The 70,035-nt window shown below is 48.2% G+C and overlaps 5 protein-coding genes across 6 annotated transcripts in view; 2 read left to right on the top strand and 3 right to left on the bottom strand.

Annotated features, from left to right (window-relative positions):
* Positions 1–2,877, bottom strand: part of LOC136510837 (phosphatidylinositol 3-kinase, root isoform-like) — an 8,550-nt gene extending 5,673 nt beyond the window's left edge. The window contains exons 1-6 of the mRNA XM_066505159.1: positions 2,790–2,877; positions 2,406–2,502; positions 2,193–2,289; positions 1,031–1,186; positions 665–889; positions 1–50 (exon numbers count right to left, since the gene is read on the bottom strand). The exon at positions 1–50 is cut by the window's left edge and continues 129 nt beyond it. Of these exons, the coding sequence (XP_066361256.1) occupies positions 1–50; positions 665–889; positions 1,031–1,186; positions 2,193–2,289; positions 2,406–2,502; positions 2,790–2,877 (713 nt within the window). The remainder of the gene's footprint in view (positions 51–664; positions 890–1,030; positions 1,187–2,192; positions 2,290–2,405; positions 2,503–2,789) is intronic.
* Positions 2,878–6,051: 3,174 nt separating this feature from the next.
* On the top strand, positions 6,052–7,314 carry LOC136510836 (uncharacterized). Its single transcript, XM_066505158.1, has 3 exons — positions 6,052–6,122; positions 6,423–6,753; positions 6,988–7,314. The coding sequence occupies exons 1-3, from the start codon at positions 6,052–6,054 to the stop codon at positions 7,312–7,314; spliced, it is 729 nt and encodes a 242-aa protein (XP_066361255.1).
* Positions 7,315–35,593: 28,279 nt separating this feature from the next.
* LOC136513855 (disease resistance protein BAK6-like) lies at positions 35,594–38,927 on the bottom strand. 2 transcript variants are annotated; one of them, XM_066507831.1, is made up of 7 exons: positions 38,490–38,927; positions 37,976–38,111; positions 37,820–37,891; positions 37,663–37,731; positions 37,503–37,574; positions 36,149–36,220; positions 35,594–36,049 (listed from the first exon to the last, which is right to left on the bottom strand). In XM_066507831.1, exons 3-7 carry the CDS (start codon positions 37,876–37,878, stop codon positions 36,007–36,009), a joined length of 315 nt encoding a protein of 104 aa, XP_066363928.1. In that variant the 5' UTR covers positions 37,879–37,891; positions 37,976–38,111; positions 38,490–38,927; the 3' UTR covers positions 35,594–36,006. The 2 variants fall into 2 exon arrangements, with proteins under 2 accessions (XP_066363928.1, XP_066363929.1); XM_066507832.1 differs by having other exon boundaries at positions 36,149–36,188.
* Positions 38,928–50,126: 11,199 nt separating this feature from the next.
* Positions 50,127–51,566, top strand: LOC136510835 (uncharacterized). The gene is made up of 3 exons (XM_066505157.1): positions 50,127–50,156; positions 50,234–50,421; positions 50,924–51,566. Exons 1-3 carry the CDS (start codon positions 50,127–50,129, stop codon positions 51,564–51,566), a joined length of 861 nt encoding a protein of 286 aa, XP_066361254.1.
* Positions 51,567–64,627: 13,061 nt separating this feature from the next.
* Positions 64,628–65,278, bottom strand: LOC136510834 (uncharacterized protein At1g24485-like). Its single transcript, XM_066505156.1, has one exon. The coding sequence runs from the start codon at positions 65,276–65,278 to the stop codon at positions 64,628–64,630; it is 651 nt and encodes a 216-aa protein (XP_066361253.1).
* Positions 65,279–70,035: the final 4,757 nt, after the last annotated feature.

The following is a 70,035-nucleotide window of genomic DNA, read 5'->3' as shown; positions in this document are numbered from 1 at the left end:
TCATTTGTTGATGGAACTGCAGTCGGTAAATGAGAAGTTGCTCCAGATTCCTGCATGCATACAAATAAAAATACTAATGTTTCTCTGGCAAAGGACAGGTCGAATTTGCAATAGCTTGCAAGCATGAAGTGTTAAAGTTCAAATAATTTTATAGGTTCCACAAGGATCATATTTTGCACAAAAAGCTAAGACGTTGATCAAATTTAACAAATAAAAATCATTTAATGAAAGCAAAATAGTTAGATACCACTGCAAATATCATATATTAAGAAACTCAATCTGCTCTGAGTATTTCAAGTGGGATATGGATCCACATGTCTGGTATATTCAACACTATGATATCTACATTAATATCAAAACAACCGGCTGCTATTTTCCCTAGATCCATGCCTAAAGAGCTGAACCTACAGGTCAACTTTTTCCCTGTTCAGTTGTATGTTAGGTTTTTAGATAGGATCATCTTAAGAGTAATATCTTATATAAAGAAGACAGTTGCATCACTATGAATCAAGCAAACTATCTCTTTATCTCCTGTGCACAACATGCGCACCCTATCTCCTGGACGCCATGGCAGCAACCCTAGCTGCCAGGGAGATCCCATTTTATGTCCCAATACACAAGCCCATAACACATCTGCACAGTTCAATGGTGAGGTGATGTTAACCTGTAAGACAACTCTGTAGTCACTCTGTGCAAAATTGCAAAAATCCACAACTAGGCTTGGGTATAAAGATCCATTCCTCTTGCACTCTTTCTCCTTATTAGCTAATAACTCCGCAGCATTGAAGGTAAGATGGTCCAGCCAATCTACATGCTGTATCTGCCCTTTCTCATACTTGTTGACAAGCCTGTCCAAACGCTCCATCTCACTCCTCTCATTCTTAGGAATCTACATGTTAATAGCAAAACAGCAAGTTCTCACCTTGAGTTAATTAACAGAAGTAAACTACATCTGGATAGATTGATGAGAGGAGAGCTAGAATAGGTGATTTCAGTGTGAATGAAAAGAAAATAAAGCTCTTCGTGTGACCTTGCCAGGAGTTGTGGTGACGACTCTTCCATCTGCCTCCTTTTTGGTCCATAGTCTCAACTTGTGTTTTCCTGTTCTCAGCTGCCTTTTGCTGTTGAAAATAGATATGGTGGCTCCACCAACAATATCAGAGTCACCAGAAGAGACATCCCACACCTATATCACAAATAGAAAACATAAGCATATTAAATGCAAGGGAAAACAAATGAAGATGGGAGCTACAGGACCATGTAGAACAATTATGATCTAATTAACAAAGTGTGGCACAAATTAATGGGCATATATATGTACGTCCCCAAAAAGGGTGCATGGTTCATAATTTCTGGATTCTATGATAAAATTGACGCACATTTGTTTATTTTGCTCAAAATGCACCCCTCAAATGAAAATGAGAAGCCACCATTTCCTATATACCAATAAAATGAGCAACTGCATGTAATCACTAATCTGGACGTTTCATGAGTTGCTTATTCATTTAGTCCTTACTCGTCCATCTGCAGAGCAGTTATTCTGCCATTCACTGCACATTACCTCTTCTCCACTTTTGCGAAAGAGAATGCTAGTTCCATGCACCAAATAAGTCTGTTTATGCTTAATTATTCTGCCATTCACAGCATGTTACCTATTATCCACTTTCACCAAAGAAGAATGCTAGTTTCATGCACCAAGTAAGTTATGCTTAATTTGTTTTATTGCATATATAGTCACAGGCTCACAGCCAAACAGAAAAGGGAGAACTAGAGAGGAAGAAAGATTTGGATGTGACTAATCAGTGAATAGCAAGATTTTCTTGCTAATTGGTTGTTTATCCCATTAGATACCCTTTGTTATTTATAGCTTTCAACAGTTCTCTTTCAAGGTATAGACCTGTTTCTTCCACAACACTTCCACTTCAAATGTGCTCATTTGGTAGCAAGATGAAAGTTTATTCTCTTTTGTTTTGCTGTTAATTGTTCTACCTTTGCATGCGTCAGAGTCTCACTAAAGTATGAAAAATAGCTTATTTATTTAGCAATAGGTGAGAGTCTTTTACTAGCAACTCGACAAACAATAATAAAGAATGCTTAGCTCTTAACTTCTTGAGATAGACATTATAATTGAGATAGACATTATAATTTGTCTACAATTGTACAGCAGTGGCATATAAGTACAGGAAATGTACCGTGAATGCAAGCTGAGAGTGGGAAGTTAGGTCCCTGTATTTGGTAGTTATTGTTATCAGCTCATCCCAGTGGTGTGGTGGTCCTGAACATTGCAGCCTAATATGAAGGAAATGTGTATTCAATCGCAAGGAAGAGAACTTATTATCAGTAATGGTGATTGATCAGAAACCGCTAGCAGCATGGAGTGCGAGGTTTGCTTGATGCTAGCATACCTTGTCTTTGCGGGCAACCCAAATGGCATGTCATCAATGTACAGCTTGCACTCAACAAAGAGCTCAGGAGCTTTTTCCTCAGTAAAAACGATATGATCTGAAAACAAACAGGGATATGAATTAGCTATATATAACACAGAGGAAGAAGGCATTTGAAAATTACTCCCTTTTTTAAGGTACAAAAATTACTCCATTAGTTGCAATGCATATGTCGTCGAAAAATATTGTGATGCATATCAGAAGAAAGTTAGACGGGCGAAACTCAGTCATTTTAATCATGGAAATCGTAGTATAGCACAATATGTCGCTGAAAGAATAGATATAAGAATCATCGCTGCAATTATAGACAGTGAGTGAATCGGGGGAAGGAGAGGGAGTAGCCACCTGCCTGGACGACGCGGAACGTCACCGGAAGGCTGATGTCGCAGGAGAGGAAGAAGCGGAACTCGTGCTGATTGATGCTGCCCGCCATATTGTGGTTGCAGCCGTGATGAGCTGCGGTCAGGAGCAGTGCCTCCTAGCGAGGCACGAAGCAAGCAAAATCAACTTCACCCGGCCAAGGGATCGAGGTAAAAGCTAAACGAAGGGTCGCGCAGGGAAGCTTAACAGCCGCCGAACGGCGACGCGTTGCTGGCGGCGCTGATCCGGGCTAACTACGTATGGAATACGGCTGTGATGGCCTTCGGGTTTCGGCGGCGCGGCGGAAACTAGGTAGAAGAAGAGTTGGTGATGTTCGTGGTCTCGTGGCTCACAGCGTGCGCGCCAGCGGACTCGGCGAATCGCGATCGCGAGAGCAAGAGAGAGATCAAACCCAAGAAAGCATTGATGGCTCGATGCATTGGATGAAGCATTGCAGCGGCGGAACAGATTAGAATCGTGGGCGTGGAGGACTGGGATACGGATTACTTAAACTATTATTTTAATTTTAATAATAATAATAAATAGTACACGTGGAAACCGATTAGTTTTTTTATTTATATTTTATATAACTATATAATATTTCTGTTACACGTATATATATCTATTCTATCTATTACGACGCCGCAAGCGTCCGGACGTCCGACGAGTGAGACGCGTCCGGATGCCGGGCCTTCGCACCGAACAAACCCGTCCGCCTTTCAAACAAACCCGCCCGCCCCAGCAGCTTCACTTTTCTTCACCGCCCGACCCTCTGCCCTAGCCACTCACTTCTCTTCACCACCCCCCTCCCCCCGCCATGGGAATACAACGAAACCCGCTTGCCCCCCGCACACCCGTTCCCCCATGCTAGATGTGTCACATCCTCATCGCGCTCCCCATCAGAAAATTATTTTGCAACATCAAACAAAACGCAATGCGAGGTGAAACATCAGAACAAGTCTACGGCAACATCAGAATAAGAGCGACTGCAACAACACAACAAAGCTACCGCAATACGAGATGCAACATCAGAAAAAAAATACTAATACAACAAAAAAAATTACTTGTTACAATAGCAAACCAAAGCTACTGCGACAATAGAAACAAAGCAGAATGCGAGATGCAACATCCAGAAAAAAAAGACCAATGCAACAAAGAAAAATTACTTGTTGCAACAGCAAACCAAAGCTACTGCAACAGCAGAAACAAAAATGGCAGTGCGAGATGTAACATGAGAAAAAAAAGACTAATACAACAAAGAAAGACTACTCGTTGCAACAGCGAAACAACACTACTGCAACTACAGAAACAAAAACGCAAATGCGAGAAGCAACATCAAGAAAAAAAGTCTAATGCAACAAAGAAATATTGCTTGTTGCAACAGTAAAACAAGCCTGTGCAGCAGAGCTCACCGAAACTCTAGCCGCCGCCACGTCCCTCAGATCCAGATCCAGAGAAGGAGTAGGATGAGGAGGAGGAAAGCTCAGATCCATAGGAGGAAGGAGGAGGGCTCAGATCCAGATCCAGATCCCTCCACGACGTACCTCGCCGGAGCCGCCGTCGTCGTCCTCGTCTCCGGTGGGGTGCGGAAGCCGGGTCATAGGGAGAGTGGGGGTGCATGAAGGTCGCGGAGGCGCGAGGGATGGAGGGAGGAAGGGAGCATGGACGAGCGGCCGCGCAGCGAGCTCGCGTGCGGAGGGAGGGAGGGAGGTCGCAGAGGGGCGAGGGACAAAGGGATGGAGGGAGGTTGGGAGCTCGTGCGGCGACGAGCGGCGCGGAGAGCAACTACGGGGGAGAGAGAGAGGGTGGGGAAATGGGCGGAGTGCGGGACAGAGCGACTGCGGGGCAGCGGGTGTGCGAGTCGCGAGTGTGGGGCAGTGCATCCGGAAGCCCGGAAGCCCGGTCTATAGCATTACCGTATCTATTATTACCACCTAAAAAACCTCTAGGGTTTCGTCCACCGGACGTTTGGTGTGCGCGCCCTCCCGTGATTTTTCAGGTCTTATACGCGCAAGCGCCGCTTGCGTGGAGGCGGGAACATGTGGCGGCCCATAGTCTCGTAAGGCCCGCTAGGCTAAGAAAGCAAGCGAGAGCGCATCGACTGTGGAGGCGTCGAACGTCCGCTAGTGCCGCGCGGCCGCCATTGCTACTACAGGGTAGCGCAAAGCAAAGCAAGCAAGCAAAGAGATCGCTACTGCGGGGAGAGTATAGGGCCACAACGCCCGATTCGTGGCGGCGTGCTCAGCAGGTGCGTGAAAATGGCAGTGGCGGCGCGGTCATAGGGCATGGTGGCGGTACTCCCTCTGATGCCTTAGTGTGGCCATGGTGAGTGGTAGGCTCGCTCCAGCGCTTGGAGAAGTGCAATGGCCAAGTCACCGCGCGCTCCTACCTAGGCGACAAGCTTCTAGGTAGTCTTTGTTAAGTAATCTGTTGCTCTCCTTGTGTGAACGCACGGCAGGGACAGGCAGCGCCAAAAAGGGCTCTCTGCTGTTGCACTGTATTAGCTGTAGGGATAGGCGTCGAATGGCTCTCCTGCCACACTGTAGCCACAGCAAGGGCAGGCACCAAAGTCAGCCCTGCTGTCATATTTAGTCACTATAGCAGCATGGCAGCCTAACATGTCTGTGTACTAGGATTAGATGGATAGAGTTATATATATAGTTTGCCACTTCAACTCAGTAAAGAGAGCGAGTTTAGTTTTGCCATCTCCTCTACAGAGCTCCGGCCAACGCTGGTGCTTGTGTTGTGTGTGTGTGTTCTGTTCTCCCTCCCTTCTTCTACCTCTAGCCATATTGTGTGTTCGACAACGATAGTGCGTGGTCGACAACGGTGGTGAGTGGTCGACTCACCCGTGCCGAAGATCTAGGGGCCAACAAGTGGTATTAGAGTCATACAAGTGTCGTCGCCGGACTAACCACTGGCGATGACGGACGGTTTGGAGATGGCCGACAGCAGCGGTGCTACTGTGGCTGCCTAGCCACGACAGGAGGTCGTTGTGCGCATAATGCAGAAGGTCAGCGGCACCAGTTGGCCAACGCTGACTCGCACCAACTATGGCAAGTGGTCGGTAACCATGAAGGTTAAGCTTAGAGCCCGACCGCTCTGGAATGCTGTTGATAAGGGCACCGACAACGAAGAAGACGATATGTCAGCGTTGGAGACTATCCTCGCTGTTGTGCCAGTGGAGTACAGGGAGCCATTGGGGGCAAAGAGCTCCGCTACGGAGGCATGAGAGGCCATTGCAGCGATGCGCGTCGGGTCCGACCGTGGAAAGAAGGCGACGGCCCAGCTTCTAAAGCAGGAGTACGCCAACCTCAAGTTCAAGGATGGTGAATTGGTGGAGGATTTCTCCCTCCGCCTGTACACGCTCATCAGCAAGCTGAGGAGCCACGGCGTCACCATCGACGAAGAAGAGGCGGTCTCCATGTACCTCCACTCTATGCCGACGAAGTACATCCAGATTGCTCTCTCTATAGAGACGATGCTGGACTTGTCCACCCTCATCATTGAGGATGTGACAGGCCGTCTATAGGCGGTGGACGAGCGCATAGGGTAGGCCACAGCAACAAAGGATAGCGGTAAGCTGCTGCTGACAGAGGAGGAGTGGGCTGCCTGAAGGAACTCCAGGGAAGCCTCCTCGAGCCACAGTGGTGATGGCAAGCGTCGCGGCAAGGCTTCTTCAGAGAAGAAGAAGAAGAAGGTCGACCCCAACGCCTGCCGGTGCTGCTGGAAGATGGGCCATTGGGCAAAGGAGTGCCCAAATCGTAAGAAGGAGAAGAAGGCTGAGGCTCATCTGGCGCAGGCTGATGACGATGATGAGGCCACTCCCCTGATGGTGATGTTCTGTGCACTGCATGATGTTGAGGCCAATGAGAAGGGAGAGGGGATGGCGGTGAAAGGGCCTAGTAAGGCTCTGAAGGCTGTCCACCTCAATGAACCACGTGCCCAAGTCCACCTCGGACGTGTGGGTGGTGGACAGGAGCAGCGGTGGTACCTAGACTCTAGCACCAGCAACCACATGATAGGCTCCAAGGAAGCCTTCTTCAAGCTCGACGACGACGTGACCGGCATGGTGAAGTTCGGTGATGGCTCAAGGGTGGCGATCCAAGGGCGTGGCACCATCATCTTTAGGTACCAGAACAGCGAGCATCACACACTAACAGATGTATATTACATCCCACAGCTGCGTTCAAGCATCATCAGCATTGGCCAGCTGGATGAGCGCGGTAGCGAGGTACTGATCAAGGATGGCGTCCTCTGGATCAGGGACCAGGAACAGCACCTTCTTGCCAAGGTGAAGAGGTCCCAAAACTGGCTATACCTGCTCGACTTGAAGGTGGAGCAGCTAGTGTGCCTGGCAGCACGGCACACCGAGGAGCCATGGCTATGGCATGTCCAGTTCAGCCATCTCAGCTTCGACGCGCTCGGTCGGCTAGAGGAGATTGTCCGAGGGCTGCCTCACATCGAGCACGTAGGCGAGTTGTGTGATAGCTGCCTGGCTAGGAAGTAGAGGAGGCTGCCATTCCCAAAGGCGACCAAGTATTGCGCGGTGGACGCTCTTGAGCTTGTCCATGGTGATCTCTGTGGGCTAATCATGCTAGCCACAAAAGGTGGTCGGTGGTACTTCCTCCTGCTCATGGATGATTGCAGTCGCTATATGTGGTTGCAACTCCTAACGAGCAAGGATGAGGCGGCGGTGATGATCAAGAAGTTCAAGGTGTGCTCGGAGACGGAGAGCAGCAAGAAGCTGCATGTGCTAAGGACTGATCGGGGCGGCAAATTCACTTCGATGAAATTCACTGCGTACTACGCGGATTAGAGTGTGGTGCAACACCACATCGTGCCATACTCGCCACAGCAGAATAGCGTGGTTGAGAGGCAGAACCAGACGGTGGTCGGTATGGCTCGATCCATGATGAAGGCCAAGGGCATGCCGACAAAGTTCTGAGGTGAGGTGGTGACCATGGCAGTGTTCATCCTCAACTGCGCGCCCACCAAGACCCTGAAGGGCAAGACATCATTCGAAGCTTGGCATGGACGCAAGCCGAATGTGTCCTTCCTCAGGACATTTGGCTGTGTTGGCCATGTGAGGAACACTAAGCCTCACCTCGGCAAGCTGGAGGATAGGAGCACACCGATGGTGCTCCTGGGCTATGCAGAAGGTACCAAGGTGTACCGACTCTATGACCCACATGGAGGCAAGGTGCTTGTCTCGCGTGATGTCGTGTTCAATGAGAAGACGACCTAGGATTGGGACAGTCTGGGCACGGGGGAAGCTGGCGGCTTCACTAGCACTTTCATCATCGAGCGCTTGGTCATCCACGGTAGTGGAGATGCTGGAGACGAGGAGCCGACCACTCCAGCAATAGAGCCGAGCACTCTTGAGGCGGTGCCAAGCACTCCGGGAGGGGTACCGAGCACTTCAGTAGTGGTGCCGAGTGGTCCTATAGTGGTACCAACCACTCCAGGACAGGTGCCGAACACTCCTATAGCAGAGCCGAGAAGTCTTGCAGTGGTGCCGACCACTCTAAGACTGGTGTCGAGCACTCCTGTAGTGGTGCCAACCACTCCAGGAGTGAGGATGAGTGGTCTAGGAGTAGTGCCGAGCACTGCAACTGGGGTGGTGAGTACTCTAAGTGTTGTGTCAACCACTCCGAAGGAACAGGGAACTCCATCGATGCCGATCGAGTTCACCTCACCTCCAAGCGATATCACTGAGTTCGTGGATGCCTTCCACGACGGTGAGGAGGTGCGGTTCCATGGGCTAGATGACATCGTTGGTGGCACAGGGCCCTCAGGCTTGGCGGGTCGGCTGCTCAATGACCCAGAGCTGCTTCTCATCAGTGAAGAGGAACCACCCACATTTGTGTTGGCCGAGCGTGATGCAAACTGGCGATGGGCGATGCTAGAGGAGATGAAGGCGATCGAGGAAAACGAGACTTGGGAGCCCATTAATCCACCTCCAAGATGTCATCCGATCGGCCTGAAGTGGGTGTATAAGGCCAAGCGGGACGAGCACAGCGCCATTGTCAAGCACAAGGCGCACCTCATCACCCAAGGCTTTGTCCAGCGTGAGGGCAATGACTTCAAGGAAGTCTTTGCACTGGTAGCATGCATAGAGTCTGTTCGACTGCTTCTGGCTTTATTAGCAGCGAAGGACTGGCGTGTCCATGATCTGGACATAAAATCGGCCTTTCTCAATGACGAGATGGTGGAGACGGTCTTCGTCAGGCAACCTTCGAGTTTCGCCGTCAAGAAAGCAGAGCACAGGGTGCTCCGATTGCGCAAGGCGCTCTACGGGCTATGGCAGGCCTCGCGAGCGTGGAACGCCAAGCTTGACACCACGCTAGGCAAGTTTGGGTTCATGCGGTGCGCACCCAAGCACGCGCTCTACACATGGCGGCGGGGGGAGGAGGATCTCATTGTCGGCGTGTATGTGGACGACTTGATCGTCACCGGCGCACGTGCAGAGGACATCGACAGCTTCAAGCGCGAGATGATGGCTCATTTTCAAATGAGTGATCTTGGCACGCTCTCCTACTACCTCGATATCAAGGTGAAACAGGGAAAGGAGGCGCTCACGCTTGGTTAGAGCGCGTACGCCTCGAAGCTGTTGGAGCGGAGTGGCATGGCTGAGTGCAAGCGGTGCGTGACTCTGATGGAGGAGCGGCTAAAGCTGACAAAGGCTAGTACCACGGTGAAGGTAGATGCAACACTCTATTGGAGCATCGTCGGCAGTCTACGCTACCTAGTCCACGCGAGGTCGGATATTGCGTTCGTCGTGGGCTACGTCGGCCGCTTTATGGAGGATCCCCGAGAGGATCAGTAGGCTGCGGTGAAGCGGCTGCTGCGCTACGTCAAGGGAATGGTGGATCAGGGGATCGTCTTCCCCAAGACCAGCGGAAGTAGGCTGCAGCTCACTGTGTTCAGCGATGCAGACATGGCAGGGGACATCAATGAACGACGGAGCACCTCTGGCATGCTCGTCTTCCTCGGGTCGGCCCCAATCTCATGGCTGTCGCTGAAATAGAAGGTGGTGGCGCTGTCCATGTGCGAGGTAGAGTACGTGACGGTGGCCATAGCGGCATGCCACGCTGTGTGGCTATGCCGGCTGCTAGGCGAGTTGACTAGTGTAGAAGCTCATCCACCAGCACTGATGGTGGACAACCAGCCCACCATCGCCCTCGCGAAGAATCTAGTTCTCCACGACCGGAGCAAGCACATCGATGTCAAGTTCCACTTCCTTAGGGACTGTATTGATGGAGAGCAGATCGTCATCAAGTTTGTCAAAACTGGTCGATAATTCATGGATGTCCTCACCAAGCCGCTTGGACATCTTCGGCTCACAGAGCTGAAGAAGATGATTAGCTTGGAGGGGTTCAAGGGTTAGCAACAGGATTAGGCGAAAAATTGTTAAGTAATCTGCTGCTCCCCTTGTGTGAACACATGGTAGGGACAAACGACGCTGAAAAGGGCTCCCCATTGTTGCACTATAGTAGCTGCAGGGGTAGGCGCCGAATGGCTCTCCTGCCGCACTGTAGCCACAGCAGGGGCAGAAGCCAAAGTCAGCCCTGCTATCACATCTAGTCACTATAGCAGCATGGCAGCATGACATGTCTGTATACTAGGATTAGATGGGTAGAGTTGTATATATAGTTTGTCACTGTAACTTAGTGAAGAGAGCGAGTTTAGTTTTGTCATCTCCTCTATAGAGCTCCGGCCAACGTTGGTGCTTGTGCTGTGTGTGCTCTGTTCTCCCTCCATTCTTCTACCTCTAGCCATAGTGTGTGTTTGGTAATGACAGTACATGGTCAGCAATGGTGATGAGTGGTCGACTCATTCGTGCCGAAGATCTAGAGGCCAACAGTCTTTGTCCTCCTTGCTGTCGCTGTGCCCGGGGCCATCCACCTCTTCCTCGTCGAGCGTCAACCCTAGCACTCCTTCGTGGTGATCCTTCGATGGGCCAGTCCTGATCCTCGCTCACCCTGGTTGCGTCAGCCATGGAGCGCTCTCACGCGGTGGTGGCGTTTGACGCGGCATCGCAAGCTTATACACGTAACGCAGCTTTTGCAGCAGCAGTGTACACGCGAAGCTTAATTACGTGGATTGGAGCAACGCCACCGGCTTAGGCGGGGTAGCCGCAGGCCCGTTGCAGGAGAGTGGGTTGGCCGTGCAGTTTACATGGGCTAGCAGCGCGGACTTGTAGCGGTGTGGCCCATGACGTTTGCAGCTATATGTCCAAGGCATCCATCTAGGTACTCATCCTGGTACTTGCACCGGCTGCCAATGGACTCCCTAAGGATGGTGCCATTCATGAATTAAACTAGAGATCATCTTGGACAACAGGTTGACGGGTGGCACCAGCGGCGGCAGACGCGGTGAGGCTCCGCATGAACCGCGCCACCTCCTACTCATGGATGCGCTAGAACGACTGCACACGTGTGGCGCTCAGTAGCTCTAGCACGCTGAGCTTGAGCTGGCGCCACAATGCTCACCGTAGGTCTCGAAGACCAGATCCATGTCATAGAAGGTGAGTATGTCAATGGTGTTGTTGATGTGACAGTCAGCGAATGCCACATCATGCGTCTTGGTGATCGCCTGCGTGGCCTCCGGTGACGACACCACCAGTGTGGGCACCTCTGTTAGATAATCTACTGCTACCTTATGTGAACATAGCAAGGGGTAGGCTACACCGAAAAGGCCCCCTGCTATGATACTATAGCCGCTACAGGTGCAGGAGCCAAACTGCTCACCTGTAGTATCTAGTTACTGTTGCAGTATATGCGCTGTACTAGGACTAGATAGATAGAGTTGTATAAATAGACTACCACGACAACTCAGTAAATAGAGTTCTGATTTGCCATCTCACAGATAGGGCTTTGGCCAACACTGGTGTCTTGTATTGTGTGTGCTTGCTCTGTTCTCCCGTCTTCTTCTAGCTCCAGCCATAGTGTGTGAGAACAGACGACACTCGTTCGTGATCGGCATGGCTAGTGGGTGCTCAACAACACTAGTGGGTGCTCGGCAAGACTGGTGAGTGGTTCACTCAACTGAGCCAATGATCCTGTGGGCCAACAAGTGGTATTAGAGCCGTACAAGCGCCGTCGCTAGACTAACCGCTGGCGATGACGGGCGGTTCGGAGATAGGCGACAGTAGTGGCACTGCTATGGCTGCCTAGCCATGATCGAAGATCATTGTTCACATAGTGTGGGAGGTCAGCGGCACCAGTTGGCCGACGCTGACTCGCACCAACTATGGAGAGTGGTCGGTGACCATAAAGGTCAAGCTTAGAGCCCGACGGCTCTGGAATGTTGTTGACAAGGGCACCGACAATGAAGAAGATGATATGTCAGCGCTAGGGGCGAAGAGCTCGGCTAAAGAGGCGTGGGAGGCTATTGCGGCGAAGCGCGTCGGTTTCGACCGTGCAAAGAAGGCGATGGCCCAGCTTCTGAAGTAGGAGTACGCCAACCTCAAGTTCAAGGATGGTGAAATGGTGGAGGACTTCTCTCTCCACTTGTAGATGCTCATTAGCAAGCTGAAGAGCCACGGCATCACCATCAACGAAGAGGAGGCGGTCTCCAAGTACCTCCACTCTATGCCAGCAAAGTATATCCAGATCGCTCTCTCCATAGAGACGATGCTGAACTTGTCCACCCTCATCATTAAGGATGTGACAGGCCATCTGCAGGTGGTGGATGAGCACCTAGAGCAGGTGACAGCAACGAAGGACAGCGTGAAACTCATGCTGACGGAAGAGGAGTGGGCTACTCGAAGGAACTCTGAGAAGGCAACCTCCTCCAGCCGCGGTGGCGATGGCAAGCGCCGCAGCAAGGCTTCTTCGGAGAAGAAGCAGGTCGACCCCAATGCCTGTCGGCGTTGTGGGAAGATGGGCCATTGGGCACGGGAGTGCACAAATCGCAAGCAGGAGAAGAAGGCTCAGGCTCACTTGGCGCAAGCCGATGATGAGGATGAGGCCACTATCCTAATGGCAACATTGTGTGCACTGCACGACGTCGAGGCCAAGGAGAGGGAAGAGGTGACGATGGTGGAAGGACCTAGGAGGGCCCTAAAGACCATCAACCTCGAAGAACCACGTGCCCAAGTTCACCTCGGACGTGTGGGCACTGACCAGGAGCAGCGGTGGTATCTAGACTCTGGTGCCAGTAACCACATGATGGGCTCCAAGGCATCCTTCTTCGAGCTCGACGGCGATGTTATCGGTACGGTGAAGTTTGGTGATGGCTCAAGGGTGGCTATCGAAGGGTGGGGCACCATTATCTTCAGATGCTAGACTGGGGAGCACCACGCGCTAATGGATGTATATTACATCCCGCAGCTGCGTTCCAGCATCATCAGCATTGGTCAACTGGATGAGCGCGGTAGCGAGGTACTGATCAAGGATGGAGTCCTTAGGATTAGGGACCAAGAGCAGCGACTTCTTGCCAAGGTGAAGAGGTCCCTAAACCGGTTGTACTTGCTCGACCTAAAGGTAGAGCGGCCGGTGTGCCTGGCGGCAAGGCACTCCGAGGAACCGTGGATGTGGCATGCCCGATTTGGACATCTCAGCTTCGACGTGCTTGGTCAGCTGGAGAAGATAGTCCGAGGGCTACCCCACATCAAGCACGAAGGCGAGCTATGTGATAGCTGCCTGGCCAGGAAGCAGAGGAGGCTACCTTTCCCAAAGGCAGCCAAGTATCGCGCGAAGGATGCTCTCGAGCTCGTTCACGATGACCTCTGCGGGCCGATCACGCGATGATTGTAGTCGCTACAGTGGCTGCAACTCCTGACGAGCAAGGACGAAGCAGCGGCAGTGATCAAGAAGTTCAAGAAGTGCGCGGAAGCCGAGAGCGGCAAGAAGCTCTGCGTGTTGAGGACTGATCGCGGCGGTGAATTCACTTCAGTGGAGTTCGTTGCGTACTGCGCAGATCATGGTGTGGGGTAACACCACACCGTGCCATACTCACCACAACAAAATGGCATGGTGGAGAGGCAGAACCAAACGGTGGTCGCATGGCCCGATCCATGATGAAAGCCAAAGGCATGCCGACAAGGTTCTGGGGTGAGGCAGTGACCACGGCGGTGTTCATCCTCAACCGATCTCCGACCAAGGCCCTAACGAGCAAGACGCCGTTCGAAGCTTGGTATGGGTGCAAGCCGAGCGTGTCCTTCCTCCGGACATTCGGCTGCATCGGCCACATCAGGAAGACGAACCGAACCTCACCAAGCTGGAGGATAGGAGCACACCCATGGTGTTCCTGGGCTACACGGAGGGTACCAAGGCGTACTGGCTCTATGACCCATGCAGAGACAAGGTACTTGTCTTGTGCGACGTTGTGTTCGACGCGGAGGCGGCTTGGGACTAGAGCAGTCCGAGCATGGGGGAAGCTGGCGGCTTCACCAGCACCTTCGTCATCGAGCACTTGGTCATCTACAGTGGTGGAGATGCTGGGGAAGAGGTGCTGAGCACTTCAGGAGGGGGAGTGCTCGGCACTCCTGGAGGGATGCCGAGCACACCAGGAGTGGTGTCGGGAGGTTCTGTAGTGGTGGCGACCACTCTGGGATGGGTGCCAAGCACTCCCATGGCGGAGCCAAGACGTCTTGCAGTGGTGCCAACTACTCCTAGACTGAGGCTAGGCACTCCTACAGTGTGGCCGAACACTGTAGGAGTTATGATGAGCTGTGTAGAAGTAGTGCCAAGCACTGTAACCAGGGTGCCGAGCACTCCAGGTGCTATGCCAAGCACTCCGGCGGAACAGGGAACTCCATCGACGCCGATCGAGTTCGCCTCACCTCCAAGTGACATCACTGAGTTCGTGAATGCCTTCCACAAAGGTGAGGAGGTGCGGTTCCGCATGCTAGACGACATCATTGGCAGCACAGGTCCCTCAGGTCTGGTGGGCGGCTACTCAACGACACAGAGCTGCTACTCATCAGTGCAGAGGAACCACCCACGTTCGCGCTAGCCGAGCGTGATGGAAACTGGCAACGGGCGATGCTGGAGGAGATAAAGGCAATCGAGGAAAACAAGACTTGGCAGCTCATCGATCCGCCTCCAGGATGTCGTCCGATCAGCCTGAAGTGGGTGTACAAAGTCAAGCGGGACGAGCTCGGCGCCATTGTTAAGCACAAGGCGCGCCTCGTCGCCCGAGGCTTTGTTTAGCATGAGGGCATCGACTTCGAGGAGGTCTTTGCGCCAGTAGCGCGCATGGAGTCGGTCCGTTCGCTACTTGCTTTGGCAATAGCAAAGGACTGGCGCGTCCATCACTTGGACGTTAAATCGGCCTTCCTCAATGGCGAACTGGCGGAGACGGTCTTCGTCAGGCAACCTCTAGGTTTTGCCGTCAAGGGAGAGGAGCACAGGGTGCTCCGACTGCGCAAGGTGCTCTACGAGCTGCGGCAGGCCCCACGAGCATGGAACGCCAAGCTTGACGCCACGCTGGGCGAGCTTAGGTTTCAACGGTGCGCAACCGAGCATGCGCTCTACACACGGCGACGGGGGAAGGAGGAACTCGTCATTAGCGTGTAGGTGGATGACTTAATCGTCATCGGCGCGTAGGTGGATGACTTAATCGTCATCGGCGCGCGCACGGAGGACATCAACAGCTTCAAGCGCGAGATGACGGCTCTTTTTCGAATGAGCGATCTCGGTGCACTCTCCTACTACCTCGACATTGAGGTGAGACAAGGGAAGGAGGAACTCACGCTCGGTCAGAGCGCGTATGCCTCCAAGCTGTTGGAGAGGAGCGGCATGGCAGAGTGCAAGCCATGCGTGACTCCGATGGAGGAGCGGTTGAAGCTGACGAAGGCCAGCATCGCGGCGAAGGTGGATGCAATACTCTACCGGAGCATCGTCGGCGGTCTGCGCTACCTAGTCCACACGAGGCCGGACATTGCGTTCGTCATGGGCTACATCAGTCGCTTCATGGAGGATCCCAGAGATGATCACTGGGCTACGGTGAAGCGGCTACTGCGCTACGTCAAGAGAACAATGGATCATGGGATCATCTTCCCAAAAACAGGCGGGAGTAGGTTGCAGCTCACTGTGTTCAGCGATGCAGACATGGCGTGGGACATCGATGGACGACGGAGCACCTCTGGCGTGCTTGTCTTCCTCGGGTCAGGCCTAATTTTATGGTTGTCGCTGAAACAGAAGGTGGTAGCGCCATCTACGTGCGAGGCAGAGTACGTAGCGGTGGCCACAGCGGCGTGCCAAGTTGTGTGGCTACGTCGGCTGCTGGGCGAGCTAACCGGTGTGGAAGCTCACCCACCAGCACTGATGGTGGACAACCAGCCCGCCATCACCCTCGCGAAGAATCTGGTTCTGCACGACCAGAGTAAACACATCGACATGAAGTTCCACTTCCTCAGGGACTGTGTCGATGGAGGGCAGATCATCATCGAGTTCGTCGAAACTGGTCAGCAACTCGCGGACGTCCTCACTAAGCCACTCGGACGACTTCGACTCACGAAACTGAAGGAGATGATCGGCATGGAGGGAGTACAAGGCTTAGCAGTAGGATTAGGGGAAAATTGTTAGATAATCTACTGCTACCTTATGTGAACACAGCAAGGGGAAGGCGGCGCCGAAAAGGTCCCCTGTTGTGATACTGTAGCGCTGCAGGTGCAGGCGCCGAACTGCTCACCTGCAACATTGTAGGCACATGCAGTGGCCGGCGCAGAGTCAGCCTTATATGTTATCTAGTTACTGTTGCAGCATGTGCGCTGTATTAGGACTAGATAGATAGAGTTGTATAAATAGACTACCACGGCAACTCAGTAAAGAGAGTTCAGATTTACATTCTCACAGACAGGGCTTCGGCCAATACTGGTGTCTTGTATTGTGTGTGCTTGTTCTGTTCTCCCTTCTTCTTCTAGCTCCAGCCATAGTGTGTGGGGACGGACAACGCTCGTTCGTGGTCGGCATGGCTAGTGGCTGTTCGGCAACACTAGCGGGTGCTCGATAAAACTGGTGAGTGATTCACTCATCTGAGCTGATGATTCTGTGAACCAATAACCTCGCCCAGACACAGCATCATGAGCGGCCCCGCTAGGGCAAGGGGTTGCTAACAAGGTGGTGGATGCTGCCTATCAACGGCAGTGTCCATGGCCCAGTTGGTCACGATCAACGACTTGAGCGTGGAGAGGACGGCGACCAGCGCCACCACGGCCACGGCGAGGAGCAACTTGTCCTCCATTATGGCTAAGTACTTAATTGCGTATATATGCTCCATTTTTTGTGTATTTATGTCCGTTGGCCATGGTGGCGACAGTGGCTACATTTATAGACGAGGGACGCGCATGGTGTCTGTATGTATATATATATGCGGCAATGCGTGCGGATACGTACGACGTATATATGGACGCTACATGGCGGCTAAACTATCTGCTGCTTAATTTGCGCGGTTGCATGCACAAAGTTATTCGCTAACGAGCGAGCCGCGCTGATTGCATTGTTTGCATCTTCATCAATTTGCTGGTGCTGGGTTGCTTTTTCAAGCTAGCGCGTTAGTTTGATCTCTCGCGACATCCACAGGTAGCTGAGAGGTCCGGGCCGGACCGCCGGATCGTCGGCCGAGTCTGATACGAGCGAGCCTATCGATCTCCAATCTCTTTTCTACAATCATTTCATTAAAATAAAAACCTAAGGTCGTCGTCTAACGGATGATACCAAATCTCAAACCCTGCTCATCCATTTGTGTCCAATACAAAACATTCTCCACTCAGAGAAATGTATCCACGTCATATCCTGTTTCAATATAAAACCGGATCCACGTGTCTGCGTCCAATACGAAGTAGTCCTCGGAGCTCATGCACCCGCATCTGATTAACGAGCTTTAGTCTAAAAGAATAGGACTCCGGTGCAATGCACGGACATATATCTAGTAAAAAATACAAACATTTTTTGTCCAAAAATCCTTCGTGCGCGCGGCCGATCATTCTCATCATCAAGCCCTCGTTTAGTTGTCCTGATTTGGCGGCGGCAAATTTCCTGTAGCGCACTGCAGCACACTGTAGCATTTCGTTTGTATTTGTTAATAATTGTTCAATCGTTGACTAATTAGGCTCAAAACGTTCGTCTCGCAAAGTACAATAAAACTGTGCAATTAGTTTTTGATTTCGTCAACATTTAATACTCCATACATGTACCGCAAGTTTGATGTGACGGAGAATCTTCTTTTTGCATAGTGCCAAAGTTTGGATTTTGGTGGAACTAAACACCCCCAAATCAAATCAAATCAAAACGTAATAAACATGATTCGTCTGCGCGTTTCTCTCCCGTCGCCCCGCTCTCGGTGGGCCCACGTCTTAACAGAAATCAGAAATCACGTCCAAAACGGCTTCCGTCCAAAACGCATCTGTATCTTCGCTTCAGTAGGTCTGTCGTCGTCGTCAGTTGTTTGTGGTCTGGGAAGGATGCATGGGTGATGGCCAGGGGCCATGGATCACCTGGGCGACCTCCACAGCTCCAGTGTCGTCATGTTAGCTTTTGCTATTGTGCTGCTACTCCTGCACCAGAACTTCAGTCAGCAGAACTGGTGGCCATCGGCTTTTAGCTCACCAGCTGCTGCAACCTCCTTTATGTGTGTAATGTTATGGCTGTTTTGAGTCGTCCAATTGCCTCTCCTGGCCTGACTCTTCCCTGGAAAGCTCTCCGGCAGCTGTTTTTGGGTGAAAATCTAGTCTCCAATGTCACAACGTAACCGCAACATATTATGCTGGAATGTACGAGGCCTTAATGATGTGGTGTGACAAGATGCGGTGAGTCTGCTAGTTAGGGATACAGCCTCCACCATTGTATGTCTATAGGAGACGAAATTACAGAATGTGGAGCAAGGCATAGTCCGAAGTTCAATAGGCACAAAATTCACGAACAACTTTATGGTCCTGCCAGCTAATCTCAAACAAGGGGCGGCATCCTCCTAACAGCAAACGATGATTATTTCCACCTCTCCGACCAACACTTAGCCATCCATTCTGAAAAAAAAAATCATGTTTTTAAAATAGGGTTAAAAACATTTAATTTTGAATTTTTATGCTCATGAAAACATAGGTAAGTAATATTTTTTTCATTAAATTAAAATTTATCATAATTAGCAACATGTTTGAACATATATGCTATTGCATTCGATTTATTGTGATGAGTGGTTTTGATCTAAAATTCAAAATGATTCAAATTGCTTTTAAAATGATTTGAAAATGGTTTTGAAATAAAAGAACAAAAAACTCTTCTCCCTCTCTCTCTTCCCACCGGCCCGGCTAGCTTCCTTCTCTCTCCCCGTGCAGCCCAGCGGCCAACCAGCCCACTCCCGCTTTCTCCCGCTGCGGCCCACCTTTCCTCCGTTCCCGTGGCCTGCTCCCCTCTCCTTCATCCGCAGCCCAGCTCCACTCCATCGCGGCCCAACCAGCCGCACACTGCAGCCGCGTCCCGCCCCCTCTCTTCCTCTGACTGCCCAGCCCCACGCTCCGTGATGCTGACCAACCGGGCCCACGCGTCAGCACCTTTTTCCCCGAGTTGCCTTCGTCTTCCCCGCGCATATCCAAGCCGGAGTCCGCCGCCCGACTCCGCCGCCGCCACACCTCGTCTGCCTTGCCGTGCGCGCCAAGATGCTCCACGGGCCATAAATAGCAGCCGCCCGTGCCGCGCCGCTACCCTACATAACCCTCAACAGCAGCCGCCTCGCTCGCTAAGTCGCCGCGTCACCACCACAGCCCAAGCGCCGCCATAGCCGTCCGTCGCCGAGCACCGCGTGTCGTCTCCAACCACGAAAAGTGCCGAGGTGAGGTTGCCTCGCCGTCCTCTATCTTTCTCGTGCAATCCCCGCGTCCAACCATGGCCTCTAGGGTCGATTTCGTGTGCGCCAGCGAGGTCCCTTGCCGCCGGCCATGTCCTCCACCGAGCTGGCTCCCTGTTGTGTCCGGCCGCGCCTTCTTTCTCCCTCCCTCTTCTAATCCAGGCTGCCCAAATTCAATCCAACGGCCAAGATTGGTCGGTACCTCTTCGCCGGCAAACTTTCAAAAGAGTCCCTCCACTTTTCCATATTTGAACCCGCAGCCCATAGTATATTTCTAGAATACGTCTTTTTCTTTGGAAAGCATAGTTTCCTTCGGTTAGATTCAAAATACGCTTTTATCTATTTACAGTTTTGCCACTATTTTGTTTAGGCCATAACTTCTTCGTTTAACTCTGATTTGATCCGTTCAAGTTGTGTTGGATTCATAATTGTGTAATCTACATGTTCATCCTACTGTTAAATATATTATCAACTTTTGAAATTCGAGGCTAGATTTAATCTATTATTTTATTAAACAAAATCTTGTTTAATTCATAACTTCTTCATTATAACTCTGATTAGAGTGCTTTTTCGCGTCTGTATGTTCGTAGCGAGACGTAGATTCGTTTTACAAATTTTTCATCTTGATTTTATGTTTGGTGTACTATTCTAATTTATATCTATTGTTTGCTTCGGGTATGATTGTATGGATGTTTGTGTGGTGCTTTATGATCATGTCTAGTCGGTGAGCTTTGCGTTGGCGATATAAAAGAAGTCGGTGATATAGAAGAAGTTCTTTGGAGGTTACAATTCAATAGAAGAAGGATCGGAGTTTAAGGCAAGTATAGCATGGGATCGTCCTTGTTGTCCTATTCACCTTAATATCATTTTAATCATATGCATGTGTCTGCCTTGGCAACCGTAGCAAATTTTCTTAGCTATTTGATATCCTGGATTCGTTCTCACCTATGTGGTATTGCATTGGGCAGTATAATGCTAGTGCTCAACTGGAACCATGATCTTGTAACTTGACTAATGGTATATGCAATAAATACTAAAATATGCTTTTTAGCAACATGTAATCAAGGGAGCTAGAGCATTGGGCTATTTTTATGGTGCTCTAGATTTCTCTCCCTAAGGACTTATCTGTAAGCGAACATCCAGGACTTACAGTACAGCTGTGAGGGCTACATGGCTCTGGTTTTAGCTTAGTATGAGGACCTTTTCTAGCTTGTTAGTGGTTACCTTTATGGCGCAAGAGGGGCTCCGACAGGTATGATCTCAGCCTGTCAAGAGGGTGCACTTTGATTTCTTGGTATTTTGTTAGTCACTCCTTGGAGGGGGGTTCATGCTTATTGATGGGAAAACCTTAGCGGCCCTAACTTGTTAAACGAACTTTTGAAAGGCTTCATAGTGAACCCTGCCGACCTTCCATGGTAGTGGGTTAAGAGGCTTGCGACCTCGGGCGAAAAGGTAAATCACGACTCACAGTGAAAGTGTACAACCTCTGCAGAGTGTAAACTGGTATATCAGCCGTGCTCACGGTCACGGATGGCCTTGGACCCTTATAGAATAGATGATGAACACTGATGATACTGATGATAAAGATGCTCACTAATTATTACTGTTTATGTTATTCATTATTCATGTTTATCTGATCATGTGTTTATATAGGCTTGTGACAAACTTGTTGCTACTCCTATGTTAAAATTGTGACAATTAAAAGCTAATCGCAGTTAAACCAGTGTCAGTCTTTTGAGCCTCATGAACCCCATGTTATATTTGTTGAGTACGACTTGTACTTACGCTTGCTTTATTTTTTAATTATTTTTATAAAAATCCCAGATGGGTACCAGATTGCTAGAGTTTGGAGGAATTAGGTTTGTGATCAACCAGTCAGTTGTCCCTGTGGAATTGGAGTCTTCACCCGAAGATCAGAGTTGTCTAAGGTTATATCTTTTATACTAAGTAAATTATATATTGAGCATTGTCTTTCGATACTACCCTTATTTGTAGCTATATGTGAGATTTGACTTCCTGGGTTCACATATGGTGTGTATCTGGTTTTGTTCTTAAAACTGGGTGCTACTCATTCGGTGATGGCAACTTGCACTATGAGGGCAGACGGGACCAAATGGCAAATTACAGTGGTTTATGGTCCGCAGGGTGATGCTGAGAAGCTACAATTCCTGCAAGAGATCAAAGCAATCCCCGGACCGGCTCACTGGATGTGGCTAATTCTTGGTGACTTTAACCTCATTACCAGGCGAAGGACAAGAACAACACAAACCTGAACCGTCATCTAATGGGAGCTTTCAAAGCGGCGATCGATGAGCTGAACCTTAAAGAGCTACGACTAAATGGATGTCGTTTCACCTAGAGTAATGAACAGGACAGCCGGACCCTAACTAGGATTGACAGGCTGTTCTGCACCCCGGATTGGGAACTAGCTTTCCCAACTTGTTTCCTCCATTCTCTGCCTTCACTCATGTCGGACCATACTCCGCTATTGCTGCAAGGCGAACTTGTGCACTACAGAAATCCTTCCTTTCACTTTGAAAACTTCTGGGTGCACGTGGATGGCTTCAGTGAATTGGTACAACAGATTTGGAACAGACATGTACACTCTGCCCTACCCCTCAAGCGGCTTAACACAAAACTGGCCAGAGTGGCCAAAGGTATCAAGAGATGGCGCAGACAAAAAATAGGGGACACACAGTTACAGTTAGCCATCGTCAAAGAGGTGCTTCTACAGCTGGAAGCAGCGTAAGAAATTAGGACACTCACGCCCCAAGAAATTGTGCTTGGGCGGCGATTGAAAGCAAGAAGCACCAGGCTTGCCGCCATCGAAAAATCAAGGATAAAGCAACGTGCTAAACTGGCAGATATTCACGATGGTGATGCGAACACCAAGTTTTTCCATATCAGAGCCAGCACAAGGATGAGGAAAAATTACATACATTGCCTGCACACCAATGGCGGAGTAGCCATCACTCACAATGACAAACAAAAGATGATAGAAGATTATTTCTCAGACCACCTAGGTGCAATGGCTCAAAGACCTAGGACCTTCGACTGGAATGCGCTAGGCTATGTACCAAGAGACCTATCCATGCTTGAGGTTCCGGTCACTCAAGATGAGATCAAGGAAACTATAAACTCCATGCCGTCTGATAAAGCACCGGGTCCCGATGGCTTCACAGGTGCCTTCTTCAAAACATGTTGGGAAATAATCAAAGAAGATGTCACGGAAGCCATGAACAGCATGTTCATGCTGAACTCCTAGGGCTTCGAACTCCTTAATTCGGCAAATATTATCTTGCTTCCAAAAAAGCGAACGCCATGCGGGTAACAGACTTTTGGCCGATTAGTCTCATCCATAGCATTGCAAAGCTGTTCACCAAGTTGCTTGCCAACAGGCTAGCCCCCTTGTTGGACTCCTTGTCTCCAAATGCCAAAGTGCGTCCATAAAAAAAGTAACATCCACGACAACTTTCTCTACATCCATAACACAGTGCGTACTATGCAAAAGCAAAAATTATCAGCCCTCTTTCTCAAGTTAGACATACACAAAGCTTTCGACACGGTCAGTTGGAGCTATCTTCTCGAGGTACTTTAGGCACTCGGTTTTGGAGCACGCTGGCGGGAATGGATCTCGATCCTCTTCCGCACCACTTCCTCAAGGGTGCTCCTAAATGAGTCGCAAAAAAAAAGGGTGCTCCTAAATGGACAACCGGGCATGGCCTTCAATCACAGGGAGACCCACTATCGCCCATGCTTTTCATCCTCGCCATGGATCCGCTGCAGCGCATACTGGATTTGGCAACATAGCCCTCCATCCTCTCCAAATTGCCTTTGGCCGTGGCTAGATGGAGAACTTCCATGTATGCCGACGACGCTGCAATATTTATTAACCCCCTCAAAGAGGACCTGGAAGCCATCACAACCATACTGCAAGAATTTGGCAAAGTTTTAGGCCTTCACATAAATTTGCAAAAGAGCTCGGTCCACCCAGTCAGGTGCCAATACATTGACCTTGATCATGTTCTAGCTTCCTTCGCAGGGAGAAGAGAATCGTTTCCATGCCGCTACTTGGGCTTGCAGCTACACACGAGATCATTGCAAAAGATCCACGTACAACCCCTCATCGAGCGCATTGGTCAGCGACTACCAGGATGGAAGGGGAAGATGCTCAACAGAGCAGGCAGGTTAACCTTAGCAACCACTGTCTTATCTTCCATGCCTACCTATCACCTCACAGTCTTCCCGCTAGCCGTATGGGCTAGGAAGATGATTGATAAAATCAGAAGATCCTTCCTATGAAAAGGAGAGGAAAACGCCAACAGGGGTCACTATTTAGTGAATTGGCCTACCGTCTGTAAGCCGAAGGATTTGGGTGGATTGGGAGTGCCCGACCTGGAAAGGTTTGGAAGAGCTTTGCGCTTAATATGGCTTTGGCAAGAATAGGGAGATGATCCAAAACCTTGGGTGGGAACGGAAGTGCCATGCAAAGACACAGATCGTCTCTTTTTCAATGCTTCCACCACGGTCACAACTGGCAATGGCAACAAAGCACGCTTCTGGCACCACAATTGGCTAGACGGGGAGCCGCCCAGATATCTTGCGCCGCACCTATTCATGCTGGCATGCCGTAAGAACAGATCAGCCCATTAGGAACTAATCAATGGTAACTGGATCAGATCGCTATGGACGAGAATCACATCAGCAATACTACTCCAGGAGTTCGTCGGCCTATGGATCAGAATCCAAAGTGTTCAGCTGCAACCCATGGTCCCTGACTCCATTACTTGGAAGTGGACAGCTGACGGAGTGTACTCCACTCACTCGGCATACAGAGTGCAGTTCAGAGGTTCACATCGAAAATTCCAACATGACTTCATTTGGAAAGCAAAAGCGGGGAGTAAATGCAAAATTCACGCCTAGATCCAACTGCATGACAAAATCCTAATAGCAGACAATCTTCATAAAAGGAGATGGACACACCAGGATCATTGTGTCCTTTGTAACGGTCCTCTGGAGACTAGACTACACCTCTCATTGTCATGCCCCTTTGCACGTGCTGTTTGGGATCAAGTGATGTCTTGGGAGAATTTCGCTTTGCAGCTGCCTCAACAAGACCCTGCCACACTTGCCACCTGGTGGGAGCATACAACAAACAAGGTGCCAAAACAAGAACGCAGACGCTTCAATGGAGTTTGCATATACATCATGTCGAACCTTTGGAAGGAAAGGAATAGGAGGATCTTTCAAAACGTGCACATGATGGCGTAACAAGTTGTCCTCCATGACCAAAGAGGACATAATGCAGAGACATAGGGCCATGGCAATGGGTGGGCAAACAATTTAGTGGAGTTTGGAAATTATTTCTACTCTGGTCCTAAGACCATCTGTTCCCCATAATGGTTGCCATGTGTACATAAACCTCTTTTCCTACTTAATTGAGCGGCAGAGCTCCTGCCTTTACCTTAAAAAAACTGCGTCGTGTGTCCCCTACGGCCCTACATACGTCCCGAGCAGAGGGCTGGAGACTATTTATTTAAAGGGCTTTAGAGCATCTCTAAGAGTTCCCAATAAAGCTTCCCAATCTAGGATTTTTGGCAAGAATAAAAAAAACTCATCTTCAAAAGTTTCTAATATCACCTCTCAATTTTTTGGCACTTGAAAAAAATCACCCAAAGCGTGCAAAGATAGTCTAATGCAAATGTGGAAGGGCGTGAAAAAATAAAGAGTTGAAAAAGGGTTTCTGATGCAAATGTACAGGAGAGAAAGAACATATAAAAGTGGTTGTGATCATTTAGAAATAGTATAGGATTTTTGATGCAAAATTGTCTTCTAGTCTTATTTATTACTCCCAATACTTATTTAGGAGTTAGAAAACACCATGTTTTGGGAACAAATTATTAGGTAAGATGCTCAGGGTTATCTTCTCCTAATAAGAATAACTAGCAAAAGTGCATGTGCGGAGTCGTTATCAGTTTCTAACTTTTGTCTGACTCGCCGTCCACACTCGGTGATGGTGACCTCGAGCTCGTCACACGGTACACGGGTTCACGGGGACAATGACAGTGCAGTTGGCTTTGGAGGAGGCGGAGGTGCATCGAAGATGTGATCGAGGTAAACTGGACGTGGATCCCATTTGGTGGCTGCAACAGAGCGAGGGCCCCCTTACCTACCAAGGCTAGGGTCAGGGGACTTGCCCACTGCCATTTTCGATCGAACAGTGCTCAAAGCGTCAATTTTTTCGGAGATCGGGTACAAAGACCGCAGGAGAGCAGGCCAATGGGTGCACATAGTCGTTAGGAAAAAAAAGAAATAGTCATGGACTCTGTGATGGTGATGGACTAAAATTTCAGACGCGGAGGGAAAAAAAGAATAGCGTAGGAGGGAAATATCGGAAAGAAAAAGAAAGAAAAAGGATACACATAGAAAAGAAAATCTATATCTATACCCATTTTTTTCGTCCACCTCCCTCTAACTACCGGTAGTCGAGAGTTTCTTCCGTTTCGACTTACATATATATATATAACCCGTGCTCATACGAGTTAGAATAGCTCTTGTCTAGCGTGATACGAAGTCTGATACCAAAACGTGCCGGTCATGTCCTACTCCAATACGGGATTACGGGTTGTCGTTTGGAAAAGGGTGCGTGAGCCAAAATTATATTAAGAGATTCACCAGAAAAAACTAAAAGACACGGCAACACGGACAATCGAGATCGAAACTAAAACACAAAGAAAACATTTAAAATAACATTTCAAGGAGACAAATTTCTTAAGAAAATAAAAGCAACGAAGCAACGGAGTTCTACTCAATCTGGTCCTGTGCCTTCTCGTGAGATGATGAGATCGAATGTCAATCAAGGAGGTTAAGGAAGTTGCAGTCGGATCTGTGTTTTTGCTTTATTTGTTTAGAAAGCCTAAATATCATGATTAGTATCCTTGCTGGATTATATTATTATTTCTATTCTTGGCTTGCATGCCATATACACGTAAGTGGCTGGTTTTGAGTTTTTTTTTTTACAACAAACAAATTTTATTTCATCAGCATGTAGCTGTTAAGATTGTTACAGAGTTTATGGCTACTGATTGTAATGCAGCTATTAGTGGACATTGAGATACATGAGCACTGTTGGAACAGGTAGAAGATAAGTTGAGAGTGGTGGACTCTGAGTCTAAAACAGCCTGTCTAGCTAATGTATCTGCAGTCTGATTGAGGTTGCGACTGATCTTGAAAATCTCTGTTGTTCTTTGCTTGGTATAGTTGACGAAGAGCTGTGTGAAGTGCTTGATTCTCCAATCCGGAGGGTTGGAGTGGTCAGAAGCATTGAGGAATAATACCAGCTCTTGGTTATCTGTTAAAAAGTTTGTCTGTTGCAGATGTAACCGTTCAGTGACAGTTGCAGCCAGCGCCAAAGTTGCAGCCTCAGCCATAAGAGCTGAGGTTGAATCCAACATCGTGGCTTTGATGTAGATACGCTGTGGTGGCTGAACCTGCATGTTAATAATAAAAACTCCAATTCCGGCTCTCCTGGGCTCGGAAGAGGCTGAATCAGGTACGGTGGATGCATCAGTATAGCATCTTGAGCCTTGTAACAGTCCTGGGAGATGGACCGTGTATCTGCCCACCGGCCTCACCGGCGTCGTTCCGTGCCTGTGCGCATGGCAAACTGATGGATTAAGACCTGCAATAGAATTGTTCGTACCTGACGAGTCAGTTGCCTCGTCCGTTGGATCCCTGTGTGCTTGCATCAGCTGTGTTGGTGGAGCAGAAGTTCCTGCATTGTAGATTGGTGCAGTGGCGGATCCAGAAATGGACCAGGGGGGGGGGGGGGGGGGGGGGGGCTAAATAATAGAGGGTAAAAAAAAATTTTGCTCACCGTACACAGTAGACTAATAGATATAGCAAATATTGATATCAATTCAAAGTGCTAAAAGATACATAGAACCATGACGAGAATAGAAAAGTACCAAATACAAAGAGACTTCCATAATAAAAAAAAATCCATGCCTGATGTCTTCCGTCTTCACGAATTCACACCACTTGAACCACCACGCTCAATGCTACATAATTTTTAAAATGTCATACTTCTTCATATATCAAGATAGCATTATAAAATGAAATTTACTAAAACAATACGCACCTCGGGCGCTCGCGTGGCAAATTTATCTTTCGGTTTTTGAAACCTTAAAAGCGCTTCAAAATTTTATCATCTTCAACTGATGCAAACAAATCCCGCTCAATATAGCATATCATGCTATTATTCATCCATTCATCATTCATTTTATTCCTCCGTTCGGTCTTGATAATATTCATAGCGGAGAATGCTCTTTCAACTGTTGTTGTTGCCACCGGCAAAATCAATGCAAGTTCAATGAGACGATACACCAAAGGGAAATGTGTATGTCTATCACTTTTGAAAGCATCTAGGCCCCTAAGTGGATTTCGGTGATTAATGACAATACAAGATTACTATGACTAACGTGTGTTTTGCAGAGGCAATTAAGTTAGGTCATGGTAATGGAGATCGATTGGGCAATTGAGGTTGTCATGCCCCTACGATGGAAATCGTTTCGGTTTTCAAAGGATGGACGACAAGGTTAAGGATAACTAGTTCTAAGTGTCAATTAAAGTTGGAGAGACACTTAGAGTAGTTTAGGACTTTGTTTTTCCTTTGGCCGTACTATGAAGGGGGTATGAACGGATAGCTTGACCTAGTTGAGTCTAGTGAGTTAGGTGTGGTGCACACTTGTTAAAACTAGCTCTAGGTAGCTCCTATGAATGCCTAAGATCCTTTGGAGCTAACTTCATTCACATATGATCGAGAGTTGGAAGTGAATGGAGGGTCAAATACTGACCGGACGCTGGCTCCGGTGCGACCGGACGCTGGCCGCAGGGTCTGGTCAGTTCATTTGACTGAAGCGAACAAGTCTGGAGTGACTCGTCGCTGGAAGGTCGTGTGACCGGACGCTGAGGGACAGCGTCCGGTCGACTCCAGTAAGGGTCCAGACTTGAGAAAGTGCGACCGGACGCGTCCGGTCAGTGGTGACCGGACCCTGAGTATCCAGCGTCCGGTCGTTTACAGTAAGCATCCAAGAGCGACCGGACGCGTCCGGTCGGTACTGACCGGACCCTGACAGCGTCCGGTCATCATTTGAAAACTGTTCGCGGGTTGAACTGACCGGAGCGTCCGGTCAAAACGATCGGAGCGTCCGGTCACCCCGCAGAAGCTCATAACGGTTCGTTTTTCAGGCTGCCTTATAAATAGAAGCTCCACTCGTGAGTGGAGTCACTTTTGCTCATTCCAACAGCTGAGAAACACGTTTGTGAGTGCCAAGAAGAGCAAGGTCCTAGTGAGGTGTTTGTGATTTGAGAATCCAAGAGTGAAACCTCATTAGTGAATCAAGAGTAGACAAGTGTGCATCCATCTTCTCATTAGGCTTCGCGTGGTCAAGTGAGAGTTCGTGCTTGTTACTCTTGGTGATCGCCATCACCTAGACGGCTTGGTGGTGATTGGGAGCTTGGTGATCACCCGGCGGAGCTTGTGGGTGACCCAACTCAAGTTGTGAGCGGCTTTGGGTGATTCGCCGCGACGGAGTGTCGAAGAATCAACCCATAGAGAGCACTTGATCCTTGCGCGGATCAAAGGGGAGCTACACCCTTGCGCGGGTGCTCCAACGAGGACTAGTGGGGAGTGGCGACTCTCCGATACCTCGGCAAAACATCGCCGCATTCCTTTCTCTCTCTATTTACTTTGAGCACTTACTTTGAGTATTTACTTTGAGCAATTCAATACCTGTATTACATCCATAGAATTGCTTGCTAGAGTAAGTTTGGAACATAGGTTGCGTTGTTGTTATGCATTAGTTTGATATAAACACTTTTCTAAGCACAAGGAGTTAATTGGGCTATCCGTAGGATTTGATTATTGCAAGAAAATTTAGAATTAGCCCAATTCACCCCCCCTCTTGGGCATCTTGATCCTTTCAACTTTGAACCATCTTCTCAGCAAGGTTACCAAGATCAGTACATGTGCCAAAATCTCTATCATGTTTGACATCATCAATAAATACCAGGAGGTCACCCCTTAGCTTTTCATAATCATAATCACTGGAGTCATCTTTATAGATCTTAGCAAGCTCAACTAATTGCTCTATCTCAAAGTTAGCAAAAGAACCATTCGGATCAAGACAAGCAACACATCTCAAGAGTTGAGTTGATCTTTCTGGAAACCGATTGTTTAACTCACAAAGAATCTGATCAATCACAGCAATGAAAATTCCATGATGAAAATGATGGTAGTGTGTCACTAATTTGGCACCACGGAATTTGGAACGACCTCTAACTGGTATCATATCTTCCATATTAGGAATGTCTATCTTCTTTTGGACACAAAAGCTTTTGACCTCTTCAAAAAGATCATCCCAACCATTTTCCCTCATGGCATTCATATTTCTCATCACAGAACCAATCAATCCTATTGCACGAACAATGTTCTGATTTTTCCTTTGCAAACATTGTGATATTTCTTGAGTCAACCCCAATACTCTAATCATAAGATGTAATATGAAACCTCTCAATGACATTTCCTTTATCATTGACAAACCTACAAGAGAAAAGAAAAAATATATTTATTGGAAAGAAAAAATAAAATCAATGAAATACACAAATTAAGAGATGATATATACCTCACAACCACAGCCATTTGTTCCTTAATAGATGCATCACGAGCCTCATCAACAAGCACCGCAAAGCAACGATCTCTAATTTCATTTTTAATTAACTCACTTGTCTCCTCTGCGCAAGCCCTAACCAAATCTTTCTGAACTATTGGGCAACTCATTTGATTATTGCCTGGAGCATTTTCACCCGTCACAAGTGCAGCCTTCGGATCCTTCTTTCTGTACCATTCAAGCATCTCCCGAAAGTTCCCTTTGTTTTTTGATGTTTTAGACTCATCATGTCCACGAAAGGCTAGAGCTTGTAAAAGGAGAAATCTAGCAATGCCTAACATAATAGTTAAACGAGCTTTATATGCCTCCTCTTCTGCTGCGCTTGTCACAGTCCACACATGTTCAACACTTTGTCTCTGATTTTTGAAGTCAAGTGCACGCTTCATTGCATTACTGTGAAAGCCATCAACTGATTGAGCATGCTCCTTGAAAGAATCCTTTGCATTCTTCCAATTTCTGAACCCAACTCTAGTGAATGTATCATTACTGTGAAACCCAATTTGTTGTGGCTTAAAGAGATAGCAATAAAAGCAATAGGCTGCATCCTTAGCTACACTGTACTCTAACCAATCAAATTGATCAAACCATGATCCAACAAATTCTCTTGCTTAACCTTTACCATTGACTTTTGTTTTTGGAAACTTATGACCAGTTGGCCTATATGGACCTTTCTGTAGATACGCTCTCCTAGCCTCATCCCTAATGTCATGATGAAACTCATCAATTGGCTTTCTATTGCCTGGATCATCAACTATATCTCTCAAATCAAGCATGGACCTTTCTGTAGATACAGCGTTTCTGGAAGCTTGCAAAGGCTCAGAGAAGCTCCTTCCCTTCTCTTGAGCCTGTAGATAGCCAGTAGGATCCTTTTGTGGAGGTGAAGTCGTTTCCTATATTAGTAAAAGGCGCGTGTGTTTGTCTAAGAGCTTAGGAGTGTGAGTGTGTGTTGTAAGGGCTCTTGCCCCCCCTTTTTTTCCTTCTTAATATAAAGATACGCAGTTCTCCTGCGTGTTCGAGAAAAAAAAAAGTAAATTAACATCGCTCTAGTGCACATTAACTTTTCAAATACAATGTGCGAAATAAAGCAAGTTTTAATGCTCAGCATTATGTGCCAACTTTGTAGTAGATGCTCCTAATTTCCACAAAACATTGCCATCCCAGCAGTGTAATGGAACTGCTAACATGGATAATATCGTTCCACAATGTCAAAACTATCCCCACAACACCGTCATAACGAGGAATTCTTCTACTCTCCTCCTCTTCCTTCTGCAGGGTGTGTATCTCTGTTTTTTCCTTTGCCGTCCATCTGAAACTCCTGTTTTCTGCTTATAATAAGGATGGCTGACTAGAATGGAGCACAATTTAGGTTGTTGTACAGAAGGCTAATTCGAGAGGCTGCAGGCCCGATGTATTAAGAGATATCAAAATAGCCCTTCCCTGTGTTACATCATAACTAATGATACTTAGTTTGGGTACATTACATTTTCTTACTTCAGTCATGATTAATCATCAGTAAGCTCCCTACAGAGAAATTTATTACTACCAGTGTGTTTTGTGATGAGTAAAAAATCAGTGAGTTACTCGCTTCTATTAGTGCAGTAATTGACCCATTCACTTTGTTGTTCTATAGGCAACAGCTGTCAGGAAGGGTTTTGAAAGCTCCAAAGGAGACCATACCACATTGGTGAGTGAACCATAGCAATGCAAATCAAAGGAGAACCATTACCGTCAAGAGAGAAGCCAAACAGGAGGAGAGGAGACAGACATATCTTGACCCAGCCTGAAGCACCGTTCTATCTTGGGAAGCATTCTCCACCAAAACCAGAAACCATTGTCGTTGCAGGGGAATTGTATGTTATCCATTGAAATGTCCAGATTGGATTTGTGCAAGTCATCCAAGAAGTAAAATCCACTGTGGAATCCAGGGAAGTCATGCACCTCGAATGATTTTGAGCAGCCCTTTCCAAGGAACAGTATACGCCCATCGAGCTCAGGCACCATGATCCAATTATAGAGCATGTGACCAGGATCTCTCGTCGAAATTCGAGTCATCTGGAACACCAAAAAGCGACACGGCTCATCTGGAGGAAGTTTGACGACCATAAGCAGTTCCCCTCTGGACTCAACAAGGTACCGAACATGGGGCTGCTGCTCGTAGTTGCGGTACTGATGCGGCTGGATGAAGCGGAGCCCCTTGCTCACTGCTTCAAGAACTCCGTGCTGATTGAAGACGGGTTTGCAGACAAACAAGTGCTCCCCGGAATCGTCTGCGATCAGAAAATAGAACTCTCCCTTGTAGCAGACAACATCCTCAGGCTCGCCAAACATAACATCATACGGAGCCATGGCGAGTTGATGCCCCATACGCCAGAAAGTGATTTGCCGACGGCTGCGATTGTCGAAGGGAGGGCAACGAACGATGGCGGCACCGATGCAGTGGTCCTCGTTCGGTGCGGTGGAGAGGATAGCCACGAGCATGATGATGACCCGGCTTGCTTCCGGCTGCAGAGCACGGGAGAAGGAGATCTCGGGGCGGAACTCGCGGGGGATTGAGTAGCGTCTGCCGTCACGGAGGTTGAGGATCACGTGGCCGTCCTCGCGCGTGGCGACGAAGAGCCAGCGCCCGTCGTATGAACCGAAGAAGTAGCGCGGATCTCCAGGGATGCGTACGCGGTGGAAGCCACTCGAGCCGTCGTCGCGGTGGACGCAAGAGAACGCCGTCAAGCCGCTCGAACCGTCGTCGCTGTGGACGCAGGTGAACGCAGTCAAGCCGCTCGAGCCGTCGTCGCGGTGGACGCAGGGGAACGCGGGCAAGCTGCTTGAGCCATCGTCGCGGTGGACGTAGGAGAACGCGGGCAAGCTGCTCGAGCCGTCGTCGCGGTGGACGCAGGAGAAAGCAGGCCCGCCGGGTAACAGAAGGAGCAGCCACGGGAGTTGTGGAGGAAGGGGCAGCGGGGCCTCGTCCGGGCGCCGCGCGAGCGCTGCGCCCCAGAGACGGCAGACGCGGGCCATGGCCCTGCGGTCGGCCTCACACGGGACGCGGACGACGATCTTGCGCAGCACGCTGGCGGGGACGCCCTTCCAGCGGTCGATCGTCGCGGCCATGGGAGGCGGGAGGGAGGGATTTGGTGGTGGATGGCAGCAGAGGCGAGGCGGCGAGCAGCCGTTGCGCTGAAATTCGTTTTGGCTTCTGGAAGCAGGTGGCGAAGGCCTGCCGGGGGGAGAGAGTTGGAAGGAAATAAATTTGGATTGCAAGAAGCTAGTAGGGCCTTAAAACACATCGCTCTAGGGTCTGGTTGACCGGCCAGGCCCAGATCTGGTGCTGCAGCTAGCTTTTTGGGCCAAAACATGGGATGCTCAGCATTTCGGACCGAGTCTGTTTGTTTTGAGCTATAGTTTTTAGATTTTTTATCTAAAAAAACTTGGCCAAACCCAGGTTGGCTTTTTGCTATTGGCTTTTGTAATAAACTTTTAGCTTTTCAGCACTCAAAAACTAGAATCCTCATTGCCTTCTCTACCTCCTAGTACCCTCATGTTTTAAAATAGTGGCTAGGTATCCAACTTCACAAACCTCCCAGGCAGTATATCAATTGGCCAAAAAAATTGGGAGTATATTTATTGACCTTCTCTAATCGTTTTTAAAATCTCACTCCTAAAATATAGAAGACAATTTTGCATTAAGAATCCTAGACTATTTCCAAATTACCCTACAACATTTATATTTTCTTTGTCTCTTGTACATTTGCATTGGGAGCCCTATCCTATTTCTTATTCTTTCCTACATTATTCCACCTCAGATTGGCCAATCGATATGCACGTGTATATTTATGTGCAAATAGGTCGATTTTCCCAAGTGCGGAAAAATTGAAAGTTAAGATAAGGAGTTGTTGGAAAGTAGTTTTTAATCTTGCTAAAAAAATCAAGATTGGGAGTGGGTTTTGGAAACTCTTAGGAATGCTCTAAGTTAAGTTAGGTTGTTTTTCCTAAATTAATTAGATGGCATGCCGTTGTAACTCACTTTAGCAAGTTTAAGGTCCACCCATATCACACCCTAAAATTTAAATTCAGTAATATGAATAGAAAACACTAAATAAATATATGGTTTCAAATTTTTTTAAAAAAAACAATGCAATATTAATTTAAATTGTTATCAATTTAGTGAGAGAAAAATGATTTTTTATTTTTTTCAAATTGATTTGTCAGGGTTTTGTTTGATGTGTTGCTTTCATGTTGGTTGTATTTGGCGTTTATGCATGTATAAGTTTTTAAAATGCATTTAGGAGATGAGTATCTTTTTCTAGGAGTTTTTCTAGAATTTAATTCCTTTCCCTCTCAACTAAATCCTTTTATCTTAAGCTTCTAACAATCTTTTGTTGCGCCTCAAATGTTTTATTTTGGTTCATCATGTTCCAAAGTGCACTATCAGAACATATTTCATTGAAAACTTCAACGAAACTAATTTAATGTTAGAGATCTTGGCGCATTTTCTTATAAACTTGGTCAAACTTAAGAAAATTTAACTTAGCATAAAGGTAAAGTGGGCTATAATTTTGAACTAAGGGATTAGTGGTTGTATGAACACACCACAGTCGTACTAGTTAATACTACCTCACTGCTAAAAATGATGCAATTCTAATTCTATATTTAGAAAAAGTATCTAAAGTTTGACTAAATTTATTAAAAAAATATTAATATTTATGACACCATATAGTTATACTATGTAAATATATATTTTCGATACCATAAATATTGATACTTTTTATATGAATTTTGTTAGGTTTAAAATGGTTTGACGCAGGACTACGCTACATTGTATTCTTTTTATTAGGAGGAAGTAATAGTTAAGACTTACGAAGCAACAACAATGCGTCTAAATTTGTGCTACAATGTCTCATATATGAATATTTGTGAGAAGAAAAGTTTTTGACTTAAATAAATGATTTTATTCTAAGTGTTTATGTACCGATGAGAAGGAAGTTTTAGAGTTATTGATTCAACTGTTTGCAGAGTGTCACACGTCCAGACGTCCTATTTCAACCGCTTTGGTGCTATCGAACAGCTGAGTTCCCATAAATTTCAGTTCCACATCTGAGTTTGACCCAAGAATTCTGAGAGAAAAGCTAAAACAGAATAAACCCTAACAGGAACGCAGCCTGAACTAGACCAATATCATATCACGTGAATACAGTCCCTTCTGCCTAAGATCACGTTACTGCTAAGGAAGGGCATTAGCAAAGTTAGGATATGAAAGAACCGCCAGGAAACTTTCCCATACCTGAACTGCTCAAAGAAAACTCTTGCCTTTTGCTGAAGATCTTCTAAGAAACGTTTCAGTTCCAATACCTAATGTACGAAGTCCGGCATTCTAGTACATGCTTAGCTTCTGCAAGCATAGCTCAAACCAGTGTAGACACTGTTGAACTGTCCAACCATGTCGCAACCTTTGTCTAATGCATACATTACGGGTAAATTAAGCTACGGCACCAAACCATATATCTTGGCACCATGTTGCCAACCTCCTTGATTGGTTTGAAACACTGTACTGCTTTCTCGCTTTTATGCACAGAATGGTTACAAAATTTTGCTACAGCTACCCTAAAAGAATCAACAACTTTCCTGCTACCTCTGAATCATGTTGTGTACACATAGAGTAGTTGGTTGTACAAAATGCCTGGTTGTCAATGCGGTGGTCGTGGAGAGAAGCTATTCCCTGGCAGAAATCTGCTAGTTGAATGGAATATTGAAATATGATCAAGATAAGTCCAATTAACACACACATGTAAACCAACCGCTAATAGAGTTCAATGACATTGAACTTACGCGTAAGTCAATCCTGTCTTGTTCAGTAAGTTCTCTGGAACTGTTCCATTTAAATTATTGTATTGTAAAAATCTGATTAATGAAGAAAAAATCATCTGGTAAGTGGCATTAGTGTAGATTAATTCAAAAGCATATGCTGACTGGAGTATTGGCATCCAGATACAAGGTGCATGAAGAGATAACACCAATCTCGGGCACTCTACACCAAACCGACAACATGGCAGCATTACATTTACATGTCACAAACTCCAGGATTGACTTACTACTTGGGACACTTCCATTTTTGGTGCTGGGAACTCATATTGCATTACTCGTGGATAGAGTTACAAACAAATTCGGCTACTTTCAAGCAGGGTTAAGGTAGTATCCGACAAGTTTATCTCTTTCGTTTTGGCAGGATGTAGTGTATTTCATTGCAGATGTTCTGCAGCTGTACTGGACAGACATTCGATCCGCACCAAGAAATTTGTCTACTATAATGCTAGCACATAGATCCCATGGCCCTTCATAGGATTTTCCATTCAAAATTGTAGTGGTGATAAGAGAATTGAAGCATGGCCTGACTAGCAAAGTTGTTCCTGTTTTCTATTCCAATTCCAGTTCCTATTTATATCTCCAACTAGCTGCTATTAAAGTTTGCATCAGAGTACAAGTCACAGCAGCACCATTCTCTTGAAAGAAGGAATAAATGGTCAGTTGACCACAATTTTGTAAGACTGTGTTACAAAAACAATGGGGCAAACAATTGCACCATATCCCCAGCATTTTTCTGAAGCTAGGTTTTAGACTGCGTAACAAAACCATTCCCACCCATAAACTAAGGTTGAATTATCTGTCAGACAATTGCTCATGTAGAGCAAAGGGGAGGATGTCAAATCATGCAACTAACAAAAGAAAATGTTATAACATGCTACTCTCCTTTTCAATGGCTTGCTCAAACCATTGGCATACTCCCAACAGAGAGATACTGTAAGAAGTAAATCCCCATAAATTGGACAGATATTGTATACTGTGGGACTTGCAGAGATATGTTATATCATTCCGTTATATGTATAATAACAAACTTGAAAGGCATACCCATACAAACTAAGGACTAAAATACATCATATAACACTAACTCATGTCACAGGTTTACATCTACTGTCAACTTCTTGTGTTCTTCAAGCAATGCAGCACATATTTACTTGTCAGAATAGATGTGCAGCAATTCAAAGCATGAAAACACGACTAAATTGAAGATCATCAACACACTATGCTGGTGCTGATAATTTGTTTCAACATGAAAGATATTCATGTCAAATTGTTGAAAATGAGAATAACAAACTATAAGCACAAAGTGATGAAATTAACTCACATTTCACGCAATGTATTGATTGTCCCCAATGTCTCCGGTACCGATCCAGATAGCTGGTTTTCTTGCAGGTGCCTACAAGATAAACCCTTCTCCTAAGTAATGTACAGACAACATACAACTTTGACGATGACCTTGAAAATTACATAGCTAAGGGTCTTACAGTCGTTGGAGATTTCTTAGGTTGCTAAGATTCGGAATAGACCCACCCAGTCTGTTGTGTGCGAAAGATCTGTTCATGGTAACAGTGTTATTTATTTTATTTTTAATTTTTGCTATTTTATTCAATAATCAATTACTTTTTTTTAAAGAAAACATACATATTAGTCAAACCAGTCAGATTGGCAATATCAGGTGAAAGAAATCCAGAGAGGCCCATGCTTGAAAAGTTCCTGTTATAAATCAATACAATGATGTCACTGCAAAAGGGGGAAGAACCATGCTACGCAGATGGAAGCAGAATGAGTTCAACTCACAATGAGATGACACGTATTTTTTATCCTTCATCACATGTAACTCCGGTCCAAGAATATCCTGAAGGCATGCATTGATCTCCATTCCAATCTTCAGGTATATTTTGAAGGTTTTTCTTTATACTCTCCAGGGCAAGTACTGCAAAAGCATCCTAGAAGTAATTAATAGACTAGTTACATGATGCAAGGCAACTTATGCAGAATGTTATATGCAGTGCAGATTTATTTTTTCCTGCAATCATATTTTGGAATCCATGTGACTTCCTAAAAGATGTGTGCACTGATAAATTACAGGAACTATTTGACAATTAGGTGGTGTTAATGAAACATAATGCATTACACCTCAAGGAATCACATTGATGGTAATGCCACTGCTGTGCTAGCCATACAAGAGTTTCCGGTGACTCATAACATGGCAAGGGATTATGAACTTAATATGCAGCATATTACATTAGCCATGAAATTTCTACAGAAAGAAAAAAATGATAAGAGGCAATAAGTGTAGCAACTGCTATACCATCCCGTGCATATGTCAATCTTCCTACAGGAAAAAGCCCAAAGACCTCGCCAGCATTAATAAGTGGAGGAAGAGCAGAAGGAGAAGCAGGTTTCAATATAATTGTGGTCAAGCCTGAGAGAATCCATTGCGTTGCAAAGACAGAAAGACCAGCTGACGTGACATTCAGATCTTTGAAAAAGAGGTAATCATTTATATATATGTCAAAGGTCCTTGAATTATCAGGCAAAGTAGAGGGAAACATAATAGCTATCATTTTGAAGAGCCACTGGAGGCCATTGTAACACAAGGGGTGCATCTTGTTCTGCTACGAAAGCTGTGTTAAACACATCAGGAGGGGGAAGATTCCAGAAGTCAGCTGATGTAACATTTTGGGTGCTACTGACAGCATGCTTGTTGTCCGGGAATGGCTGCCAATAGCGATCAAAACTGTCATTAGGGTACTGAAAGCTCTAGTTTGGTTTTGGTGAATTGATGAAACCCTAAGTGCTAACCTAGTTTATCAAGTGATCATGAAATAGGTAGCACACTCCAAGTGATGAAGCAAATAAAGATCATAGCATGATGATGATGATACCATGATGATGATCAAGTGCTTGGACTTGAAAAGAAGAAAGAGAAAAACAAAAAGCTCAAGGCAAAGGTATAAACCATAGGAGCTATTTTGTTTTGGTGATCAAGACACTTAGAGAGTGTGATCACATTTAGGATTGATAGCCGTACTATTAAGAGGGGTGAAACTCGTATCGAAATGCGGTTATCAAAGTGCCACTAGATGCTCTAACTCATTGCATATGCATTTAGGATCTAGTGGAGTGCTAACACCCTTGAAAATATTTGTGAAAATATACTAACACATGTGCACAAGGTGATACACTTGGTGGTTGGCACATTTGATCAAGGGTGGTGAAGTTTGGGAGTAAGGGTAAGAAACTCCACCGGCGGAGTGTCCGCCCGTAGAGTGCGGACAGTCCGACGGTGAGACCGGCACCCTAAACAGAAAAGACGGCAGAGAGATGATGAGTGACAGGGTGCGTCCGGTCAGTGCTGACGTACGCTGACGTGAGACGCACAGAGAAGATGATGAGTGACCGGACGCTAGGTGAGTCCGATCGGGCATGACCGGACGCGTCCGGTCGTGAAAATTCGCGTTTGGAACCTTACTGGAAACGACCGAACGCTGAGGTCCAGCGTCCGGTCACTTTCTAACTGACGCATCCAGTCAACTGATGACCGTTGAAATCTGACGAACAGTATTTGAAGCAGGGGACACGTGGCGTGAATCACGTGACCGGACGCTGAGGGCCAGCGTCCGGTCGATTGGACCGGAGCGTCCGGTCACCCCGCGTTCAGCCCAGTGAAGGAGTACAACGGCTCTATTTCGTGGGGGCTTCTATTTAAGCCCCATGGCCGGTTCAAGCTTATACCTTTGGCCATTTTCATTGATATAGCAACCTTGTGAGCTTAGCCAAAGCCCTCCCACTCATCTCTATCATTGATTCATCATCTTTGTGAGATTGGGAGAGAATCCAAGTGCATTGCATGAGTGTTTGCATCTAGAGGCACTTGTTGTTCGTGTTTCGCTGCGTGTTTTGCTTGTTACTCTTGGTGGTTGCCGCCACCTAGACGGCTTGGAGCAGCGAGGATCGTTGAGCGGAGGGTGGTGATTGTCTCTGGCTCCGATCGTGGTGATTGTGAGGGGTTCTTAACCTTTCCCCGACAGAGAGCCAAAAGGTACTCTAGTGGATTGCTCATGGCTTGTGTGATTCTCATCTTGTGTTGGTTGTGTGGCACCCTATTGAGGGTTTGGCGTGTGAAACCAATTAGCGCGTGAACCTCCAAGTGAGTGAATCGCCACAACGAGGACTAGCTTGCCGTCAAGCAAGTGAACCTCGGTAAAAAAATCATTGTGTTCATCATTGATTCCGAGGTGATTGGTCTTCATTGTTATTTATCCTTGTGATTGATTGGTTCCTTCATCTACACGGCGGTATAACCTTCTTGATCACTCTCTTTACATTACCGCAAACTAGTTGTCAAGCTCTTTAGTGTAGCTAGTTGTGAGAGCTTACATGCTTGGTTGGTGTGGCTCTTTAGTTAGCCTTTGAGAGCACACTAACATAGAGTAGTGTCATAGCTATTGTGTGAATAGACACTATTTAAACTAGAATTGTGATAGGTGGCTTGTCTTTTGAGTAGGCTAGCGCAACACTTGCTTTGCCTCATAATTGTCTAACCGTTTTGTTAAGTGTTGTTGTAGAAATTCTTAATAGGCTATTCACCCCTCTCTAGCCATTAGGACCTTTCAAGTGGTATCGGAGCCGAGGTCATCGTGATTTGAGGCTTAACAACCTTCGGTGTAAAAATGACTCAAATCAACAACACCAAGAAGCCACCCCAATTTGATGGCACAAATTATCCTTATTGGAAGTCAAAGATGACCACACACATCAAGTCAATCAATAGAAAGGTGGCTCATTGCTCTAAGTGCTATTCATGATGCAATTGATGAGAGAATATTTGAGCAAATCAAGAATATTGAGATGGCTCATGAAGCATGTAAGAAGTTGGAAGAATCATTTGAGGGCACTCAAGCCGTGAAAGGTGCAAAGGCTTACATTCTCAAGGAGAAATTCGTAAGCTTCAAGATGAAGGAGGATGAGAGTGTGCCGGAGATGTTTCATAGGCTTCAAGTGCTTATCAATGATCTCAAAGCACTTGGAGAAAAGATGAACGACAAGGACTTTTCCCATAAGTTTTTGAGATGCTTACCTTAAAGATTTGGCACATTGGTCACTATTCTTGTAAGGAGTGGTTTGGACACCATGACACCAAACCAAGTGTTGGGAGATATCATGACCGATGATACATATAGAGATGAAAATGAGAAGGAAGAAAAGAATGAGAAGAAGGATGAGAAGAAGAAGAGTGTCGCATTCAAGGCAACATCATCCAAGGGCAAAGCTAAGCAAGAAACATCAAGTGAAGAAGATGAATCATGGGATGATGATGATGATGATGAGAAGATGGCTCTATTTGTCAAGAGATTTGGCAAGTTTATGGTGAAAAAAGGCTACCGTGCTAGAAGAAAGAAGTCTTCATCCAAGAACAAAGAAGAGTCAAGAAGGTACTTCAAGTGTAGAAGCAAAGATCATCTTGTTGCTCAATGTCCACAAAATAGCGACAATGATGATGACAAGAAGAAGAACAAGAAGAAGGACAAGAAGGAAAAGAAAGAGAAGGACAAGATGACCTTCAAAAAGAGGAAGGGTGGTTCATATGTGGTCACTTGGGATAGTGATACTTCTTTAAGTGATAATGATGATAGTGATGATGACAAGACCACCAAGAAGAAGGCATTTACAAGCATTGCAACCAATGAGAAGCCTTCTCTCTTCGACTCTTCATCATGCTTCATGGCTAAAGCCACTAAGGTACAAACTTACGATGCTGAAAGTGATGAAGAACATGATGATGATAATGAAAATGAAAATGATAGTGATAGTGATGATGATGAACCTACTAAAGATGAATTAATTGACATGTTAGAAGATGCTAGAGAACACTTTGATATCAAGAGAAGGGAATGCAAAAGCTTGCGTAAGGAACTAAAAGCCCTTAAGCAAGCCTTTGATGAGCTCAATGCATCTCATGAGAGGCTAGAGGAAGCCAATGAGAAGCATGGCAAAGCTCACAAAAAGCTTGAAAAAGCTCATTCCTCTTTGCTTAATGAGCAAAATAAAAAGAAGCATGTTGAAACTTACAATGTAGGTTTAACTTGTGATATAATTGATGAATCATTATCTATGCCTATCATTGTTTCTCCCACTAACCCTTCTTGTAGTACTTTTACTTCTACCTCATCTAGTAGTGATGGTTTCACTTGTGATGCCTCACTAATGGTTAAGAATGAGAATCTCAAGAAGGAGGTTAACAAGCTCACTCACACTTTGGCTAAGGCCTATGGTGGTGAGGACTGCTTGCTTATGTGCTTGGGTAGCCAAAGAGCTTCTCTCTATAAAGAGGGATTGGGCTATTCCCCCAAGAAAGGCAAGGCGGCCTTTGCTCCTCACAAGACTAGTTTTGTGAAGAACAATGGTCGGTTTTACACTAGTTACAAGCAAGTTGGTCATAAAGAGCAAGAATGCAACAACAAGAGCAAAAATGCTAATGTATCCTTCATAAAGCTTGATTCATGCTATATGCTTACCAAGGGTACAAATGGTGTGAAGGCTAAGTTCATTGGTAAACCATGGATGGGCTCAAAGAAGAAAGTCATATAGGTAGCAAAGAGCTTAGCGACTAACCTTCAAGGACCCAAGCAAGTTTGGATACCTAAAAAGAACTGATCTTCTCTTGTAGGTCAATTACAAAGCCGGAGGAAGCAATTGGGTTCTTGATAGTGGGTGCACTCAACACATGACCGGTGATGCAAGAATGTTCAACTCAATCAACACCAATGGCAATGATGGTTATGATAGTATCACATTTGGTGACAATAGCAAAGGCAAGGTTAAGAGGCTTGGTAAGATTACAATATCCAATGACATGAGCATATCCAATGTATTACTAGTAGAGAGCTTGAACTTTAATTTGCTATCTGTGGCTCAATTGTGTGATCTTGGATTCAAATGCATATTTGGGGTAGATGATGTAGAGATCATAAGTGTATATGGCTCTAACTTGATCTTCAAAGGCTTTAGATATGAGAATCTATACTTGGTTGATTTCAATGCTAGTGAAGCTGAATTATCTACATGCTTGGTCACTAAGTCTAGCATGGGTTGGTTATGGCATATAAGGCTTGGTCATGTTGGAATGAAACAATTGAATAGATTGGTTAAGCATGGCTTGGTTAGAGGCTTGAAAGATGTTGTGTTTGAAAAGGATAAGCTTTGTAGCTCTTGTCAAGCCGGCAAACAAGTTAGAAACACTCATCCTAAGAAAAGCATAATGAGCACTAGTAAAGCATTTGAGTTATTGCACATGGATTAGTTTGGACCAACACAGTACACTAGCATCGGTGGTAACAAATATGACTTTGTGATAGTAGATGATTACACTAGATACACATGTGTATTTTTTCTAGTGGACAAAAGTGATGTGTTTGCAACATTCAAATCATTTGTCAAGGGCATTCACATTGAGTTTGAAACAACCATCAAGAAAGTTAGAAGTGACAATGGTAGTGAGTTTAAGAACACTAGAATTGATGAGTTGTGTGATGAATTTGGAATTAGACATCAATTCTTGGCCAAGTACACACCTCAATTAAATGGCCTTGTTGGGAGTAGGAATAGAACACTCATTGATATGGCAAGGTCTATGCTTAGTGAGTACAATATGAGTCAATTTTTTTGGGCCAAAGCTATCAACACGGCTTGCTATTGTAGCAACCGCCTCTATTGTCACCCATTGAAAGAGAAGACACCATATGAGCTCTTGAATGATAGAAAGCCCAACATTACATATTTTCGGGTCTTTGGTTGCAAATGCTATATCTTAAAGAAAGGCACAAGATTGGGCAAGTTTGACAAGAAATGTGATGAAAGATTCCTACTTGGTTATTCTACTACAAGCAAAGTATATAGAGTTTGGAATTTGGATAGTGGTACTCTTCAGTAAGTTCATGATGTTGAATTTAATGAAACCAAGGGTTCACAAGTAGAGAATAAGAACTTGGAAGATGTTAGAGGCATTCAACTTTCAAATTCCATGAAGAAAATGGATATTGGTGAAATGAGGCCTAGGCAAGTGAATGATGATGAAGATGATCAAGTGCAAGTGCTCTCTAACTCAAATGTGCAAGATGATATAAATCAAGTTAGTGCAAGTGGCTCTCATGACAATAAACAAGATCAAGTGGCTAGTACATCATCTCAACCCAATGATCAAGCAAGTGCAAGCAATCAAGTTTCAATCCTCCAACCAACCAATATTGCAAGAGATCATCCATTGGACACTATCATTGGTGATATTTCTAGAGGTGTACAAGCAAAATCAAGATTGGCATCATTTTATGAACAATTCTCATTTGTGTTAACCATTGAACCAAATAAGATAGATGAAGCATTGAAGGCTGATGATTGAGTGAATACTATGGGAATTATTAGAGAGACCAAAGGGACACAATGTGATTGGAATCAAATGGGTCTTTAGAAACAAGCAAGATCAAGATGGGATAGTAGTAAGGAACAAAGCAAGATTAGTAGCACAAGGCTATACACAAGTTGAAGGTCTTGACTTTGGAGAAACATATACCCCGGTTGCTAGATTGAAAGCAATAAGAATCTTGCTAGCCTATGCTTGTGCCCACAACATCAAGCTTTATCAAATAGATGTTAAGAGTGCATTTCTCAATAGCTACATCAATGAAGAAGTATATATTGAGCAACCTGCCGGTTTTGAAGATGACAAGAAGCCCAACCATGTGTATAAGTTAAAGAAAGCATTGTATGGCTTGAAGCAAGCACCTAGAGCATGCTATGAGAGATTGAGGAATTTCCTACTCTCTAAAGGGTTCACAATGGGCAAGGTTGACACCACTCTTTTCATCAAGAAGATTGGAAAAGATTTATTTGTTTTGCAAATCTATGTTGATGATATCATATTTGGGTCAATAATCAAGACTTTTGTGATGAGTTTGGAAAGATGATGGCTAATGAGTTTGAAATGTTCATGATTGGAGAGTTAAGTTACTTCCTTGGCCTTCAAATCAAGCAATTGAAAAATGGTACATTTGTGAGTCAAGGCAAATACATCAAGGACATGATCAAGAAGTTTGGCATGAGTGATAGCAAAGTCATTAGCACACCACTGGGAACCAATGGCAACTTGGATAGTGATGCAAGTGAAAATATGGTGGATCAAAAATTGTATCGGTCTATGATTGGAATTCTACTCTATGTGACCGCATTAAGGCCGGATGTCATGTTTAGTGTATGCATGTGTGTAAGATTTAAAGCCTCACCAAGAGAAAGTCATTTGAAGGCTACAAAAAGAATATTGATATACTTGAAGCATACACAAAATGTTGATTGGTGGTATCCCAAAGAAGCAAAGTTTGAGCTAGTTGGTTACTCCGACTCGGTTATGCGGGATGCAAGGTTGAAAGGAAGAGCACCTCGGGCACATGTCAATTGTTGGAAAGATCACTTGTTTCATGGTCATCAAAGAAGCAAAATAGTTGTCGGTGTCTTAGACCGGGGGGTCCTCAACCAACTAGTGAATTTGTTCTGCGTGTTCCCGATTCCGGATGGTGATGCAAAGAGACACAAGGCTTATACTAGTTCGGGCAATTCATGCCCTACGTTCAGTCTGAGAGATTGATCTTGTATTCCTTGCACCGAAGTGCTTGTAGTAGGGGGTTACAAGCTAGGTGAGAGAGGGAGCCAGTCCTAGGCCTCGGCGGGGAGTGATGTGGGCTGCTTGAGACGTTGCTCTTAAGCGGCAGGGCAGTGCGCGTGTTACAGAGTGTTGCCCTTTTTGAGAACCTGTCTCCTGCCCCCCCTAAATGGCCCAAGTCCTTTCCTTTTATAGTTGAAGGGAGGACAAGGGCAGTACATGTGCTTACTATATAGTGTCGTGTGAACAGAGGCGGCATGTCCGAGCCCTGTAGCCTGTTCCGGTGGCGGCGTGGTCGTTGAAGTGGTCCGTCCTTGGAGCGTTGGGGCGACGTGCTGGTCACATCCGATCCTGTGCATCATAGGAGCTCTAGGGCTACCTCAGAGCGGGTGCGGCGGTCAGCGTGCGGGTCGCTGTGGACTGATTGCGCGCGCGGCCGAGGCTCGGTTGGTGCCGAGGCCGAACCACGGTGGGGGGTCTCGGCAGACGTGAATCCCGAGATAGCCGAGACCCTGGCGTAGAGTGCCGAGGCCTGGGGGGAGCGGTCGACCTGGTACACTGGTTCGGGGGTGATGACGATCCGGGCCAGTTCTCCCATGTTGCGTTGTCTTCGGGGCGGGAGTTATGGAGCACAGTGTAGTGCGGGCGCTGATCGTGGGCACAGCGCCAGAACACAGTGGCCGGTAATCCCCGCCATGCCCTGTCTCAGCCAGTATGGTGCTGATGCGACTTCTTGTCCCATCGGCCTCTCCACGGTGTCGAGCCGTCGTCCGGCTAAGATTGCGGGAGTGGTTGACGCATTAATGGGACGCGACATGCTGTCGGGAACACCGGTCGAGGTGGGAGCGACGGGTTGTTGTCAAGCCAGCCTCGAGCGATACGGAGGATAGCAGTCTCATCCGAGGCTGTACACACGGGGCCTCGGGTGAGTCGGAGATTGGGCTCCTTGCCGAGGCCTCCCGTGAGAGGCCTCGCGTGAGGCGGAGATTGCGTCAGGGCACTGAGACCTCCTGTGCGAGGCTTGAGGTGAGGCGGAGAGCCTGGTGGGCTCGGACGGGGCTGGTGATGAGACCATGGCTTACCCTCTAGTTTTGTTGTTGATGGGATTTAAGTGACCCTTTTGGTGTACGCTTAGGGTACCCCGTTTTATGGTACTCGACAGTAGCCCCTGAGCTTTAGGGGGAGTGCGTGCACTCTCCCTAAGGGTTTGTCGAGATCTAGCTTGCAGTGGCTCCTGTAGGGATTGTGTTTTACTTCTTGAGGTTTCAGTGGGTGCGCGCGAGCGCACCCGCCGGGTGTAGCCCCCGAGGCCCTGGAGGAGTGGAGTCACTCCTCCAGGGGCTTTTTTGTGTTTTGAGTGAGGAGTTTTTATCGTATTTGCCAAGCCCACAAGTGCGAGTTCGGGTCGTGGGGTTTCGGCAAGGTCGCAGGGAGAGCCCCCGAGCCTCCGCACGAAGCAAGAGGGCAGTCAGGGGTGCCCCTAATTTTTTGTGCGGCCCTCACGCTTCCTTTTCGCTTGGAAGGAGGGGTGGAATGTGCCAGGCTACCCTCGGTGGGCACGAGCGGTGGCACTTTCGGTGAGCTGTTATCGGGTAAGTCCGAGTGGAGGCCCGCGCCCCGTTCGCTAGGGGACAACTAGTGGTCCGGAGATGCACTCCAAGGGTACCGGTGGGTTTCTCTAGTGGGTGCCGAGGCCGTTCGCTGGGCCCCGGTGGCTCGGTGCCTCCCTACGGTGGGATCCCATTCGAAGACTTCCATGCCGGTCTCGGACATGACTTAGGACGCCCCGAGCGATTTGTTTGCTCGGGCCTCAGCCATTCATGGGCTCGCCCATAGTCGTCCCTGACTCTGTTGTCCTAGGGCAGCTGTCGAAACCTCAGGGGGCCCAGCCTTCGAACCCCTAGACTGTAACGGGCTCGGTGCCCTTTATCGCATTTGTAATGAAACTTCTAGTGCGGACTTAGGTCGTTTGCCGTTGTCTTGGGTGCAGGAGGAGCCCTCGAGCCTCTGCCCAGAGCGAGAGGGCGGTTAGGGGTCCCCTGGCTTTTTTTGTTCGACCCTCACATATCCTTTTCGTTCGGACGGAGGGGTTGTTTGTCGAGCCCATTCGGGTGCGAGCCGGAGTCGCTGGGTCTCGACAAGGTTGCAGGAAGAGCCCCCTAGCCTCTGCATGGAGCGAGAGGGCCATCAGGAGTTCCCCTGTCTTTTTGTACGCCCCTCGTGCGTGAGGGTTTGTTTGCCAAGGCCCCTTTGGGCGCGAGCCTAGGTTGCGAGGTCTCGGCAAGGTTGCAGAAAGTGCTCCCTAGCCTCTGCCCGGAGCGAGAGGGCCGCCGGGAGCTCCCCTGGCTTTTTGTACGACCCACGCGCTTCCTTTTCGCTCGGAAGGAGGGGTTGTTTTGCCGAGGCCCCCTTGAGTGCGAGCCGGGGTCGCGAGGTCTCGACAAAGTTGCAGGAAGAGCCCCCTAGCCTCTGCGCGGAGCAAGAGGTCCGTCAGGGGTTCCCCTGGCTTTTTGTATGACCCTCACGCTTCCTTTTCGCTCATAAGGAGGGGTGGAATGTGCCAGGCTACCCTCGGTGGGCACGAGCGGTGGCACTTCCGGTGAGCTGTTATCGGGTAAGTCCGAGTGGAGGCCCGCGCCCCATTCGCTAGGGGACGGCTAGTGGTCCGGAGATGCACTCCAAGGATATAGGAGGGTTTCTCTAGTGGGTGCCAAGGCCGTTCGCTGGGCCCTGATGGCTCGGTGCCTCCCTACGGTGGGATCCCATTCGAAGACTTCCCTGCCGGTCTCGGACACGACTTTGGGCGTCCCAAGCGTTTCGCTTGCTTGGGCCTCGGCCCCGTATGGGCTCGCCCGCGGTCGTCCCTGACTTTGTTGTCCTGGGGCGGCTATCGAAACCCCTGGGGGCCCAGCCTTCGAACCCCTAGACCATAATAGGCTCAGAGCCCGGTTCCTTCATCTAAAAGGAATAGGGCGGGGGGAATATCTTCCCCATCGGCTCGGCAACGGCTGGCGCGCCTTTTGAGGTGGTTTTCTGGGGAGACGGAATGACGCATGCTGCCACAGCAGCCAGGCACGACGTGGTGGATGGGACATAACTGTTCCCGCAATTAATGAGAAAAAGGTGGGCATGTGGGCGGTAAAATCGGATGGGGGTTAACTGTGCCGGATCCAGGGGAAACTTCCCCGATTTCATCGCCCGTCCATTTCGCCTTCTCTCCGCATAAATACGCAAAGAGCCTCGCCCCTCCTCTCCTTACCTTGCCTGCGTTAGCTCTGCCCCCATCGAGCCATCGCTAGAGCAGCGGGTGCTGGGAAGAAGAAGGGAGAAGAGCAAGCCAGGGAGAGAGCGAGAGAGAGAGAGAGAAAAAAACTCACCGCCGCATTCGATCCCTCCACCACATCCATGGCCGGCGACATCGTTGTCATCGAGGCAGACCCTTGGGATCCATCTGACATCACCGAGGAGATGCTTCAGTCGCTCGTCGATGGCGGACTCCTTCATCCGGTGATGGACCCCAACAGGCCGGAGTGGATCGCTCCGTCGGGCGAGCCGGAGCCGAGGCCTCACGATGGCTACGTCATGAGCTTCGTCTCCTTTGACGAGCGTGGCCTCGGCATCCCAGCGGACCGGTTCATGCGGGCGCTCCCACACTACTATGGCGTGGAGCTCCACAACTTCAACCCCAACTCCATCGCACAGGCGGCCATCTTCGTTGTCGTCTGTGAGGGGTACCTGGGAATTGCTCCCCATTAGGAGTTGTGGCTTCACCTCTTCCGGGCGGGGCATACTACTAAGCCGACGGGGACGTCGGGCACGAGGAAAGCGACGAGGGCCGGCGGCTGCACTCTCCAAGTACGCCAGGACCGCCAGCACCTCTACATCCCGGCCCAGCTCGCGTCATCCAATCGCCGATGGTACATGAGCTGGTTCTACCTTCGCAACGACGACGGAGGACTTCCCCCCTACACTGGGCGGATTGTGGGGAGCTGCCCGGAGAGGTGGAAGTACGGCGTCCCGAGGAAGGACCAGCCCAAGCTGCAGCCGCTTCTGGAGGGGCTAGAGAGGCTATGGGGCCATGGCCTTACCACGGCTGTGGTCGTGGCTGCCTTCCACTGCCGGAGGGTGCTGCCACTAATGGCTCGGCGGTGGCGGCTGTTCGAGATGAGGCCGGGTGAGCCCAATGAGGGCATCCGGATGTCCTCCACCGCCCTTTCCGACGAGGAAATTCTTCGTCGGGTGGGGGAGACGGTGGAGGCGAAGCTGAGGGGCGGCAACTTGACCCCCATCGCGATGCACCCATCGCGGGGGTTCCTCTCAATGGTAAGTCGTGTGTTGCTGTAGCCCCCGAGCCTCCTCCGTTTCTCCTTACTTCTCATGCACGTTCGCCGTTCCTACAGGGGATAAGGGACGTGTGCACCTCTCCGCCGCCCGTCCCCGAGGACGCGAGGCGGCGGGCGATCAACCGGGCGCACGCCGAGGCGCAGAAAAAGAGGAAGGATGCCAAGGCAGTGAAGCGCACGAAGAAGATCCTCACGCATGAGGAGCTGGACAAGCGCCGCAGTCAACAAAGGAAGGATGGTCTCCCGTTGGAGGAATCCCCATCGCCGTCGCTGTCGACGGAGGCCTCAGACGGGGATGACGAGGGCGAGGTGGGGCGAGGTCCCCTAGACCATCTCCCTGACGTAGTGGAGGTGGTGCCCGGGGCGTTGGCAAGCAGCCCGGCACTCCCGGGAGGAGGAGGAGAAGCGGACCCGGGGTCGGCAATTGCCCGCTCCGGGGCCGAGGCCGACACGCCCGAGGCGCGGGCGTTGGGCAAATGCGCCGTCAGCCCGGTGGGCTCGGCGGCGGCGGAAGCGATGCAACTGCCCCCATAGAGGACCAAGGGGGCGCCAGGGTCCGTTGAGGACCAACCAGCGCCGATGGACACGGAGGCGATGCAACTACCCCCGCCCCCGCCTTTGCGGATGAGGGTCGCCGTGGCGAAGCGGTTGCCGCCCCACTCGAGGTAGGTGTATTTTTGGTGGGGTCGCAGTGCTTTCTGTTCGTTCTTTTGTCTTGTACTGACCCCATGATCATCTTGTCCTTAGCCGGAAGCGACCTACGGAGGTGCCTACCTTGGCACCCCTTAAATCGCTCAAGGTTAACCCCGGCTCCACCGCCCATTGGGTGACGGAGGCGCAAGTCGCCCTGCATCGTGGCGCGGCGTCGGTGAAGGCCGACCCAAAGGAGTCGGCCACTCAAGGAGGGGCTGTCGAGGCGGCCCTGACTCAGGAAGGGGAGGCGGCGCCTCCGCCCCGTGATGGCGAGGCCCGTGGGTCGGATGCGGCCGAGGTTCCCTTGGCCGTCGAGACCACTGGGACCGAGGTCCTCGGGGTTTCACAGGCCGGGGCGACCGAGGCTACGGTGCCTAGGACCATCGAGGCTGTTGCGGCAGGCACCGGAGCCCTTGCGACCGTCGAGGCCATGATGGCGGAGGCCGGAGCCCCCCAGACCACTGAGGCCACGATGGCGGAGGCCGGAGCCCCTGGGTCCACCAAAGCCACGATGCCCGAGGCCGGAGCCCCCGGGGCCACCGACGCTGACGTGATCGTGGCGGGGCTGCCGGCCCAGGAAGTGGAGATGAAGGCGGCGGAGGCCTTGGCAGCACCCTTGGTTGAAGGCCCACCGCCGTTGCGGGAGAGCGCCCAGGAGGTGGAAGTTCTTCCGATCTGCTCCGACGATACTTCCTAGGCGCAGGAGATGGCCGGCGCCGAGGTGGCCGGTGTCATGGACCAGCCGGCTCCAACCCTAGGCGAGGAAAGCTCGGCCCTCGCACGGGTGCGACCCGAGCCCCGTGGGTGGAACCACCCGCGTGTCCTATGGCAAAGCCGAGATGATCCTGAGGCAGAGCCTCTGTTTGCTCTCGAGGACGCGGCCGAGGGCGGTCGCTGGGACATGTTCGAGCAGTACCGCCAGCTGGCGGAGCGGTCTCTACGGATGGCGTTGTCCGTGGTGGCCAACGATTTGCCCAGAGTTGCCCAGGTTCGTGCTTTCTTTTCCCATGCGGTGGTCTTTTTCCGAGTTTTTTACGAGGATTGACCCCTGTTCTGTTTCCCCCAGGAGCTCGAGACCCGATCTCTTGGGAAGTCGGTCTTCCTCCACCGGGAGAGGGATGTCTGGGACCAACTTCAGTGGTAGAAGGGCCTTCTTGCCGGCGCCAACGAGCTCCTGTCGGCGCGGAGCACAGAGGTGGAGGACCTCTACCTTTGTTGTGCCGACACGAAGGTCGAGGCGGCCATAGCCCAGGAGCAGCTCGCCCCTCTGGCGGCGCGGGTCAAGGTGTTGGAGGAGGAGCTCACCCATGCGGCCAGTGATCGGGATGCCTTCAGGGCTCGAGCCGTTGAAGCTACGGCCTCGGCCACGGCTCTTGTGGGGCAGCTAGGGGCAGAACAGAATGCTCACCAGCTGACGAAGGGCGCTTTGGATGAGGCCCTTGTAGCGGCTGAGGCCTCGTGAACTGAGGCCGTGGTTTGGAGGGGAAAGGCCGAGGGTGAGTCCTATTCCCTTCGTTTTATTCGCCTTTTCTTACGTTCATTCCCTAACTTCCTCGTGTGACGCAGAGCTGGGGAGTGAAGCTTCTAGGGTGGCCGAGGCTTCTCAGGTCGAGGCCCAGTGCCTGAAGGAGAAGGCCGAGGCTTCCCAGGCCGAGGCCCTGTGCTGGAAGGAGAAAGCCGAGGCCTGTCAGGTCAAGACCCGACGCTGGGAGCAGAAGGCCAAGGGTGAGTTCCGTAGGCTTCCACCCCTAATTTAGGTTGTTTTTTCCCCTCGCTCAACCCCATTCTGTTTTTTGTGGTGCAGAGTCAGAGGCGGAGGTTACCCGGGCAGCCGAGGCTTCCAGCGCGGTGGAGACGGTGCTCGAGACCAAGATCGGGGAGCACGAGGCGCTGAAGAGTGCTGCCCGTGCTGCCTGCGAGGCCTTGGTGGTCGAGGGGGTTTAGTCAGGCAGCTCCCAAGGGAGCTGCCTGATTGCGCTGAGCGGTCAAGTGCGTGAGCGGCTCCAAGGAGCGCTGCATACGGGCGTCAAGCGCGCACTGGCCGTCATCGCCTCGCACTACGTTGGTGTTGACCTTCAAGCCATCAGCGATGGCTACGTCTTGTCCGATGATGACGACGAGGCCGATGTCATGTGGGGCCGCACGTACACACGTCAGCGGCGGGCCCGAGACATCAGGCGAGCCACAGAGCGTGCGGCAGCAGCGAGCGGAGGCGCGCCCAACAGCCAGGCCAGATCGAGTGGCTAAGGGCTGGCCTTGATTTTAGGAGTTGGTTTCCTTAGTTTGCAAAGATTAGTTTGTTTCCAAGATTAGTTGGCTGATTGGCTATTTATATGTAATTCCGAAAGACAATGAGGGGGAGAAGATCATTATCCTTAATCCTCTCTGTCTCTCAACTAAGCCTACGGTAGAGGGGTGTAACCTCACCAGAGAAGACGGCCGACGGCTACGAACTACGTAGCCACGGTCCGGCCAGCCAAGGGCTTGACGCCCTTGACAGCCGACAAGGTGGTGACGAAGCTGTTGGAGGCGGCGGAAGGCCCTGGCACCGTGCTGGCAACGTTGTTTGAAGAGGAGGTGGTCCCTCCCCCGCCGTCTGCCGATGCTGGAGGTGCTGAGCCTTGACCTGGGCCCAAGCGGCCAGGTAAATAGAGTAGGGGTTAACTATGTATCGTAACGTTTATGGCCATGGAGGCCTTTCTTTGGAAGTATTCGTGTTTCTTTAATCATTTGTCTTGTATTTCCGAGCCTTTGCCCTTTTGTTGTCTCTGATCTGATTTCTTTGTAAAAAACCTCTTTGGAGCCTAAGCCGTCCCCTAAGCGAAAGGTGGTGAGGGAGCGCCGTAGCTCGGAGGCTTAGGCCGTCTCGTGACTCAACCAGCCTTCTAGCCCTGAGATGGGCTTTTGGTCCTTGGGTTTTCCGCAACCGATTCGTCAGAGCGTGCTCGAGGGTTTGGCGTAGGAATTTTTTCAAAAAACAACTAAAAAATGGCGTGTGGGACTTTAGGGGGAATCCCCCGTCTAGCCCCCGAGGGAGATTCGGTTCTACAGAGGCAGAGCCGAGTCTCCCTTATAGTGCCGAGACCAACGATAGGCTCAGGGAATTTCTCAAAAAATTAGAACAACTAAAAAGCGGGTTTCAATTATATTCCGAGAAACAATATATACAATGCTTGGAATTTTAAGGATAAAAGCGACGTAGCTGTTCTATGTTCCAAGCGTTGGTGAAGATTTCGTCCTTTTCGTTGGCTAGCTTGTAGGTCCCGGGCTTCAGCACTTGGGCGATGATGTACGGTCCTTCCCATGGCGGGGTCAGCTTGTGGCGACCCTTGTTGCTTTGTGCTAGCCTCAACACCAGGTCACCTACCTTCAAGTCTCGGCCTCGGACATGCCGGGCCTGATAGCGCCATAGGGTCTGCTGGTATTTAGCTGAGTGTAGCAGCGCGACATCTCGGGCTTCCTCCAGTTGGTCAAGGGCGTCCTCTCGGGTGGTGCGGTTGCTTCATTCGTTATAGGCCTGTAGCCTTGGGGAACCATATTCCAAGTCAGTGGGGAGGATGGCCTCAGCCCCATAGACCAGGAAGAAAGGCGTGAACCCCATGGCTCGGCTTGGGGTGTTCCTCAGGCTCCAGATGACCGATGGGAGTTCGGCGAGCCATTTCTTGCCAAACTTCTTCAACCGGTTGTAAATTCTTGGCTTGAGGCCTTGTAGGATCATGCCGTTGGCACATTCTACTTGGCCATTGGTCCTTGGGTGTCCTATGGCTGACCAGGCCACACGGATGTGGTGGTCGTCGTAGAACATCAAGAATTTTTTGCCGGTGAACCGTGTCCCGATTTCGGTGATGATGGTGTTAGGGACCCTGAACCTATGGATAATATCAGTGAAGAATAGCACTGCTTGCTCAGATTTGATTCGATTGATTGGACAAGCCTCGATCCATTTGGAGAACTTGTCGATTGATACCAGTAGATGGGTGTAGCCCCCGAGGGCTTTTTGCAGAGGCCCGACCATGTCGAGCCCCCATACGGCGAACGGCCATGTGATGGGGATGGTTTGGAGGGCCAGGGCCGGGAGATGTGTCTGTCGAGCATAGTACTGACATCCTTCGCAGGAGCGTACTAGCTTGGTGGCGTCGGTGACCGCCGTTGACTAGTAGAACCCTTGGCGGAAAGCATTTCCTATGAGCGTCCGAGGCGCTGCATGGTGCCCGCAGGCCCCTGTGTGCAAGTCCCAAAGCAGGGCTCGGCCTGCCTCGGCGGTGATGCATCGTTGGAGGACTCCGGAGGGACTTTGCCTGTACAATTCGTCATTGCAGAGGACGTAAGTCTTGGCTCGGTGCGCAAGCCGTCGGGCTTCGGTCCTGTCACTAGGAAGCTCCCCCCGATCAAGCCAATCGAGGAACGGGATTCGCCAATCCACGTCCTGGTTGGTCTGTGGAGGCTCGGTGTTGACTTCCATGACCTCGGGCTTGGTCAAGGGGGTCTCGGTAGTAGAGGGGGCGTCGAGCCCCGCCGCGGATTCCACAGGTGGGCGCTCCTCTATTACCAAGGTGTAGTCAATGGAAGGTTTGTGGAGGTCCCTGGCAAAGACGTTCGGGGGGACTAGGGCCCGTGCCAAGGCCATCTTTGCTAGTTCGTCGGCGGCCTCGTTGTACTTCCGCGTGACGTGGTTTAGTTCAAGACCGTCGAACTTGTCTTCTAGGCGACGTACCAGCTTGCAGTAAGCCTCCATTTTGGGGTCGAGGCAATTTGACTCCTTCATGACTTGATCGACGATGAGCTGCGAGTCGCCTCAGACGTCGAGACACCGTACCCCAAGTTCGAGGGTGACTTGTAGGCCGTTGATGAGGGCCTCGTACTCGGCCACGTTGTTGGAGGTGGCGAAGTGGAGCCGCACCATGTAGCGCATGTGTACTCCGAGGGGCGAGATGAAGAGGAGACCCACGCCTGCCCCGGTCTTCATGAGAGACCCGTTGAAGTACATGGTCCAACATTCTGTCTGGACTTGAGCAGGTGGTAATTGGGTGTCGGCCCACTTAGCCACAAAATCGGCCAAGACCTAAGACTTAATCGCTTTTCGAGGCGCAAAAGTCAAGGCTTCCCCCATAAGCTCGACGGCCCACTTGGCTATCCTGCTTGAGGCCTCCCGGTTATGGACTATCTCTCCCAAGGGGAAAGACGATACCACAGTCACTGGGTGAGACTCGAAGTAGTGACGTAGCTTGCGTCGGGCCAGGACTACGGCGTAGACCAACTTCTGGATGTGGGGGTAACGTGTTTTGGTCTCGAAGAGCACTTCGCTGATGAAGTAAACAGGTCGTTGGGTGGGTAGAGCATGCCCCTCTTCCTGCCTTTCTACTACTACGGCAGCGCTGACCACTTGGGTCGTTGCGGCAACATAGAGTAGGAGGGCCTCGTCCCTGGCCGGGGGTACCAGGACGGGAGGATTTGTGAGTAGTGCTTTGAGCCTGTCGAGGGCTTCTTCGGCCTCGGGGGTCCAAAAAAAGCGTTTAGATTTTCTCAAGAGGCGATACAGAGGCAAGCCCTTTTCGCCGAGGCGTGAGATGAAGCGGCTCAGGGCCGCGAGGCATCCCATGACCCTCTACACTCCCTTGAGGTCTTTGATGGGTCCCATGCTGGTTACGGCCGAGACCTTCTCTAGGTTGGCTTCGATGCCGCGCTCCAAGACTATGAATCCCAAGAGCATGCCTCGGGGGACCCCGAAAACACACTTCTCGGGATTGAGCTTGATGCCCTTCTCTCTAAGGCATTTGAAGGCTATCTTTAAGTCATTGATGAGATCCTTGGCCTTTCTGGACTTGACCATGATGTCGTCCACATAGGCCTCGATGGTTCGCCCAATGTGGTTGCCAAAGACCTAGGTCATGCACCGCTGGTATGTGGCCCCCGCGTTTCTGAGGCCGAAAGGCATAGTCACGTAGCAGTACATGCCGAATGGGGTGATGAAAGAAGTCGTAAGCTAATCGGTCTCTTTCATCTTGATTTGATGGTAGCCAGAATATGTGTCAAGGAAAGACAGGGTCTCGCACCCTGCAGTGGAATCAACGATCTGATCGATTCGGGGTAATGGAAAGGGGACTTTTGGATAGGCTTTATTCAAACCGGTGTAGTCTACACACATCCTCCATTTCCCATTTTTCTTCCTAACTAACACGGGGTTAGCTAACCACTCTAGGTGGGACACTTCCTTGATGAACCCGGCCGCCAAGAGTTTCTGCACCTCCTCGCCGATGGCCCTATGCTTTTCCTCATCGAATCGGCGCAGGCGCTGCTTCACCAGTCTAGAGCCGGTTCGGACGTCCAAGGCGTGCTCGGCGACCTCCCTCGGTATGCCCAACATGTCCGAGGCACTCCATGCGAACATGTCGACATTCGCACGGAGGAAGTCGATGAGCACGGCCTCCTATTTGATGTCGAGGGTGGCGCTGATCCTCAGTGCCCGGTCGTCGGGGCAGGCGGGGTTGACCGGGACGAGCTTGATGGCCTCCGCGGGCTCGAACGCCCCTGCACGACGCTTGGAGCCAGGCGCCTCACCGCTGAGTTGGTCGAGGTTGGCGATGAGGGTCTCGGCCTCCGCGAGAGCCTCGGCGTACTCGATGCACTCGACATCGCAGTCGTACGCATGTTCGTACGTGGACTCAATCATGATGATACCGCTGGGGCCTAGCATCTTGAGCTTGAGGTAGGTATAGTTGGGGACCGCCATGAACTTGGCGTAGCACGGCCACCCCAGGATGGCATGGTAGGTTCCCCTGAACCCAACCACCTCAAAGGTAAGAACCTCCTTGCGGTAGTTGGAGGGGGTGCCGAAGCAGACGGGAAGGTCGATGCACCCGAGGGGTCGCGTGTGTTTCCCTGGCACGATGCCGTGGAAAGGTGCGGCGTCGCCTTGGAGCCTCGACTAGTCGATCTCCAAGAGCTCCAGGGTGTTGGCGTAGAGGATATTGAGGCCGCTGCCTCCGTCCATCAACACCTTGGTGAGTCAGGTGTTGCCGATGATCGGGTCGACAACAAGTGGGTACTGCCCAGGATTTGGAACATGGTTGGGGTGGTCATCTCGATCAAAGGTGATCGCCTCCCGAGACCGGTCGAGGTACCGGGGAGTGGACACCCTGACCGAGAAGACCTCTCGGCGTTCCCTCTTTCGCTGCCGCACCATAAGGCACGCCGAGGGTCCGCTAAAGAAAGGCACAAGATTGGGCAAGTTTGACAAGAAATGTGATAAAGGATTCCTACTTGGTTACTCCACTACAAGCAAAGCATATAGAGTTTGGAATTTGGATAGTGGTACTCTTGAGGAGGTTCATGATGTTGAATTTGATGAAACCAAGGGTTCACAAGTAGAGAATAAGAACTTGGAAGATGTTAGAGGCATTCAACTCTCAAATGCCATGAAGAACATGGATATTGGTGAATTGAGGCCTAGGCAAGTGAATGATGATGAAAATGATCAAGTGCATGTACTCTCCAACACAAGTGTGCAAGATGATACAAATCAAGTTAGTGCAAGTGGCTCACATGACCATGAACAAGATCAAGTGGCTAGTACATCATCTCAATCCAATGATCAAGCAAGTACAAGCAATCAAGTTCCATTGCTCCAACCAACAAGTATTGCAAGAGATCATCCTTTGGATACAATCATTGGTGATATTTCAAGAGGTGTGCAAACAAGATCAAGATTGGCATCATTTTGTGAACACTTCTCATTTGTGTCATCCATTGAACCAAAGAAGATAGATGAAGCTTTGAAAGATGTTGATTGGGTGAATGCTATGCATGAAGAGTTAAACAACTTCACAAGAAATCAAGTATGGGAATTATTAGAGAGACCAAAGGGACACAATGTGATTGGAACCAAATGGGTCTTTAGAAACAAGCAAGATCAAGATGGGATAGTAGTAAGGAACAAAGCAAGATTAGTAGCACAAGGCTATACACAAGTTGAAGGTCTTGACTTTGAAGAAACATATGCCCCGATTGCTAGATTGGAAGCAATAAGAATCTTGCTAGCCTATGCTTGTGCCCACAACATCAAGCTTTATCAAATGGATATTAAGAGTGCATTTCTCAATAGCTACATCAATGAAGAAGTATATATTGAGCAACCTGCCGGTTTTGAAGATGACAAGAAGCCCAACCATGTGTACAAGTTAAAGAAAGCATTGTATGGCTTGAAGCAAGCACCTAGAGCATACTATGAGAGATTGAGGAATTTCCTACTCTCTAAAGGGTTCACAATGGGCAAGGTTGACACCACTCTTTTCATCAAGAAGATTGGAAAAGATTTATTTGTTTTGCAAATCTATGTTGATGATATCATATTTAGGTCAACAATCAAGACTTTTGTGATGAGTTTGGAAAGATGATGGCTAATGAGTTTGAAATGTCCATGATTGGAGAGTTAAGTTACTTCCTTGGCCTTCAAATCAAGCAATTGAAAAATGGTACATTTGTGAGTCAAGGCAAATACATCAAGGACATGATCAAGAAGTTTGGCATGAGTGATAGCAAAGTCATTAGCACACCACTAGGAACCAATGGCAACTTGGATAGTGATGCAAGTGAAAATATGGTGGATCAAAAATTGTATCGGTCTATGATTGGAAGTCTACTCTATGTGACCGCATTAAGGCCGGATGTCATGTTTAGTGTATGCATGTGTGTAAGATTTAAAGCCTCACCAAGAGAAAGTCATTTGAAGGCTACAAAAAGAATATTGATGTACTTGAAGCATACACAAAATGTTGATTGGTGGTATCCCAATGGAGCAAAGTTTGAGCTAGTTGGTTACTCTGACTCGGATTATGCGGGATACAAGGTTGAAAGGAAGAGCACCTCGGGCACATGTCAATTGTTGGAAAGATCACTTGTTTCATGGTCATCAAAGAAGCAAAATAGTTGTCGGTGTCTTAGACCGGGGGGTACTCAACCAACTAGTGAATTTGTTCTGCGTGTTCCCGATTCTGGATGGTGATGCAAAGAGACACAAGGCTTATACTGGTTTGGGCAATTCGTGCCCTACGTCCAGTCTGAGAGATTGATCTTGTATTCCTTGCACCGAAGTGCTTGTAGTAGGGGGTTACAAGCTAGGTAAGAGAGGGAGCCAATCCCAGGCCTCGGCGGGGAGTGATGTGGGCTGCTTCAGACGTTGCTCTCAAGCGGCAGGGCAGTGCGCGTGTTACAGAGTGTTGCCCTTTTTGAGAACCTGTCTCCTGCCCCCCCCCTAAATGGCCCAAGTCCTTTCCTTTTATAGTTGAAGAGAGGACAAGGGCAGTACATGTGCTTACTATATAGCGTCGTGTGAACAGAGGCGGCGTGTCCAAGCCCTATAGCCTGTTCCGGTGGCGGCGTGGTCGTCGGAGTGGTCCGTCCTTGGAGCGTTGGGGCGACGTGCTGGTCACATCCGATCCTGTGCGTCATGGGAGCTCTAGGGCTGCCTCGGAGCGGGTGTGGCGGTCAGCGTGCAGGTCACTGTGGACTGACTGCGCGCGCGATCGAGGCTCGGTTGGTGCCGAGGCCAAACCGCGGTGGGGGGTCTCGGCAGACGTGAATCCCGAGATAGCCAAGACCCTGGCGTAGAGTGTCGAGGCCTGGGGGGAGTGGTCGACCTAGTACACTGGTTTGGGGGTGATGACGATCCGGGCCAGTTCTCCCATGCTACGTTGTCTTCAGGGCAGGAGTTACGGGGCACAGTGTAGTGCGGGCGCTGATCATGGGCACAGCGCCAGAACACAGTGGTCGGTAATCCCCGCCATGCCCTGTCTCAGCCGGTATGGCGCTGATGCGACTTCTTGTCCCGTCGGCCTCTCTGAGGTGTCGAGCCGTCATCCGGCTGAGATTGCAGGAGTGGTTGGCGCATTAATGGGACGTGACATGCTGTCGGGAGCACCGGTCGAGGCGGGAGCGACGGGTTGTTGTCAAGCCAGCCTCGAGCGATACGGAGGATAGCAGTCTCATCCGAGGCTGTACGCACATGGCCTCGGGTGAGTCGGAGATTGGGCTCCTTGCCGAGGCCTCCCGTGAGGCCTCCCGCGAGGCGGAGATTGAGTCAGGGCGCCGAGACCTCCTGTGCGAGGCTTGAGGCGAGGCGGAGAGCCTGGTGAGCTCGGACGGGGCTGATGATGAGACCATGGCTTACCCTCTAGCTTTGTTGTTGATGGGATTTAAGTGACCCTTTTGGTGTACGCTTAGGGTACCCCATTTTATGGTACCCGACAATAGTGTTGCATTATCAACCGCCGAAGCCGAATACATATCCGCCGGTAGTTGTTGTACACAAATACTTTAGATGAAGGCCACTTTGAGTGACTTTGGAATTAAGTTCAAGAAAGTGTCATTGCTATGTGACAATGAGAGTGCAATCAAGTTAACCAACAATCCGGTTCAACATACAAGAACAAAGCACATTGATGTCCGCCACCATTTCATAAGAGATCACCAACAAAAAGGGGACATTTGCATTGAAAGTGTAGGCACCGAAGTTCAACTTGCCGATATATTCATTAAGCCATTGGATGAGAAAAGGTTTTGCAAGCTAAGGAATGAGTTGAACATATTGGATTTCTCAAATATGTGTTGATGCACCTCCCCACTTATATGACATGCCTCTCCTTCAAGCAATCCAAGATAAAAGTTGATTGGCATGGCACACATCCTTGCTAAGGACTTGTTTAGTGCATCTAGACATATTTCATGTTTAATAGGCTCATTCATGAAAATCAAATGAATTTGATGATTGTATGGTACCACTATAGCTTCTATGCTTGACTTAATCTAGTGGTAGCATATGACATAATTATGGGCTTGTAAACCTAGTGTTTGATCTAAAAAATGAGCTCTAAGTGTTTAACTCAACATGGTACAAGATAACTCTTATTTGGAGGTGTGAAGAAGCTTGTCCTTGGATCAAACCGAGTTAGATATCTTTGGCAAATGATCTAGATTGGACCAAATTTGGGAAAATTATCCTCACCCCATTAATTGACATTGATAATATTAACCTATCTATTTTTTGAACCTTTGTGGTCATTGATGACAAAGAAGGAGAGAAACAAAGATATAAGTGAGAGAGGAAGAAACAACAAAGATATTAGTACATGGGAAGAAAAGGAAAAAAGATATATTAGTGTACTAAGATGGTGAAAAGACATCAAAGGTATGACAAAGGAAAAGAATCAACTAAAATTTTGAGCACACAAGTAGGAGGAGCAAGCTCATAAACTTGTATGGTGCATTTGAATGTGCATTTCATATGTTTGCTTGCATGACATAAGTTTTGAATTTCAACATCCATGCTTGTGTGGCGTATGCTATTTGTAAGGTTGAATGATGAAATGAAATCATTAATAACTTTCATTTCCAAGCAAGTTTTTACAAGTGGTATCTTTTCAAAGTTTGTTTTCAAGTGGTATCAAACTAACCATGATGCTAAGGATGGTATAATGGTACATTCTGATTGGTATCACGCTTCAAAGGTCCATCTTTTATACCTTAGCATCATTTGGTAGACATTGACTCCTATATTTCCTATCAAGCATATGTGCAAGCTACAATCTAACCTCTTTGCACATATGTAGGGGGAGCAATTGCTACCATTTAGGGTTCATGAAACTTGTCCATATCCTTTTACACATGGTAAATATGCTTAGGCAAGCAACATGGATTCAATTGAATTTCAATTCATATTTTTGTGAAAGGGTTGTCATCAATTATCAAAAATGGGGAGATTGAAAGCTCTAGTTTGGTTTTGGTGAATTGATGAAACCCTAAGTGCTAACCTAGTTTATCAAGTGATCATGAGATAGGTAGCACACTCAAAGTGATAAAGCAAATGAAGATCATAGCATGATGATGATGATACCATGATGATGATCAAGTGCTTGGACTTGAAAAGAAGAAAAAGAAAAACAAAAAGCTCAAGGCAAAGGTATAAACCATAGGAGCTATTTTGTTTTGGTCCAGCGTTTGGAACCTTACTAGAAACGACCGGACGTTGAGGTCCGGCGTCCGATCACTTTCTAACTGACGCGTCCGGTCAACTGATGACCGTTGAAATCTGACGAATAGTATTTGAAGAAGGGGACACGTGGCGTGAATCACGTGACCAGACGCTGAGGGCTAGCGTCCGGTCGATTGGACCGGAGCGTCCGGTCACCCCGCGTTCAGCCCAGTGAAGGGGTACAACGGTTTTATTTCGTGGGGGCTTCTATTTAAGCACCATGACCAGTTCAAGCTTATATCTTTGGCCATTTTCATTGACATAGCAACCTTATGAGCTTAGCCAAAGCCCTCCCACTTATCTCCATCATTGATTCATCATCTTTGTGAGATTGGGGGAGAATCCAAGTGCATTGCTTGAGTGTTTGCTTCTAAAGGCACTTGTTGTTCGTGTTTCGCTGCGGGTTTCGCTTGTTACTCTTGGTGGTTGCCGCCACCTAGACGTCTTGGAGCAGCGAGGATCGTTGAGCGGAGGGTGGTGATTGTCTCTTGCTCCGATCGTGGTGATTGTGAGGGGTTCTTGACCTTTCCCCGGCGGAGAGCCAAAAGGTACTCTAGTGGATTGCTCGTGGCTTATGTGGTCCTCATCTTGTGTTGGTTGTGCGACACCCTATTGAGGGTTTGGCGTGTGAACCTCTAAGTGAGTGAATCGCCACAACGAGGACTAGCTTGCCGGCAAGCAAGTGAACCTCGGTAAAAAAATCATTGTGTTCATCATTGATTCCGAGGTGATTGGTCTTCATTGTTATTTATCCTTGTGATTGATTGGTTCTTTCATCTACACGGCGGTATAACCTTCTTGATCACTCTCTTTACATTACCGCAAACTAGTTGTCAAGCTCTTTAGTGTAGCTAGTTGTGAGAGCTTGCATGCTTGGTTGGTGTGACTCTTTAGTTAGGCTTTGAGAGCACACTAACATAGAGTAGTGTCATAGCTATTGTGTGAATAGACACTATTTAAACTAGAATTGTGATAGGTGGCTTACCTTTTGAGTAGGCTAGCGCAATATTTGCTTCGCCTTATAATTGTTTAACCGTTTTATTAAGTGTTGTTATAAAAATTCTTAATATACTATTCATCCCCCTCTAGCCATTAGGACCTTTCAGGTACCTAACATTAAACACAAGGAGGAATCAAGTCAGAACTCCAAACAAATCCCATGATTCGTACACATGCAGGAAATTAATAAACAGATATAGTACTTGGCTACTTGCACTCTTAATCAATCCTATGTCGCAAATTCCATCTCTTGATATTTTTTTGCCATAATAATTCCCCGTATTCTATGAGTAAGGCGCACCATGACCATAGGTCTTAAAAGATAAAACAGTTTAAGAAAATAAACAAGTGAAACAGAGGTCTCTCCTCCTAGTAATATTTACCAACTATAATACAAAAGAAATCCTACTAGAAAATCCAGAGCGTATCTCTATGATACATCGCAGATGATCTCACACAGAAGATTTCAATTATGTGGGAGCACATCAGCATTAAAAGTTCTGAAAGAACAAAAGCAGTCCGATCGAACCCAATAAATGTTTTCAACAGATGATGTAAATTAATTAAACTCTAATAAGAAAGGCTAAAACCAGAAAGTAGTAGGTATTTAGGTGCACCAGAAATTAGCCCAAATGATGCTATCGGTTACAGACTTACCATAGTCCTGTCGACTACAGATCACTAAATTTGAGACACCCCATTCAACAATGAACTAAGCCACAAAGGCCGGTCACTCACCTCTCGATGCCGCCAGTGGAGCCAAACTTGGTGCGAGCAATGAGGCCCATGGCGCTGGTCGGGAAATCCGTGGCGTTGTACACGGAATCGTCGAGCTGGATCACCTGCAGCGAGGAGATGAACGGGCCGGCGTCGGTGTAGTCCGGGTTCACCCCGAGACATAAGCTCATGTTCCTGCCACTCGCAGGGAACACGCCCTCGTAGGACGACGCAGCTCTGGCCCGCGCGTCGTCGGTGGTGTTGACGGCGGTCCAGAAGGTGCCGTCCACGATCAGGTCGAAGACGGGCGGCGGCGGCGCGGAGGAGGAGGCGAAGAGCGCGCCGTAGAAGAAGATGGGGCGGATGAGGTAGCGGCGGTTCCGGTCGACGGGGAGCTCGTAGCAGAACTTGGCCCCGCGACGGAGCGGGAAGGTGCGGAGCGTGGCGAGCGTGGGGTCGACGAGGCCCGGGAGCGAGACCGCGCCGGGGGTACCGGCAGAGACGTAGTCGCCGTCGGGACCCCAGCGGAGGCCGCGGCCGTCGGTGATGGGGGACGCCACGCCACAGTTGAGGAGGTAAGAGAAGCCGCGAAACCCCTGAGCGACGGGGAGGAGGAGGAGCAGGACGGCGGCAGCGGCGGCCACGAGGTGGGAGCGGGCAGGCGGCATTTTGGTTGGGCTTTTTCGCTGGAATTTTGGGTGGGAATGGAAGGGAATCGGGTGTTTTCGCATTGTGGAGCCGTGTGTAGGTGAGGGCGGCAGCAGCGCAGGCAACTTGTCGGCGGGGCAGCGTCACACAAAGCTCCTCCCTCCCCTAGTCTGTTGCTAGAGCATTCGTCGTGGAGGCTCACCGGCTCGTTGGAGGCGGACATGGCGCACGGTGCAGGCGAGTGGCGCAGTGGAGAAGAAGCACCGTAAATAGATTATTTTTTTTCGTAAGGGGGCACAGACAGGAGCGAGCGACGCACGGTAGTGGTAGCGGTAGCGATAGCGAGTAAGGAAGCCATGTCTGTCCGATCCGGACACCCTCACGAGTGCATTAGGGTTAAAAAATTTGTTCCACGGTGACATGACATGTCCGGTTAGGCTATTTCTTATATTTTTATAAATTGATGAGTTAGATATTTTAGAGTTAGATCGGGTTACATTACATGTAAAAAATTATAGCCTGATTTCAGCCGATGTACTAATAGGTCGAATTAGACAGTGTTTTTTCAGACTAATCGGGTTGGTAGTTCCATGATCAGGTTTGATTATGTTCCTTGATTTCCTTGAATCAACCACATCGAGAACAGTTCAACTTCTCGCAAGAAAAAAAATGGAGTGTAGTCTGGTCAGCAAGTTTAGGACTGGTAAATAGCTGGAAATTTGGATATCCAAAGTAGCTGTCCAAAACTAATTATATCCTTAAAATAGGTACGGTATACGACGTAACCTCTAAATCAAAGCTCTTCATTTTTTAAAGTCACCACGTTAGCGCAACAACCAGAAAAAATCTCGCCAAGTTATTTTACTCTGGAGTAGGAGTGTAGGACCAAAACCAGAACTGATTCACTATCCGCAACGGACATGAATTGAACGACTTTTTCACGCTGTGATTTTATCTCCATCCTCAATGGCTGTTTTCCATCCAAGGGCTCCAGCATTCCTCGTCTAAAGGACCAATTGATCTGAGGAGCTATTTGATCTGCGCTCTCGACATTCTGAAGCTGTGGTTGGCTTGGATCATAAAGGACCAACTGGTGATTCTTCATGGAGATAATTCCTACACTGGGAAAATGAGTCGTTCCTTTCTTGGCTCTGAAATTTTCTTCGTTCCCTATTTGACACTCACTTCAACTTTCATCCCTAATTTGACACTACCGCCAAATCCGTTAGCTAACGGTGTTAACTGGTTGTTAAAAAGACGTTTTTGCCCCTAGAAAAAAAAGCGGCGAAGCAAATTTGAGAGGAAAAAAACCTGCGCCTTTTTTTTGCAGCTGTGCGCATGCATCAGAGGCGGGCGCAGATTTTTTTTTCCTCTCAAATTTGCTTCGCCGCTTTTTTTTCTAGGGGCAAAAACGTCTTTTTAACAGCCAGTTAACACCGTTAGCTAACGGATTTGACGGTAGTGTCAAATTAGGGATGAAAGTTGAAGTGAGTGTCAAATAAGGAACGAAGAAAATTTCAGGACCAAGAAAGGAACGACTCATTTTTCCAGTGGCAGAAAAGGAGAAGAAAAGGAAGAGGACTCCCAATTGTTACCCCAGAAGTGGTCCACTGAAATCGGCTGAAGCCTGGGAAGCAAAGCTGTTGTAGTGTACATTGAGAAATGCAAACCTAGAGAGGCCAAGGTTGAGGGGCCTCTAAATGTAGTGTCATGATGGTTCAAAGAGGCTTTGTGCAATATGTCTTGCAAAAGCATTTGGGCTGAAGGCATTGGGCCAAACACTTGATGCAGGCCAAGAGTTCTTGCCAGCTGATGAATGGGATAATCACTATGTGGGTCCATGCTGTTATTGAATTATGAAACAATTGCTTGATGATTTTCCAATAAAGGCAGCTCTAACCAGATTGGTGGACCTTGTGCTCTGAAAAAACGAAGTACTTCAATACTAACGATCTAAGACTAAGGGGCCTCTGGATGCTGCATAAGAACATGTTGAACAACTGCATTAGCTTGGGCTTGGACTTGCTGCAATTCATTTTGATCAAGGTTACTTTAGGACTTAACTTTCTCATGGACATAAGGAGTATTTAACCTTAAAACCGCCCTATGTCTCTCTTGGTGGCTGCCCGGTGAACTCCACTTTGGGAGCGTTTGGTTCAAGGACAAAGTTGGATGGGATATGATGATCCATGGATATAAGGATAAGGATATCCAAGATGTATGTTTGGTTGGATGGATGGGATGGGCCATTTTTCTATTTGGTTGGATTGATGAAAGTGGATGGGATAAGAATAGTTCACTAATTATACCTATTATTTTAAAATAATAACAACTAATTAGACATGGATAAATATGCACTACTACTAATTTTGTCATGATAATCACTAATTTAAAATAAAATATGTTAATTAGCACCACTAATATCTTAACTAGCACACGAAACATGCACTAATCAACGTATTAGCACTTATCAAAACTAATCCCACCATCATAATTACTAAGTAATAATATAACATACTAATAATCCTTAATTTATTTACTAATGACAGAGATTAGAAGACATGGATAAGCTAGTTCACGAGATTTTTACAAACCGGGAAATCCAACATCTTGTGGTATATTCCCTATCCAGGGATTTCCTCATCCCACTGATCCAACAAACCAAACACTACCAATCCATGGATGGTCCTATCCCATCCATGTAAATCCAATCAACCAAACACATCCTTTGGATTCACATGTTTTGTGATCGAAGTTAGGGTTCTTGTAGGTAGACATTTACTTAGGAGACATGTGATCAATCTTGCAACCAGATGTTATATCTTTTTTTTTCAAAGTAGAAGGTTGAAATTTTTCATTGCAAATGTGATCATCTTTTGTAATTGCAACCAATCTGGTAGTGTTTTCAGGTTTGATTTGGGATGTTCATTCATACTGGTTAGATTATCCATTAATTCTAGCACCTAACTAGTAAATAAATAATTTGCCATATTAGCAAGGTTTGGACTTATATGCATCAATTTGCTAAAGTTATTGTACTTATTTGAGCAGTTTACAAGTTGTTGGACCGATATGGACCACTTGCCAAGTTGTTGTAGGGTGGGCGCAATTTATTCTAAATGGCATCATAAGTACTTCTATACTTGGATTTGGTGGACCAAAGAATTTTCATGGATTGGATCAAATATGTATTGAATCAATAAGTATTAAAGGAAATTATCTAGTACTTGCTTTATAAATTTAGATGAACTCAGGCAAGTTTTTTTTGTGTCATGATACTCATTTTGACTGTAATTGTTCCCATCGACAGCGAGGCGTCTACGGTAACTTCGTCGTTCTCGAGGATTTATCGGCCCGTTAGAGCCGTCATATTGGAGTCACAACCGTCACGTGGCAATGAAAAAAAAATCTAGTCTGGTGGGGCAGCCGTGAACACCTGCAACGGATTTTACGATATGTGTCCATGTTGATGAGGACAACACCTGCCCGGATACAATCACATTAGCAACTTTTGATTCACAGGTGAAACAATCCTTTACCATGATTGTATTTGATACATTTGATGAATTGACGCTGCACCATGATGCGTGTTCATTGTTATTTTCAGAAATACATACATGGATCAAAAAGAGTGTTAAAGACACATGGAAGGCATGGAGGACCAAAGAAGTTGATTGGGGGCCAAGTACAAGTATTCCCAACGTTTTCCACCAGGACACCACGTCACTTTTGGCCCAAGGAAAGAAAGAGATCAAATCCAACACGTTTTGGGGCTAGATTCGGACTACAACACTATGCCAACTTGAGATGGCCGCCACGACCTCATCTGGACTCGGATTGGGGCATTCAAGTACTTCATGGAATCCTTATGAAGTCTATTTTCATATGGATCTGGAATCAAGTCCATATCTATTCTGAGGTGGCCGCAATGACCGAATTACTACCGAGACATTTTTTTGTCCAAAGGTGCTGCGTCACCTTAGTCTGGCCAATGGGCCGTGTATCAAGTCGGGTCCATTAGGGATGTGTCCTAGGGTTAGAGCATGACCCCAACACCCTGGTGGTCATCCCTCCACCTTCATATACCCCTTAGCCGCCACCAAGAATAGTTAGGTTTTGTTTTGTTGAAAGTTTAGCTATTGCTACTTCCTTGTAGACGCGTGTGTTGACTAGACCATCCGTTCTACTTGATTCAGAACCCCAACTTTGTGAGTTCAGATTGGTTTTTCATCTCCATATTTGCAATTGAGTTGCTTATTCTACTTGTTCTTGTTTGTTCCTCGATTGCTAGCAGGAATTACCCTAGTGGTTTGGTTGATCATGCTCCACAAGATCACGACGACCATTGGAGGTGGTGTATTGGTTGCTAAGGCGTAACATCCTTGGATGGTTGTAGTTGGGCCATGAACATCATCTCCATCCCCAAATCGAGTTACCCACCTTCTCTCATCGAAAGATTAGGATTCAACCCTAGTGGGTTCATATCAGTTGGTAATCAGAGCAAGGTTTATCGGTGAGAGACTTCGAATCCTTCGTTGTTTTTAATTTTTCCTATAGTCCAGAAAAGCCAAAAAATAGTAGATTAGTTTACCCACAATCCTATAAACCCTTTGAGCCTTTGCTAGCACTGCTTAGTTAGGGCTTGTTGAGTTTTTGGGTTGCATCAATTTTGTCGAGTTGCTGGTCTTAGTGTCTATTCCTTTACAGTTTTGAGTTCTATCACGTTTTGGTCACCACGAGATCCACCATCACCATATACATCTTTGCTTCGTTTTTG

This window comes from Miscanthus floridulus, chromosome 16 (genome assembly GCF_019320115.1).
Source record: "Miscanthus floridulus cultivar M001 chromosome 16, ASM1932011v1, whole genome shotgun sequence".
Lineage (NCBI taxonomy): Eukaryota > Viridiplantae > Streptophyta > Magnoliopsida > Poales > Poaceae > Miscanthus > Miscanthus floridulus.
Note: the sequence above shows the minus strand (reverse complement) of the source record. Positions and strands in the feature narration are given on the sequence as shown.

What these genes read in the sequence shown, in the direction of transcription:
- LOC136510836 (XM_066505158.1), top strand. Translation starts at nt 6,052, where the DNA reads ATGCGCGTCGGGTCCGACCGTGGAAAGAAGGCGACGGCCCAGCTTCTA. An exon ending in CAGGAGTACGCCAACCTCAA is followed by an intron (nt 6,123 to 6,422) that starts GTTCAAGGATGG and finishes GGCTGCCTGAAG; the next exon opens with GAACTCCAGGGAAGCCTCCT. An exon ending in TCAATGAACCACGTGCCCAA is followed by an intron (nt 6,754 to 6,987) that starts GTCCACCTCGGA and finishes TACATCCCACAG; the next exon opens with CTGCGTTCAAGCATCATCAG.
- LOC136510834 (XM_066505156.1), bottom strand. Translation starts at nt 65,278, where the DNA reads ATGCCGCCTGCCCGCTCCCACCTCGTGGCCGCCGCTGCCGCCGTCCTG.
- LOC136510835 (XM_066505157.1), top strand. Translation starts at nt 50,127, where the DNA reads ATGCACCCATCGCGGGGGTTCCTCTCAATG. An exon ending in CGCGGGGGTTCCTCTCAATG is followed by an intron (nt 50,157 to 50,233) that starts GTAAGTCGTGTG and finishes CCGTTCCTACAG; the next exon opens with GGGATAAGGGACGTGTGCAC. An exon ending in CAAAGGAAGGATGGTCTCCC is followed by an intron (nt 50,422 to 50,923) that starts GTTGGAGGAATC and finishes TCTTGTCCTTAG; the next exon opens with CCGGAAGCGACCTACGGAGG.
- LOC136513855 (XM_066507831.1), bottom strand. Translation starts at nt 37,878, where the DNA reads ATGGGCCTCTCTGGATTTCTTTCACCTGATATTGCCAATCTGACTGGT. An exon ending in ATCAATACATTGCGTGAAAT is followed by an intron (nt 36,221 to 37,502) that starts GTGAGTTAATTT and finishes TTCATTAATCAG; the next exon opens with ATTTTTACAATACAATAATT. An exon ending in AAGACAGGATTGACTTACGC is followed by an intron (nt 36,050 to 36,148) that starts GTAAGTTCAATG and finishes TTCAACTAGCAG; the next exon opens with ATTTCTGCCAGGGAATAGCT.